This window comes from Brienomyrus brachyistius, chromosome 14, assembly GCF_023856365.1.
Source record: "Brienomyrus brachyistius isolate T26 chromosome 14, BBRACH_0.4, whole genome shotgun sequence".
Lineage (NCBI taxonomy): Eukaryota > Metazoa > Chordata > Actinopteri > Osteoglossiformes > Mormyridae > Brienomyrus > Brienomyrus brachyistius.
The window spans coordinates 16,414,914-16,487,002 of NC_064546.1; the positions used below are offsets into that span (position 1 = coordinate 16,414,914).

At 45.7% G+C, this 72,089-nt stretch overlaps 1 protein-coding gene and 1 long non-coding RNA gene across 6 annotated transcripts; one reads left to right on the forward strand and one right to left on the reverse strand.

The window, feature by feature from the left end:
- Positions 1 to 9,186: 9,186 nt before the first annotated feature.
- LOC125708073 (uridine diphosphate glucose pyrophosphatase NUDT14-like) lies at positions 9,187 to 29,723 on the reverse strand. 5 transcript variants are annotated; one of them, XM_048975582.1, is made up of 5 exons: positions 29,662 to 29,723; positions 18,668 to 18,711; positions 15,571 to 15,635; positions 13,989 to 14,313; positions 9,187 to 11,532 (listed from the first exon to the last, which is right to left on the reverse strand). In XM_048975582.1, the coding sequence occupies exons 1-5, from the start codon at positions 29,674 to 29,676 to the stop codon at positions 11,277 to 11,279; spliced, it is 705 nt and encodes a 234-aa protein (XP_048831539.1). In that variant the 5' UTR covers positions 29,677 to 29,723; the 3' UTR covers positions 9,187 to 11,276. The 5 variants fall into 5 exon arrangements, with proteins under 5 accessions (XP_048831539.1, XP_048831537.1, XP_048831541.1 ...); XM_048975580.1 differs by having other exon boundaries at positions 29,280 to 29,672; XM_048975583.1 differs by having other exon boundaries at positions 9,188 to 11,532; positions 13,989 to 14,310; positions 29,662 to 29,716.
- A 15,907-nt stretch (positions 29,724 to 45,630) lies between these two features.
- LOC125707920 (uncharacterized) lies at positions 45,631 to 50,934 on the forward strand. The gene is made up of 4 exons (XR_007382390.1): positions 45,631 to 45,802; positions 46,179 to 46,256; positions 49,817 to 49,860; positions 50,157 to 50,934. It is a non-coding gene; the product is annotated as an uncharacterized LOC125707920 (long non-coding RNA).
- The last annotated feature ends 21,155 nt before the right edge of the window (positions 50,935 to 72,089 follow it).

Sequence of the window (72,089 nt, forward strand, 5' to 3'; positions counted from 1 at the left end):
ATCAGTAGTAATTTACACTGTCTCTTATTTAAAGTTACAGTGTAATATAAAAATCTGAAGATCAAGTTCAGCCCAGGTAGTTAGTTATGCGCGTACAGGAATAAACGGGGGAAAGAGGCATGTTTGATGGAAGCATTCGGGTGGTTATGAGCGCCCTCTTCCGTACATTTTAACAACCCAATCGGCTTCTGTGCGCATTGCTTCCAGTAATTTTTTTTTACGGCTGCCATGCCGTTGGTTATTAATCATGCTTGTATATAAATCCATTTAGGGGCAAAAAGGATAGCGGGCAGCTGGTGGTGAAAAAAAAAAACTCGAATCACTGAGAAAAAGTAGAAAAATATTTTTAAAAACGGTGATTTAAATAAAAGCGTATTGTTTCTGTATTGTCTCTACTTTGCTATGGAAAACTCAAAACTGAACGAAAGCACCATTAAGGATCATAAGGAGCTTGTAAATTATGGAATTGTGTTTCTGCATGGATAGTAGATCAGTGTTAAACACCGGAACCGTGCACTAGCTCTTTTTGGTTCTGTCACAAAAAGTACTGTACACATTGCAGTCACTGATGCTTCCCGGCTTCATGTCTGAAGGTAAGGCTGGGCTTACAGGTCAGTGGAATGGTCCAGCACTGTTGGGGAATTTGGGTCATATTTGTAGAAAGAAGCACTATGTGAAGGTGAGAGCGTACAGTCCTCAACATTGGTGCTTCTCATGTCATTGGTCTCATCTGGTGTTTGCAGTGGAGAGAAAAGAGTCAGGTGAGTTACACCTTACCTGTTTGACAGGCCCAGGCAGTGTGCCGGAGGAGTGTCAAACAGTCTTACTGTCATCTGTCATTTTTAAAAGCCAAGAGCCTAATTTTCACAGAAATTCTCAGAAGCCATGTAGGAGACATGTTAGTTTAACCTTTTTTGTTTGTATTTGTCTTGCTCGACTACTCCATGTTTTATGGGAGCTATGTCATGTGACTGTGGGATATTTAGTCACCTGCTCATCAGCATAGCAAGATGTAGGGCAGAGGTGTTCAATCTTATCCAGAAAGGGCCATTGGGTATGCCAGTTTTCGCTGCAGATCTCTAATTTAGGCTGACTGGCTGAAGAGTCCTCACACCTGGGTTTGAACAGCTGACCTAAAGGTTATCCCAAAAACCTGCACACACACCGGCCATTTGCGGATAAGGTTGGCCACCCTTGGTGTAGGGAGTATGGGGGGATTTATTTTTTGTTGACCGCAATTGTTCACCGCTAAGGAAAGTAATATTTAGGCACCGTTCTGATATTTTCTCGCATTGTTTTTTGTATGTGAATCACTCAAAGGAATGATGCTACCAATTTTAACATCTGCAAATATATGAATTAATGAACAAAATTTTGATCTCAGTGGCTTTGGACGTGCGACGTACGCCGACACTCCCTTACTCAGCCCCTCTGCGACTTTTTGGTAATTTCGAAGTGGCTACAAGCAGATTCAATGAGAAGCCCCTGCATTGGGTGAGTCAGGGCTGGGGGAGGAGAACTCGGAATAAAAACGGCAGATGAAGAAGTGGAGGAGTGCGATGAGGGGGAGGGATGGAGAGCAGCGGCGGGTGCTATGGATCTCAGGGGACCGGGAAAATGGATTGCATCTCTCATCTATTTTTCATTTCCCCTCTGGGCACCGCGCAGATATTCCTAACCCGCGCCGATCCCTTTTATGTGTTCCTCGTCCTAGGCGCTCGTCCAATATGTCCACGCCTAATGCAAGAACCGCACAGTAAAATGGCACCGTGCCCCCGCCAGGATGAGAGATGCCTCCAAACATGAGGAGATGTTTTCGTTCCTGTTTCGCCACCATGCCGCTGTCATCCCAAGGTGCCACATGTACCAGGCATGTCAGCAACCCATTAATGTTAATGCATGAAAGCGGGTGAACGTGTAAGCAAGTAATTACATCGTTATATTCAGTTGGATTCTTGACCTGTGTTCATCCAGACGCACTTGCATGGCTCGGACCTGTACCATTTGATCAAGGCCAGATGTGTTATTGGGAAGCAGGGCATTTCCTGCGAGCTGATTCTGCAAACTCTTGCCTCATTTCCATATTCACGAGACAAACTACCACTTTATGATCTAGCAGAGTTTATTGGAGACCTAAAGCACGTTTTCAATTTTAGAGAAAAAGCTGAATCAGTGTTATCGTACATATTTAGTGCGTCATCACCGTACCTCCATTGATTGATGCTTTTTATTGATGAGGGCCGTGGTTTTCCATGAGGGCTGAGCCGTCACGTCCAGCCTTCTCCTGTCCCGGAGCAGGCAAACTGACAGCCTGCAGAATTGCTTTCTGGAAGAAGACGTGTTCCAAGAAATAATGGCTCACCTGCTCATGGAGACGGATGCTGACATTTATTTAATTCTCAGGTCCCCCAATACACTGTCTGCGGCAAACGGGTGCTGGGGGAGGGGGAGAGGGGGGTTGTTTGGGGGGTTGGGGGTGGTGCTCCTCACTCGAAAAGCAATTGTTGTGTGGGGCAGGTGGTCTGGATTATGTTCGGCACAAACTGTGCGGCTGCAGATGCTGAAAGTGGCAAATTTCCCTCATAGCATGGTGCACAAGATGAAGGTCAGCTGACAAAAACAAGCTGCCGAGTGCATTACAAATGCAGGAAAATGTATGTGGATCAACCGCGAACGAGGTCGCTGGAGAACAAATAAGAGAAATAAACCAGGAAAGTAATTAATATTAAGTGTCACATCACTGGCAGAAATTTATGCAGATTGCTCAACCAAAGAGGTGTCTGCCTTCTTTTCATGTCCAGAAGCTCGGTTTCAGCAAATGGTAACATCAGCAATATGCAACAATAAGCACCGAGGCATTATATCAAAGGATGTTTTGCTGTAATTGAAACCATGGCAGTAATCAGGCTGTACAGAATATTGTAGAGTTAATTAGCACACCACACTTGGGTCTATTTACTCAGAAATTCCCCTCATCCAAGGTGACTTACAGTGCTTACAGTTTTCAACTGCACCCGATTCTGCAGTAATTTATTAACTAAAGTCTTTTCATGTGTGGTCACAAGGTCAACTCCTACACTGCACAAAGTTACTGGAGGTATCGTATATAAAGGATGCATGTGTAGTTCACATCTATGTCTGTATGGTGCCCTCGATTAACATTAGCAGCCAGACTTGGTCATTTTCCACCAAGCAGTCAAGGTAATTTTCTGACCTTGACTATTGGCCTTAACACCTTGACATTCAAACATATATCGCCATCATACAAAAAAGAACTTCGGTCATGGGCTGTTGATATAATAAAAGACCAAGAACAGAGAATGAGGAAATTTCGTTTGGGCAAAAAAATCTAACTCTTCAAGTTCCTCCACAAGAAAACCGTCCCTGGGTGCTTGATCGGGACTCATTGTGAGCGTGGTACAGTTCACAGGTTGATTCGGAACCTCCTGAAATACTGCTGACATTTATCATAAATATGCATTAAAACGTGCAATTCACAGTGCTTCCCCTCTGTCACTGATCACCAAAGGTGGATAGTTCTGCTCCAGAAAGTAAAATTCCACACCAAGATTTTATTTCAACTTAACAGTTGGATATAAAGCAGGGGCAAGCAACCCTGATCCTGCAGTGCCGGTATCCAACAGGTTTTCTATCCTATTTGACGTATTACTTACTATCTGCCTGAGATCAGATGTGGTTCAGCAGAGATCCGGTAGGATGGAGTACCTGCTGGATGCCGGCACCTCAGAATCAGGGTTGCCAATCCCTGGTATAAAGAGTCACGCGACTCTTTATTCAACTGGTTGGTTGAAACAAAATCTTGACCTGGACCTTTACTTTCTTGATCTGATTCATCTACCTCTGCTGATCGCCTGGAGGAATCACCATGGGAATAAGTCAGTAGGTTCCAGAAGCGACCCAGTAGGCATCTATGCTGGAGAGTCAGCAAACAGACGGCTGATGTTGTCAAAGCTGGATTTGGTCTGAAAGTACTTGAATATCATTGTATGCTACGATGTTCCAACTTGCTTTGGTCGCAGTGCCCTTCTGTTTCCCCGTGCTTGACGACACACTTGTGAGCACTTGCCGAGAATAAAAAAAAAAAGATAGGTAAAAAAGGAGAGGAATGTTTGTGGCATAATCCCTCTTTGCAACCCCTACGCGCTCTGGGTGAGCATTCAGGCCGCCGACAATACGAGGAACTGTCAAAGCCAGCTTCTCCGTCAAAACCAGGGGAGCTTCAGCATCCGCTCTCCATTCATTCCGGGCACATTTAAGCAAAACAAAGTAAAAATAAACAGCCTTCTTGCTCATTCGTCGCCTTATTTCCGCTAACTAACCTTTTGGCCCAGTGACCTTGAGTTACTCTCACAGAGGCACAACAGTAATCACCCTACTGTGATTTGAAGCTATATGTTTTATTCAGTGGCTCAGTCGCTGAACTAATAAGTCTCTAGCTGGTTCTGTCCATATATTACTATTATATGTGCATCATAATTTAGAGTACAATGCTGGGATCCTTCTTCCTGCTAAGTGAAAACAGAACCCCCTGGTTCCGATCTGTAAAACAAGATAGAGATAGATTCTGTTTCCATGGATACCCAGCAGAGTTTTTCTGTGCTGTTTGCAGTCAACCAGAATAATGGTGGGCACTGAGACTGCAGTGATTTTTCGAGGCAGGAAAAGAAAGGTCGAGACTCTTGGATCACAGATACTTCTTGGCGACTGACGAATATCGATCAGAACTAACATAGAGAAACAAACCGAAATCGACAGATATGGAGAAGCATGTACTGCTCAAAAACTGGTAGGTGCATTGAGGCACATTGGACAGGAACCACTCGAAGGGACTCTTGGAGTAAGGATACAGGATGGCGAGAGACCCGGTCCAATAGGAGGCTCCTCTTGGTGGAGTCAGGGGAGAGACCGGGTCCAATAGGAGGCTCCTCTTAGTGGGGCCAGGGGAGAGATCCGGTCCAATAGGAGGATCCTCTTGGTGGGGCCAGGGGAGAGATCCGGTCCAATAGGAGGATCCTCTTGGTGGGGTCAGGGGAGAGACCCGGTCCAACAGGTGGCTCCTGGTCTTTGTGTCTCCATAGCAGATGCTTCCTCTCAGGAAGCTGGTGCAGGTGGACTTATCCATTCATCTTTTATGGTCTGGCCTTTTCATGATGACCTTCATCAAACGTGATTTAGGACCTGAGACGGGAAGGTTTAAGGCTTGCTAAAGATCGGAACCGACCACGGCACAGGGTGAGGTGGAGAAGATATTTCCTACAGCATTTGCTACATCTGGCACGCAGAGCAGAACACACGGATGTCATCACCGCAAGACGCTAGTGTGCGGCCGAGTCGCGGCTGCCGGGGAGCAGCATCAGCCCGAGATGACCTCATGCTGAAAAGGAGAACAGGCACTTCATGACGTTTCCTGTCGGCCATGAGCATGTCGGCCATGTCGCATTCGTTAATTTAAAGGAAGGGACTTTGGCTGCCGAATGCAAGAACAGGTCGTATTTTTAAAAAAAATATCACTACTGCTAACTTCACATCTCACATCACACAGACGGTTATTGAGATTGGATAAAGCCATAAAAATGGGGAGGCGTGAGAGCGATAAAACTCACTTCAAGAATTATGACCCTGCTATACTAGGCATGTTCCATCCCCATTCTGGTTTACAAGCTCTCTCCACATCTTTCATCACTCACCCCAGCTTGTGAGTCCTCCGAGATGCCCAAACCCACCACAGGTCCCCGGCCTCTGGATCCACCTTCAGCAGTGCCGGCTTTGACCGGAAGGGATACGGAGTTCCGGACTGGGCCAAAAAAACGAGATAAATGTGTGAACTGCGTACATGGGTGTTGCAAATCTCACTGAAGTCATCCGCTCTCAGCTCCAATAGAAGACAGGGGGATTCCAAATGTCTATATATCTTTAAATAGAAGCCAAGATCAAAAACCTGTCCTTGTTTTTTATTATTTGTCCCCACACCCCCGAACAACATCTGTGCCATGGTTTTAGTCAGATAGGTAAAAACAGGCTATGTGCTAACACCAGCCGCCCACCCCCCTCCATCCCATAGAGAACAGGAAGACCCACTTCCTTCTGTAGAGCGGAAAAGCATCTCTAGTGCATGCATTCAGTGTGAGTCAGCACGTCCGTCGCATGAGGACCCCCAGCGGCCACCCCCCCACCCCCCCCCCCCAGGCCACTGTGCATACTGCTGAGCAGCAGGCCAATGCTGGCTGGACCATGTGGCCTATCCCTGGCAAGACATAAAGTCTGGGGCAAAGTTTCCTTGAGTAGAGTGGAAGAAGAATGGGGTGACTTTAATAGTGAGTACCATGTAGATCATGCAACCTACCGGGCCTTATTGAGCTGCTTAACCATTAAGACATTCCAGTACATCTGATTCTGATACGACGTCGCACTGACGAAGTACAGGAACGTGTTTAAGAAACAAGCTTGGCCCAGTTGCAGCTGCAGCACCATTGCATGGCATGAGGGTGAATCTCCGTGGTCAGACTTAGATGTGAGACCCAAGAAGCATCATAACTACAGGGACCACACTCACCTACACTGGATGTCAAACAGCTACATCAGGTTAGGGTTATAAATGCCAACCATTACCATGATGGTATACGACTTGGGAGTGGTGCCGCAGGTGGCTAGGTGGCGGGTTGCAGGGGGACAGGTGTTGCTGAACCGGTAACCTCCTCTGAACAGGTTCCAAGAACAGGAAGTAAAAGACATCAGTAAAAAAATCAATAAAATATCCACCATGCAAAACAAGGAACAATCCTTCCAGTAGTAAATCACATCTGGTCATGTGCTACCAATATATGACATTTCGGTATGACAGTTTTGCTGCAGTAGTATTTATGGTTTATATTTACGCTGATAACCTGCTGCCTCTTTGACAGGGTATAAGCTCAGGGCGTATAAATTTACATAGAAAGAGAAAAAGAAAGAAAGCCAATGCAGCATGCTTTCACTCTCGGACATCATGACAGGATGAATTAACTGCTAGGTGACCTACAGCTACAACTTTACCACATATTTCTAGAGTGACCAGATAATCCATGTCAGAGAAGAGTCTGAGCTACTTTAAGTTTTACAAACTACTTTAAAACCAAAAGGTTTTAAACCTTGATTGAAACACTTCATACAGCTGTTTCGCAATAACATTAGTGGCACGCGCATGATTACGGGAGACTGACCAATCAGCACACAGCAAGAACTCAGTGCTTAAGTGAAATCCAGGTCAATTTTAATTGAAATGTTAGTATACAAATCCTGTCCTAGGTGAAGGTGTCCTACCTATTTCTCCTGCGCTATGTGGGCCTTATGCACTGAGAAAGAACTGAAGTCATGGATACTGATCTACTCATCATAACATTTTTTGTGGTGCTCCACTCAGAAAGCATAGAAGGGCAACTTCTTTCATGTTTAACTGGTTTGCAGACATTAAGACGTCACAGGGGCAGGTTTCACAAAGGTACTCCAACCTGGAATTCCGGTAACTCGAGGGATGAGATAGTATTCGAACGTCCAGCCGGGGCTGCAAGTTCTTAAGACAAAGCCTAGACATACACAAGAATCAGGGCTGAAAATAATTATTCCAAGGAAAGAAATGTTGGATTCTCAAAAAAAAAAAAAAAAAAAAAAAAAAAAAATCGCAAAAGGGGATCCCTAATGCCTTCGTGTCCTAATGAAGTTCAGCAGGACATTTGTACCCATGCAAAGAACGTGCATTCGGCCTCATCTGGCACTGCTCTCCAAGGGCGTTCTCCTCATTTGTCGTCACTGCATAAGCGTGATGCTCTCGGGGATGCGACCTCAAATCAAAGCCCTCCTCCGGAAACCATTTGTTCAACACTTCCCAAGGCCATTAGAAAGGCAGGCAGACTGGTAAAACAAAAAGCTCGCAAGCAGCTCTGCAGGCAGACTAACCAAGACCCGTCTTTGCTGCATAATGACAGAGAAACCCTACAATGCGTGTTTCAGCTTCAGTCAGGAAGACATCAGCTCTCCTGAAATTAGACTTGGATTTTGGTTCATTTTTAACTTAATCTGATAAGCTGAGGGGATTTTATCTTCCAGAAGGCAAGGCAACATCTGGGATCCTCTAGACCAGGGGTGTCACACTCCAGTCCTGGGGGAGGGGGCGGAGCCCTGTGTAGCTTAGTTCCCTGATCCACCCACAAATGATTCAGCTCAAGAACTGTGCGGTAATTAGCACAAGGAGGTGCACGGAGTTCAAACAGGTGCGTTAAATGAGGGTAAACTAAAAAACTGTACAGGGCTCCGGCCCCCCAGGACTGAAGTTTGACACCCCTGCCCTAGACCAAGCCAGAATCTGTAGTCTTGAAAAGAAGGGTCAGGTTAAACTAGGATGGCAGGTTCCCATGGTGACCCTCACCAGGAAAAATTATATTAAAAGTGGTGAGATGCAAAAGTGCCACCAGAGATATGATGGACATGTACACGGAGCATGACTTGGGACAAGAATCACACCTGTCTCATGCTGGTCACAATTTTTTGTGAATACACCTTTAGCCAAATTTCAGTGCTGGGATTCCCAATGTCAGTCGTGAAAAGGTTGGCAGAGAGTCTTCATGAGGACATTATGGGACCCAGATTCCACTGATGATACAAGACTAGGCGACCTTGATGGAGATGGTTGCTTGAAATAACACGTATGCAAAGAGTCTGAAGCTCATTCTTATTGTCTGGAAGTGGTGTGTGTGAGTCAGGAGTGGATAAAATAGGATGTATGTCCTCTGGCATTCGCCTGTTCTGAGCGTTGGTGCTTGAAGTGATTCTGTCCAGCGAGCTCTTTAGGACAGTATAAACACTGACAGTATCTGGTGAAACTACGCAGAAGCACTGATGGGGAAAGTCAGCTGAAGCCTGTCGGGGGTGGGGGGCTCCCCAGGACTGACACCCTGCCTCGGCACTGTGGATGAGAGCGGGTGCCAGTACAGGTTCTATTTGTTGCGGGAGAGAAGGCACCATCTTTCTGGGTCTTCCTACCTGCACCTGGAAGAACAAGAAACACCATGAAATCCAGAGCTTGATTTTTTTTGAGAATCAGAGCCCCCCCCCCCCACCCCAGGTGGAACAGAAAGACATGTACTAGTACAAGACAAAAGGTGACCCTATACTGCAGTTCTCTGACTACTGAACACCTACAGCTTTGACTGTTGCCATAGAAAAGTCAGGGACACTGGCTGTCTTCAGTTTCTGCTATTTCCTGTTCCTTCCTGCTTTCCCGCTTCTCCTGCTCATCAAACGGCGAAACATTCCTCTAATGATTACCACACTTCCGAAAAGGGGGAGGCAAACACAAGTATCGTCATGGCAACCTGCCCTCACTGTGTCCCTACTTAAGACAGGGGAGGGAAAGCTGATGAACCGCGTGTTTGTTGTCGGGTCAGTTGTGCCATGCAGGAGTTAATGTGTAAATCCAATCTGATTGTGTAGATCTATAACTACGACTAGAGGAGCAACAACTCCGGAAGCCCTGCCAGTATATATGTCTTGGTGTGTTTGCTGCAGGTTCAAATCCATTCGGCGTTCTCTCACCTGTGGAGTCATCCTGGACCGGCTTCGGGGAGGGCGGGGGGCAAAGACCAGCCCATGAACTTACTCCATGACATTTGGGAGTGAATCCTTTTATTTACAATTCACTCTTAAGGAGGCCCAAGAAAATATCACAATGACATGTAATGACATTCTGACAGCTGAACAGTAGACTGTAAATATTTATATTTATATCTTAATACTGTAAAGCAAAGACAAAGATATATATCATTAACAAATATGGGAAATCCATAAAAAGTACTCACAGCCCAAAACATACTTACACCGGTACAAAATTTTAACTCAAGTCAATTCAATACTGTATTACTTATTTGATGATTCATATCAAGAAATAAAACTTAATGCTTGTGCAAGCTACAGTAAACACCGTAGTATAAAACTGTTTTAATACATCATACCGTTAACGTTCAAACCCGATTTATACATCCTTCAGCTCAGGGGCCTTGCAAAATGAACCCAAACACAAAGCTGGACCCTCACCCTACATTACCATGGTAAACAGTCTGTATGGGCTGCAGCCACGGCTCAGGTACTCCGGGACAAAAAACTCATTTGCATTGTCTGCCATGCCACCTAACTGTCTTTAAGTCACTTGCATGACAGGAAAACTGTTTGCAAAGTTAACCTGCACATCTTATACTACGATGAAACAGACTAACTCCCACATTCTGGCCTTCCGTGCTGCAGGGACATTTATTTGCACCACAGACTTCACTCAAACGTCAGTCCTACTGCAAAAATGGCGCACGGCATGCCGACAGAGAGCACAAAGGATGACATAAGAGCATGGGGATGGAAGCCTGGAGCCACATTCCTAACTGTCACCCTTAACCAGAAGGAGAGAAGTTAATTTAAAGGCACAACGGCACCTTTCAGGTTACCGCCGAATCACTTAGCAGCTCTCAAGTCAAATTTGTACAGTCGCAAACATATCATTACAAGCCCCCCACGATTCCATGGTACCATTTTCTTCCGTGTTTGTTTGTGTGTTAAGACTGTGTAAACGTGCAATTCACACTAGCGGTGAGCGCCCCCGCCTCTGCCCCCCACCACAGCTGTAGAACCTGAGATATCTGCTAGCACCATTTCACCACAAGTAGCGTCCCTCTGCTTTGAGCCTGCTGATGGTGGGGAGGCTCAGCTGACTCCCAAGCCTGACTGTGTTTTGACTGTCGGGATTTAAACAGAAACGACTGGATGTGACACAGCCCCATGCCCCCCGCTTTGCGGAATGGCTGTATCAAATGTCATATCTAAAGTTAATGATCCGAAACAGAACCTTCCCAGTCCCATAAGCCCTTGACTTATATATTATGGCCAACAGACACTGATAACGGGAAATAAAAAAAAAAACATTACAACAAATGAATTGCAATAAAACTATAGCATTAGTACTGCTTTAGGGCTGACGATAGTTCTCTGGGGGTGGCTGGGTAAGCAGTCTATTGGACTTGTTGCACAATAAAACATCTTGAATCTTGAATTAAGCAGTTAAATGTAGCAGGAGTAACAGAGAAACCACCTATAAGCTATAATGAAAAAAGCCATTTATCTAAATCACTTTTACTCCATACATACATACATCCATACATAAAAAAAATGTATTAACAGAAAAGCCCCCAGCCTAAGTAATGGGGGGGAGGGGGGTAATTTTACACTGGCTAAACATGCTACACATTAGTGGATATCTTGTACTTGGGTGACATATTGCTGTGGAACCACACAAAGCTGAAGATCACGCCCATGGTCTTGGGGATGTTCTCATCGTAGGCGAATCTGATGGCTTCATGTAGGGGCACCTTCACCACCTCGACGAGCTCCCCCTCTGACGTCTGCCCGCTGCCCTCGGCCACGCCCACGCAGTTCTCATCTGACACCTCTGCGTAGAACATGGTCTGCTTGGCACCAGTGACTCCCACACCCGACCTATAAAAAACAGGGGGACGAATAATTCATTGGTTCATTGAACCACCGATGGGTCTCATCCAGCCCTTCGCTCTACGATCCTCATGCACAGCTGTGATAAAACAGCCAATGGTTGCTCCAGGTGAGAAGGTTCCATCTAATGACTACTTGATGGAAGACCCCCTTGCTCCAGGGAATGACATCCAAGCTTCAGTGTTCCTTGTCATCAGAAGCTTGCCTGATCCAGTTTGCTTTATAGTCCCCGAAGGAAGATAGTAGCATGATTTTGCCAGTCAAAGCTGCTGCTGGCCCATCTCCAGTCAGCCAGGGTTACCAGTCTGGCAGATCTGATGTCCCCCATCCCAGTTGACGTCTCTTTCCTGAGAGCCACAGCCGCTGTTTTGATTCGGTTGTCTTTCACCTGCAGTGCTGAGGGTCTAAAAGCCCTTCTACCCCAAAGAGGAAGAGCAAGCGTCACGCCATGCACTGCAGTCACTGCATCACTTAGGTGTTGTGTCACCCGAGGCAGCTCCATGCGAACTCAACAGGACGGCCCAAGCACTTGGTAAAAGGTAGCAGCTGCTGCGAGATAAAGAGTGGCCCTTTCTTAAGAAGATCCCCCCCCTCCGCCCCACTTTTTTAACCTCATTCTGGGGAAACTCATCATTTGAAGGACTGAGAAACGTACTGGAAAAAAAACCTCCCAGGCACTGCCTGATGGCCAGTACAGCCCAAAAAAAATGTTAAAAAGGCAACAACCCATACATATGCCATCGGATATCTGACGCCTCGTATGGAGTTTGGCACAAACTGGTATTCAGCGTTCAAAGGAAATTAAAACTCTACTCAGTGCGAAGAGTGTCTGGTTCCTCAGAGGGGAGATACTGTGTAGTATTGCCCATAGGAGTCCTGCTGGAACATCCTGTGCGTGTCGCTTCCATTTAACTTTGATTAATGAGATGCTTAAATCCTAAAAAGGACCCATAAAAGAAAATGGGGCTTTCAATGCTACAGGACAAAAGACATTCCTGCTCAAGCCCAGGCACATTCCAAACAACCACTTTTAGTCAAACATTCCCTCTCACACACACCACCAAACATCAGTTTCATTTCTGTTTTCCTCTTATTTGCTTCAATTTTAAGAAATCCAATCTGTGTTGACAGGCAGGAACCAGGACGGCCCTGGCTCGGGGCCTGAGGTATGTGCTATGCGATTGGTTTGGCCTGTGCCTGCCTGTAGGGATGGGTTCATCCCTCATGGGGCTTATCTCAGGCACTGGCTCATGGGGGAATGGGGGCTGCCATGACACCCAAAGACTGGGGGTAAGAGGGGGGACCGAGGCAGACCCAAGCATGTTGCCAATTTGAAATAGTTGTTCCGTTTCTTCATGAGGGAGCTTGGGCTAAAGCATGTGGGAGAACCTGAGTAGCTATCTACCCCCCCACGGGGCAGAGGAGAGCTTTGTTTACAGGACTGTCTTCAGAAAGCTGGCGAGATGGAACCGATGAGGGGCCGAGGCCGTTACGGATGTCTTTGGAGCTGACAGCAGCAGCGTTCACTTACACAACGGGATCGCCGTTAGCTTCACTAGCCATCAGCATCGCGACCGCATTTCCTCGCCATGAAAGCACCAGGTCTCCTCATCTCCAGCGAGCATCAGCCGCTCATTCTCACGCATGGCTTTCTCAAGCATTTGACAGGGTTCCAGGCATCATGTGTTAAAGTTGCGGCGTGCGAAATCACACGCCCAGACGCAACACAACTCTTCCTCAAAACCAGAACTGAGTCAATCCTAAAAATATCACTAAAGGCAAGAAATGATTCAGACATGATGACAACATGTATTATGGGCATCTGTGACTAAAGACTGGAGTTTCCTTGCAGAAGGAATTGCACTTCTAAGAAACTACGTTTCTTGCACATCTAGAGTATGACCAAGTGTGGTTTTCCACATTTTTATGAATGACATCATTTCTTTTGGGCTATCATTAGGGACACACGTGTTCATGCAGACATGTACAGATGTGAGTAATGTTTGAAACTGGCCCACAGTTCACATGCAATCCCCATACACTTAGGAGTGGTGTGGTTGTGTGAAAACCAATCCTGGGAGTCCGCAGTGGCATCAGAAGCAGGTGCAGTTGCAGGCAGGTGTGTGGGCTCATTAGATGCCTTTACAACATCAGCCTTCTGTCCCGTAGCTGATAGCAGCACAATGGACCATTGACACTCTCCAGGTGGTACCTGATTGCAGCTATATAAACCGATGTGTAAATCACTGCAATAATGGAGCCATATCCAGCCAATACACGGCCCAGTGGACACAGGTAGGCTGATAACTGCTACCTACATGAAAGCTTTTTGTCTTTCCAGTAGCTTAAAAAAAGGAGAAAGTTCACGTGGTGTTTTGTACGAACGGAATGTGGGCAGGGGCAGCGAGATAAGGCCGGCGTCTGATGTCCCGAAGGGGATATACCTGTAGGAGGTGATCCTTCGCAGCTTGGTGACAGGAACGTCATAGCCGCACTCTTCTAGAACCTCCTGACGGGCGATCTCCTCCAGGGAAAGGTCAGGCTTATCCACTGGCCTGGCACACAACTCGTAGGTCACGCCCACTGAGGCCGGTGGGATGTCCTGGATGTGTCCCGAATCCTGCTCTGCATTATCCGTCTCTGTCTCGGCTGCGTCCGCTTCTGGCTCATTGGCTCCACCCTTCGAAGCATCTTTCCCCGCCTCTTCGCTGACCTTCTCCTTCACCTTCTCTGGCTGGCTCTTCTCCCACTCACACATGTACACCGCTGCTGGGGAAGAAGGTTTATGTGTGAAAACACGTAGATATATCCCTACAATCTGTGTGCAACCCCTCTGACATTCCTGTCTTTCGTACTCATGCAAAATCCTTACACACACACACACACACACACGCACAAAGAAGAAGTAAAGCATGCTCATCAACAGATGGGCCCTAAGGACAAAAAAAGTCCCCTACAGTACATTGTTTGAATACTATTCTTTAAGTGTTTACTGCCGTATACTGTGCTGTTCTGAATGCAACGTCTTCCTTCCATTATTAAATGTGCTGTACTTGCCCAGCCAGAGTTTGGAAAGTACAATAGGGTGGTGCCCGTGTCCTGTAACGCCCACTGAAATAAATAAAAGGCCTTTTTTCTTTGCAGCAAACACTGAGCGCCGAGAAGATTTATAAAAGGATTTCTGGAATAGGGACTCGCTAAAATCATGACTAATATCAGCTTTGTTTTCAAAATACCGCTGGCAGGGCGCAAGGGGTGTTTTATCGCGGTGATGCCTGAGACTTTTCCAACGGGCCCGCCGTCATGTGGGCTGCGGTCGGCTCTCGTCCGCGCCGCCCAGCGCGTCGTCCCGGCAAGCCCGACCTGACAGGGAGCAAGCGGCTGGGGCAGCAGCGTTTAAAGACGCCCCCCAGGCACACGCCCAGGTGCAGAAACGCAGACATGCCACCTCCGCTGGCTTTCTACCGAGACTAAGCGGCTGGAGAACTTTGCTGCCCGGGGGGGGGGCGTAATCTGTGCTGAGTGCTAGGGAAGGCGGGCTTGGAGCAAGAGCGGCGGATTACGCTGAGTATTCTGCGGTTTTATGACTGCAGGCCCCGGTTGTGCAAATAAATAAAATAAAACAAAGGAATTGGGACTGCAGGCGATCCTGTCAGATATAGCGTGGGGGTTGGGCAGGGAACTCAGAGTGGGGGGGTAGGCAGTGTAGGTAATGAAGACATTTCGTCACACGCAGGATAGAGCTCTCCTGTGGGGGGGGGGGGGGGGCAGTACAATCTCATCACTAATGCCTCTGCGGCAGCACAGGGAGGCAGCTGAGCGGAAAATGATTTCCCAGCATTCATGCTGCTGATGTCCACACAGCTCCTGACACATGCCTGCAAGTAACGGCTGCGCGACACGGTTTTAAGAAAAGGGCTGGCGACAGCGGCTATGGGAGGGATTAATGACAGACGGCGCGGCGCAAGGAGACGCCACGGATGCGAACACAACGATCAGGTGAGGGAACGGAGGAGGAGGCCGTACCTGGACGGAACTGCTTGACTAGGATGAAACAGTGACAGGTCGTGTTGAAGATCAAGACAGACACACTGTAAGGAGACAGGAGTCCAAAAACAAGAAGATAAAGTTCAGAAAAAGGTCTGTAGTGCCCCCCACCCCCCTTACCCCTGAGCCACACAGCCCTGACAGACACCCCCCACCCCTCGTATTCATCACCAGCTCCCTTTTAAGCTTGAGAGAAACACTGAAATAATTTCACTTTTCTTTGCAGTAGTGGATTAGACAGTGTGCTTGCATAAGCACTATTCACGCTAGTGTTGTGTTACTATAACACACTTACTGTTAGGCACGCGAATCAGAAGCCTTCGACCAAGGAGGTTATGAATCATCTGTATATGTATCTGTGCTAACGGCCACCGACCCCCCCTCCCCCCGTTCAGCGAAAAGGGGTAATTTAGGGCCGATAAAAAGAAAACAGTCAGCAGTCCCTTCAGGCACGACTGGTCTCAGACGTGCCGGTGAGCCGGCTCGGTCTGGAGCTGCAGTCCTCTGTCAGGGCCGATTAGCTGGACTGCAAAACACCGCTACATTGATGATGGCGAACCAAGCCGTACGGAGCGTCGATGTCCTTCAGAAGGACGACACCGTGTGAACACACACACACACACAAAGCACCGGCGAGTACGTCAAAGGGGCTTTGATTACAGTGCCAACGGCAGCCGTGGGTCTAGAACACTGCCTGTCCCTCTGTCATTTACCACTTAAAACGTACACACAGCTTATTCCCACACCCCCCCTTCCACGTAAACACCTCACCACAAGTTGGGGCGGGGGGTGTTAAGGGGGAGCTTTTACGCTGAAAGAAAAAAAAATACGCCCCCCTCCAATCTATTTGGGATGTCAGACAGTATCAATTAAGCTGCAGGCTTTGATACAAGGGTAGTTGGAAGCTTCTACACCAGCTGAAATGTGAGGTTATCGCCTTAATTAATGCCTCGGCCTGTTTCGTGTCGCCCCTGTGTCCTTTGAGCAACTCTTCAAGGGACTTTTGAAGTTCTTTCCCAGTCCCAGTCCCGACCCCCCACCCCCCCCCATTTAAAGGCAAGGTCAGCTTGGTGCCACGCATCTTCTAATAATAGTAGGGTAAGACATGGATGACCACAGGAATGGGGCAGCACCTTGCTCCCCTGCTCACCCAGGATTAACATCCCCGCCTTTGTCTCTTCTCCTTACTCGCATTCTAATCTTCCGGCTAAACCTTCCTCTGAGAGAAAAAAAAAAAAACATCTTGATCTTAAGAATCTCAAGATAATAGGATTTTTGGAGGGAACGGACAGCGCACACAATGGCTTAGCGGGCGTCCTATGGCTCTTCACATGGAGGACGCCTCCACCAAAAGGACTCAAGTGCAGGGCTTTACCGAACAAAGACCCAGAGGGTGCGGAGCAGGACGGTGGAGGGGCGAAGGGGGTCAGTCATCTCTGTCACCTTCTCCCACCTCAGACCTGAAGAAGACGTTATAAGACCAGCCGCACATCAATCGCACTCCCAAGCTCATCTCCGTCTCTGGAAGCCCTTCGTGGACGGATGCAGGCACAGGAACTCCTGTTTTCTCACAACCATCGTTAATTCGCCCGCGCAGGCGCACAGCGAATACTCAGTTAGCAGGGGACGGGCATGCAGGTATGGCTACAGTCGCGGCTGCGATGTGCGCGTGTGCGATCGCTGGAGCCAGGCAGCTGCGGCCTGTGTTGGGAAAACGGAAGTGGTTTAAGATGCAGGAAGCCAGGCCCTGGCTTTCCCATGGAGAAAGGGCGCTGTCCAATCATCTTTCTTAAGCAAAAAGAGGGAAAAAGCGCATTATAAAAGCGAGGAGGGAAGCACTTTATCTACAGTGCTCGAGATTAATTTCAGTCCCTGATAATGAGTCTTTTCTTGGATCCACGCCTTCACATACTTTTCTCCGGTATCCCTCTCAGCTCAAAAAAAACAAACGCACTAGGAAGAGGAAACTTTCAGAAAGCGATCTGCCTCTCTTTCCTTGTAGGCTGCGGAGAGGCGATAAAGAGGCAGACTGGACAACACCCGAGCTGTCCAAGTGGGTCAGGGTGACTCAGATTGGACGAAGGTCACAACCCCTGTAGGCTTGTCACCAGAGCAGCTTCAAGAAATAAAAACCAAGGCAAAGCACAGAGCTCTCCTTGCATTGCAGCCTGAACTTGAATTATGGGACTGCAGCCAATGGCAGCATAAGTGCTTCAGAAACTTCTGTCCTGCAGCCACTACTAGGGGAACCAGCTCAGAGTCTCGCTGAAGATAATTGCTATACCATCCAGCTGACACAGGGTCCTCAGAGTTGACATCACAAACACAAGAGAAGGTCAACTGACAATGGCTTCCCCTCAAGCAAATCTCTCATGTTTGTGTCAGACCACAAAGGACAAATAGCTGGGTGCTCCTCACAAAGAAGCACAGAGACATTAATGTCCCAGGCAGATGCTGGTTCACAATGGCTTTACCTTTCACTCAGGCCTGGCAACTCTCTACTCTCCTTCATTGTGGTGAGGAACTGAAGAGCATCACTACATCTCTCCTCGTCCAAAGAGTGACGAAGAGGTCTTCGCCAAACCCCACACTGCGCCCTCACTCCTTATACCTTTTAGGGTCATTTAGACATTGGAGAACTAAACTTTCCTGATGATATTATTCATTTAATACACTTCGTTTTGGATGTACACAGATACAGTTACTGGGGAGGTAATTAACGAATTTGCTCCAGCTACCTATAAACTTCAACTTCGTGTCTGCTCCTGGAATGGTACTGTAGCCTGAAGAACCACAGGCCCGAATGAACCATTCTGGCGGTCATCAAGCGTTAGATGACTATTTGTTTGGCCTACTATTGATTTGATTCGTGGACGAATATGGGAAGGCGAAGGTGGGATGGTCACCGAGCTAAGAATAAGTTTCTGTAACAGACGAGGCTTGAGTACTTTGTCTAGGATAAAAAGTTCCAAGTGACCTCAGCATTTTTCTGCCAGTTTTGCATGAAGTGATATGGACATTCAAGCCATTTCATGACCTCAGCCCTGATCATAGGATATTACAGATGCATTCTCACCTGTCATGGGTTTGCATAAAGTCCCAAGACTTCCTGGTTCCATTCTGTGAACATAGAAAATAAGCATAACAAAATTAGCCAATATATTACAGTATATTTATTATATATAAAAGTAAGCTGTCCGAACATAACAGAGAAGTGGACAGAGGGATTCTTTCCTGGGGCATAAAGCTGACATTTGATTATCAGGGATTCCATGTGTTAAGGTAGTTAGATCTAGCAACTTTATTATTACCATTTACAAGCAAACAACAGAGTTCACCACAGATGAAGAAGCTCTTGGTTCTTAAACTGCTTATTAGAGAGAGAGCATAAGAGCTTTTTTTTCTCACTACTCGGGTCACAACACGTAGTTTGCTGTAGGGGAATGTACATACGGTGCAGCAAGAAACCCTGTTTGGAATGCAGGAAAATGGGGTGGGGGGGGGGGGAATCATTACAAAAAAAAATTTGAACACCCACACACACTTTCCTGTGCACAAGACGTGTGGAGAGAGATGTACGGGTTTGTCAGACTGCAGGAAGAACAAGTAATGTGGGTGATCTGAAAGGAAAATGCTATAAATTAAATAAACACTGTGAGGAAATTGCTTTACCCCCCCCCCCCCTGCCCCCCGCCCCAACCCAGGTCGCCAGGCTGAGCTGTCATGTCATCCAGTCATGTGTGAAAGGCTCTCCGAATCCTAGGATGGAGAGCAAGATCAATCCCATGAGGGGAAATGAAGTGTGTTTCTGTGCATGTGTGTGTGGCAATAAGGCCTAATCTCACTATAAGAACAAACAAACAAGAAAAAAAAAAAAGCACAACTGCATTCAATTTCCCGCCATTCGTGGCCTTGAAGCAGAGGTGCCGTCAAATCCGTTTGCAAGCCTGACGGTGGTTATCCGCACGCATGCCGCCCTTAACGCGACAAGCCACCAATCTGGGCAGATGCTGAAATTCGACACAAGCAACGCAAAGCCCACACCCCGCGCGCCACATCTGTTCCTCGGAAAGACACCTTCAGCGAAAACAAGTGTGACTCTTCGTCCTCTCCCACGTCCGTGGATTTCGCTAACAGCAGAGAACACATCGTCACGTTAATGAACTCCTTATAGTCGAACCCCGTCTCTTATAAAAAACCAGCACATCTCAAGTGACAGCCATTAAACATGCAGAAAAAATTGTATGTCAGGCCAGAACTAATGACTGAAATGACTCACAGAGAAATGACAGATTTCAGCTCTCATTACAGCTAGCACATTGAGATAAAAATGGTTATTTGTGTCATCTTTATTACTGAGCGGCATTTCTAATCTAAGAGCTCCTGGCGCAATGATGCTGGGCAGGACAAACATTATGAATATACATTCGTTTTTACCAAAGGTGCTATAAAGCTTGACAAATAATGACAAGAATGTGTAGCATAACAAAGGGGTTACCAACAGCTAACAGAAAAGGGAAAAACCACGAATAATTACCCAGCTATTGAAGATAATCATTAGGTTTTTTTTTTTCTTATTAGCAATGACACAAATGCAGATTTAAAGTAGACAAGTGTTGATATAAAAATATACAGATAACCAGCCAGTATGGCTCACTCCTGAATAGTAATGAGTTATCACATTTTCCAGAATGACCTAACAAGCAACACAACTCCGTTTAGCTTTAGTTACACATAATTGTATCCAGCTAATTTTGGACTGGATGAAATTGTGCCTGTTTCTAACCAAATCATTGCCTAAAATATGCTCCTGAGAAGCTCCACGCTGCTGAGCAAATCTCTGGCAGGGGCCGAGATTAATTGGCTCATTGTTGCAGACAGAAACAGGATTTTATATACAGCGTTATATTGGAACTTCTGGCACAAGGCAAAACCGAAATAAATGTTTCATACACCAAGCTGCATGGAGGAGAAAAGGGGAAAGGAAGAGGAGAGGGAGGTGTCACAAGCGAGCAGCTCTTCACACCAGTCCTTGTTAATCTCTTTGACCTTTCCAGCACTGGCTCCAATTCACTTTCTTTATGCAGAACCCAACATTGGGATATACTTACCTCATTCACCTGTCAATCAGGCAATAAGCCACAAGCAGCATACCAGATCTATAGTGACAATCAGGGCAGTGTTCCCAACCCGGTCCTCAAGGACCCCCAGACAGTCCACGTTTTTGCTTCTACCGGGAGCTGGGAGGGAGCAAAAATGTGGACTGTCTGGGGGGTAAGCGAGTACTTGGTTGGGCAACACTGAATCGGGGTAATACCGAGAGCAATGGACAAGCCTTTCGATAAGATAAACTTCAATATTATGAAAGGCATCGCAAAATTAATAATACCACAATTACAATGTGTTTTCTAATCAGGCAGGACACACGATTTTGATTGGTCCGTCTTCTCGGCAGCTGGGTTCACTGGTCCTTTCATACTTCATGTGACTGGCTAGTGCTCCAGTCTTACAGGATTTTTGCAGGAGTGCAGCTGTCATACAAGCGTGAATCATCGAAGGTGTGACACAGATCGCCCCAGCCATCATCCCACAGCTTTCCTGCAGGTCCCAGTAAGCATCTCTGTCCTGCCCAGAAACTACAAGCCATCTTCCATCAGCCTAACGGAGAAGCAGGTGTTTCAACAAGGAAGGAATTTCAACACTGCCGTTTTAATTCAAATAAGATGTATACATACAGCTGAAAGCTATTATCTCAACATGTATAACCCCTCATCCCAATCAGAAGTTAAATTGACCGGTCCTCTGTTGATGAACATATCCCATCTCCCCCAGGGTTACACTGAAAAGTGACAAAGGCAATTACTAGGGCTAGGCAATTAACTGCATTTTAATTCCAATTACATTTTTGGCTTCCAGTGATTATCAAAACAAAATAATCAACATAAAACAATTATCGTGGCACATTTCATTTTGCAATTTCTCATGTTAGAAATCCAGCCCATTTTTATTTGTTTCTCAGTTGAATTATATTTAAAGTTCAGGGAAAACCACTTTTTAAAAATCTTTCCAGAGTCAATGAGTAATTGTGTTAATCGTGATGTTAATACTGATCAAAATAATTGTGATTATGATTTTTTTTTGCCGTAATCGAGGAACCCCAATAGCAACCTTCCCCCAATCACCATGTGTCAATCATCTGTGAAGCAGCCCTAAGCCACACCCATTGAGCATCTTCTGAGCCCTCTGGCTACCAGCAGCATTTGGAAGTCAGGCAATCAACAGGGAGGGGTAGCACTTTGGTCAATACATGCGTCACAGCATTGCTGTGGAAAGTCAGGGCCTCTCCTGCCTCGTCATGTGCTGGTTCTCATTCCGACAAAGGTTTGGTTCTACAATAAGGTCGTACAGATTCTAGAGTTTGTTAAAGGATCTTCCTCAGCTTTGCTAGAAAAGTTGCCGAGAAAGATCACAGTCTGGGTTAATTTAGTTTCTTGCCGAAATCCTCTTATATCTGAAGATACTCTGAAGCGAGCTCTTCACAGGAAATGGCATTAAAACAGCTGCCAAAAACGACGGAGCCTCCTGATGAATATTTCAAAAGATCCCGAGTGATGATAGAGCACACAAAGCACGTTTTGATCATGTCCCACTCGTCCGTCTTCCCATCCCGCCCAGGACCGCTCCTCTTCCCTCCGACACACGACTGGTGCAAAGTCATGCCCGCCTCTTCCCCCCGACCCTGAGGACAGGGCGGCGGAGGGGGGGTGGGATAGCAGGCAGACAATACACTCTTTCAGACGAGGTCGACTGCAGCGCGACGTGCCGAAGGCACGCGCCACTCCACGGCCGACATCAGACAAAACCGCATGTCACAGGGAAACCCCCCACCCCAAAAAAGACAGCGAATCAAGGCACTGGAGTCCGCAGAGGTAGGGTGACTGTCAGTTACAGCCATCGTTTGTCACCAGGTGCCATTCCAATACTCGCTGTGCCACTGAAGACGTCCCCCATCCCCATAAACCCATAGGTGTGTGACAGTTGGTATAAGAGACACCAGTAACTAGGGGAGGTTCACAGCACATCTACCAGCCCCACAGGATCCAGCCCACTCCCCTGGCAGACTGGGGTGGCCTCCATGTGGGCATTGTTCAGAACATTCGCATTTAGGAAGGAGATCCAAAACTGGCATAGTGGGTGACAACCACCAACTCACCACCAAAACACTGCAGATTCAAATTACAGAGAAAACGCCGCTGTACCCTTAGGTGACGATTTAACCTGAATATTTTCAGTGAGTATCTGTCTGAACATGTGGGCTATAGTAGGTCATCGGCTCCACACAGTCACTTTCTCCGGGAAGAATACCTACCTCCATGTGGCGTAGCGTGTCTTAGGTGAGTAAGGAGCAGAGAGGTAGACTTTCGTGGGGTGGGGAGGTTCTGAGAAACGGGTCATCCCCCTCTCCTCCGCAGGGGCCGCAGACATGCATCGTTTCATGCGAGTTCACTGACGGTACACAGTCTCCCACCGGTGGACGCATGCAGATTAAACCACTTCCTTTTGGGGTCACGTAATTCGGAGCACCAACCAGAAATGGAACAGGAAGTCCCCACAACACCATCCCCCAGCCCTCTCCCATCCCTTTTCCCAGTTTTCTTGCTCAGATTTCACATTTTCCGGAAAAAAAAAGGCTTGCGCAGGCCACAGTGGCAGCGCTGAGCACATTTTCCGGAACGAGAGGCAGATTCAGACATGACAGCCGGGCTTGCCGAGGGCAGAGGGACCGAACCGCACGAGAATCAGGCAGCAACAAGTAGAAGCAAGCGCAGATCCCTGCTAAATATTTCACTGTGTTTAGGTTCATAAGCTGACGGCACTTTCACTCTCTGGTCTATAACGCAGGTTATCCCCCCCCCCAAACAAAATAACAGATGGGGGGACACCGTGTGTATTTCCGTGAATGCACGCAGGCAGCGCCAACAGAAAGCGGCTCGTAAATAACATGCCTGACATATCACACTTAATTACGGAGTATGCAGGCTGCGCAGACGCAGGGACGCACACGTGTAATTACAGCGAGTCGGTATGCATGTGTAGGTGGTGAGGGCACAGGATGCATGGCAACGGATGCTGGATGCGCGGTGTGGGGAAACGTGGCCGATTCAGATCACTCTCCTCATATCAAGGTGGATCTGAAACACTGACATACTCATCGTCCTTATTAGCAAGACATCTCACAACTGTCCGCTCATCCATCCATCTGTCCTCCCTGCCCCAAGTGCTTACATTTTGTGACTTAACATGCAAAGAATGAACCACACTGGTTTAATTTCACACGCACAAAGAGCTGTCGTGATAGTAGCATAAACGCCTAAGTGTCCACAGCAAGTGGCCACTAGCTCGTTCAGGCTAAAGATACCACCCCCCCCCGAGCTCACAAACCGAGTGCCTCCAGAGTACCAGACACAGCCCCCCTCCCCAAATAAAGAAAGCACCACTACAGACTGGGATTGGGCGTAGATCACCCTAATTGGCCAACCACTCTGCTGCCTTCATGACGTCGACACGCAGCGCCCCCTGTTGTTATAAAGGACAAAGAGACCAGAGACACAGGCAGCTATAGAGTGAATTTAACATACACTAATGTCACGAGCAGACCACTGCATTTCCTTTAGCAACATGTACAGCATCCTCTCTGTCTCAAAATCTGTCCACAAGCTGGGAGCGAGGCTCCCGTAACAAACCAAGTCGCTCCTACGCTGAGGCGTGATAAATCGGCTCTCGAAAGTGAAGCCATCTTCAGAGAAATTATGACCCTCAGGCAGCGTTTTGGGCAATGCTGAGAAGAGACACACATTTCCTTGCTCCTGTTTCCTGACAGCGCTACATGGAGCCGGGAGGCCAGACGGACAGCTCGTCCCCGCAGTCTGCTTGGCGCTCGAAAGGGGCTCCCAAACGCCCTTCTGATCATCAGGGCGATACCGTACTTTACACTGGGATGGCGAGCGTGATTTATGAGCCCTTCCTTGATGAAGCACTGTATGCTTCCCCGTAAACATTCTGCAATCACCCGAGGAAACACGACACAGGACACAAACACAATGTCCAGAATGACCAACCTGCCCAGCCTGCTGGGAGGGGTGCCATGGGGGGGCGGGGAGATTAGCTCCCCCCCCACCCCCCCCCAACTTTTCCCACTCATGAGATTCCTTTGATTCCTTTAAGCTCCAACACGTAGGACCCCATTCTTCCACAAAGGGCTATTCAACAAGAATAATGATAATCATCATCGGCGTCGTATTAAAATTAGTAAGAGCGTCACCTCAGCACGGCACGAAGTGCACTTTTTCATGCAGGCTTCAGATGGGCACCCTTGACGTGCTGCGTCTCTCTTTTAGAAATGCGTTTTTCAGGGTTAAAGCCGGGTAGCTACCAGGATGATGACAAGGGACTAGGGCTGGTTGAGACCGATGAAACTCGGCTCTTGTCGACTGTGAAAATTTGCACAGGAAAACACACCGGCAGGACCAGCGGCAATGGTTGACATACAGCCCAATTAGACATCTCAGTTTCGCCAACTAGCACCAACATCGATTTCGCACGCCCAACCGGCCAACACGGCGCCAATGAGGACCAACCGCGTCTGACAATGCCGCACTCTCGCTGACAAGCCGACGGCCGAAAATCTGCTCTCTGTGTTCCAGCAGGAAATATGAAACGTGGAGCTCGTCTGAATGCGTCTCTCCAGCTGTGCGTGCCACTGTGGTGCAACAGTGCATGCTCCATGCTGACAGGGCACACCCGTTATTTCCACGTCAGGTGGATCTGACTTGTCTGCACAAGCGAATGATTGACCTTCACAACCACAGATTTGATCATTTCATGGGAAGCTCCTTCCTGGTCCTCACCTCTGTCGCCCGTCTGACTCACTTGGCTATAACATAAAGTGTGCCAGCAAATCCTATTTCCTGTGCCTACTGAGCGCGCTCAGCAGCTAGGGCCACCGTAGTGTTGCGAGCTGCACATTTCCCACGCCCTCCTTGCCCATGGGGCCTCGGCTCATCAGCGTCCTTCATCCGTTCCGCTTCACCGCAGGCCGCCGTCCGCCGCCTCGCTTGCTCCCATCCTAATCCCCTCACCACGCCACACTGACCACCGGCCCACCCACCCGCTGTCTCATACCATCCTCCCCCTCAGAAACCAACCAGTTAGCAACCGGTCCACCGGAGCTGCCGGTCATGCGTGCCAGGACGCTCAGATCAGGAGCAGCGCTAGCTTCACGTGCAGTCCGGCAAACGTGCACTACATGCGTGCCAATCAATAGTCTGCGGACGTCAACCTCGGTGCACATGTTTTTCTACAGATACGGATGGAGATTAAGAAGAATGTTAAGTCACGATGACATGAAACAGTGCGAGGCTGAAACCAGCCTCTCTTCCGAAGGTGTAGGGTTAAGATACTGAGGGGGGAAAAACATATCCCCTTAGGCAAGATTCCAGGTGAAAATAAAAGGGAATCAAAATATTCTCAGAAATGCAATGACAGGGAGAAAGATAAGACCCAAGGTGTGAAGAGCAGACAGCACAAACAGTCAGATCAACAAGACAAAGCCCAGATTGGAATTCTTGGACCGCAGAACCGTACTTTGTGGAGCAGACCACCTTTTCCTCGAACTTTAATCATCAAAATACCACCGTGACAACATTTATATTTGTTTTATTCAGCAGACACTTTTGTCCAAAGTAACATACAATGTGTGGTAAATAGCGCACTGCAAGCACCTTCCTTCCACCACAAAGTTATGTCATCAGCGGTTTAATCTTGTATTGTTTGGGCTTATCTTTCTTTCTGGTTGCTGATACAGATCTTTTCTAAATCGGTTTCGCCAGCCCGATCCTGGCTTGTGTGAATTGAACCCAGGGTCTGCTTCCCTGTTGAAGGTGGCATGAAATCACTTTTCTTTACAATACTCCGCTGACCACAGCGATTGCTCACCACTCGCTCGCATTTCGTAATAGGCCATTTTCAAAATTCTACAATTTATTGAAATTACCACTGTACATATGGAAAGTCGTAAGCTGAGCCATTTTCGGGCTACACTGTCGTGTACAGTGTTTCCAAACGCGGACCATGCTAAAGTCAAACAACCGTGTATTAGCATTTCCTAACTATACCGCCAAACACGGAACCAAACAGGGGAAAAAAAGTCTTTGCCCGTCGGACCAATTGTTTGGACCTTTTGTGTCAGCAGAACAAAAAAACTATGTACAGAAAATGATCTTGACTCAGTTCAAGGTCAAGTACAGGAGAGGAGCCACTCATTGCTTGGAAGTGATTGTACCAAGGTTATAATACTCACTAACACTAGCAGTTCTAGAATTGCCAGGTATTGCGTCAGTGTCTTATTACCTTAAAACAGATCTACATGTTTGACTGGTATTGGGTAGGTAACAAAAGGAAATTTAAAACAGGCACCATTTCTAACTGGACACCACTGACCAGAACAGGCAGAATAAGTTCAAACCAAGAATGGCCACGTTTAGGAGGGAGCACATCAACTATGACGGGAATCTGCACGTGGTGTTAGGTTTGATTACGTTGCGTCTGAAGTGGGATGTCCCCCCCCGCCCCCCCCCCCGCCCCGCCCCCGCCAACACTGCACCACGCCACCTCTCACAACACCAGAAAGTCAAGAGCAAAAACAGTTTGTGACAGTTACAGTTCAGCCATATGAAGGAAGGAAAATCTCGCAGTGAGGCTCAGTCCAGGAAAAGAGCAGCGGCAACCACTTGGGAGACAGATTCCTTTGGGGGGTGGGGGGGTGCAGTGAAGCTGTATCTGATGCCGATATGTGGGCGGCACGGTGACTCAACACTGCAGCTCCATCGTAGCTGGACGCAGAGAAAAAAAGCTACTTTAAGGCTTTAAGACCTTCAATGGCCCCTTGAGACCAAATCAGACCAAGCAGAACCTGCTCTACACTGCACTGCTGCTAACTGTGGTTGTTTTTACTACTACAATTGAACTGCTTCAAAATAAAACACAAAACTGCAAGGATCTTCAGAGCCTCCCACCACGACCGAAAATGTCCAGGCATCCTGAGGTCACACTGATGTCACTTTTGCCTCAGCAGAAGAAACATCATAATGTTGAGTTTTCACGGTGCCAACACAAGCCTTCGTAAAAGAGCAAGCAAAGAAATTAAAGAGAAGAGATAATCCACCTTCTCTGCAAATATTACCTCAGATATAACACGTGGAATATTCCGATTGTCACAATTCTCACAAAATATAAGCGTAGTCATGACCGAAGGCTAAATTTACCAAAGTGCTTTCCCACTCCTGGCTGAAGACCCGTCTATGTCAGGATGTCAGGACATGAGAACGGCACCAGCTGAAGTTCACCTGGAAGAGGCTCTCGTCCCCTGACTGGCTGCCCTGGAAATCAGACCACTGACTCACTGACAAATCCTGTGGGGAAAGAGGTCTGGGCCTTGTGAGGAAACATCAGCAGGCAGCAGAAGGTGAAGGTGGCTCCGCAGGTAACAGTGTTGCCTTGCACCTCCAGCGTTGGCAATTCAAGATTTCCAAAGACATGCATGTGCCCGATAATTAAGGGTGATTTAATGTATGGGTTTCCTCACTAAAAAAACTGTCTAGAAAAAGCCCTCGGTCAACGTGAACATCACCCCTGTCACCCCCTATGCCCACTGAATGTGCCTCTGCCTGTGATGAAACAGCATCCCATCCAGTGGGTACCCAATGCTGCCTGCCATACGCTCCAGACCCCCCCCATCACCCAAATCAAGATAAGTGGATGGAATTAATAGAGAACTCAAAATTAACTTTAATTAGGCTAATCCTTTCCTAAATCGATACAATGAAATGCCCCCAGGTAAAATGAGAACAGGTCACAGAAACAGCAGCGTTTACTTCCGCACAGATAACGAAGCGTATCCATAAGGAAACTGAGGACTTAAATGTGCCCTTAACATATGCGGTGCAATTACAAACCCGATAAAAATTACTTCGATATCTGCCCTAAGCCATATATTAAGAGCACGATAACATTAATATGAGTAACATATACCACGAACTAAGCATAAAAAGGAAACTGTTATTCCCGCAATTAAGGTGGACTTCACTGGTGGGGTTTTTAGTTATAAAATAAAAAATATTGTACGTCATATTTTTTATACTGTCCAACAGCAATACAATCATTTCAAGAACTGAGTCGTTTTTTATTCTTAGTACAAAATGAACGAATGAATGAATGAATGAATGAATCGATTGATGAATCAATGAATGAGTATCTGTGCACTATTTTGAAGCTAAGTCAGCGATCGAGAAAGTTGATGTGAAGCATCCTACATAAGATCTGTTAGAGGCAATGCAGAATCCCTGTACATGTACTACACATCTCCTTAATGCCAGACAGCTTCCCGCACCAAAGCCGATATTAAGCATCAAACCAGCAGTCCAAATATGTGAATCCACGACTCCAGCACAAAAACACGCACGACTTCTTACTCTTACTCTAAACACTGTATTATGATGATGGTTAGATTAGCGAACACAAATGGGGGTTGGCTTGTGATATAAATGGGGCATCAGAGAAAAAGCGAAGACAGAATTCGATCCCGATATCAGACAGACGACCACCTCCGACTGAGCGACATATCGACTCACCTGGCTGTAGTGCACCCTGAACGGTTTCAGCATATCTGAGCTAGTGCACGGAACTACCTGGATGTTATTAATCTGCTCCATGGCGCCCAGGATCCCTTCAGCACTTAGTGTGTGTCACCACAAACTGCACATCTACAAGGGAGAACACTGAAAGATGCCTACGGGATCCTATAAAGGACAGAATACTGCTGTACCGCCGCTGTTTAGTTTATACGATCGAAAAAATAGAAAAGGCTTAAATCATTCATTACTAAAAATAGCGAAAAGTATTGTCGCATTTCAATCCGCCCATTCTACACTGCTTTTCTAGGCTGATTATGTTCTTATATTTTTTAACGCAATCTGTTATTCGCGAATACGTTAGTTGGTTACAATTTCTTACATTTGAATGAGGCATGAGAATGGGAAACAAATTTCGCAAAGTGGGGTAATTGCAACACGACTTGTCCTGAATAGGGGGTCATGGTATGTTTTGGGTGGAGCTGGAGGTGTAACGCCCTCCGGCATAAGCCTATGGCAGGTGCCATGTGCGGGATGTTCGCAGCGAGGAGCCAAGGCAGGAATGGGAGATGGATCGAGTTAGCAACAGAACGATTAAGTTTATAGGGTGCTAAAAGATGTAGGACTCAATAAGTATATTTTGCACCGAAAATTAAAAACACAGACGCACGCTAGTGTTTAATTGCACAATTAAGATAATGTTGTCCATCCTACGTCATTTCTGGTATGGGACTTTGAAAGCAATAAAAGTTTTGTGGTATACCCAGAACTTTCAGATATTTTAATCACTGACTCTTAACCCTGGTAAGAGGTATACATTGCATGATAAACGGAATTTTTGAGCATCCTGGGGAAATATGCTAGAACCTGTAGTCTAAATCATCCACACTGTTTTCAACCTGCCATTATTATTAGCCTACTAAGGACCATTTGAGTATGATTAAGGTGGGGTTAGAATGAAAGAATTCCTGTAGGGGGTCCTCCAGGAACTGGGCTGAGAACCATTGGTCTAGATGCATGAACTAGCACTTTCAAGGTAACTTTATTGATCCCCATGGGGAAATTCTCTTCACGCCTCTCCCAACTGTTGGTGTAGCACCCAGCAAGCTAGAAATTAAAGGAACAAGGACCTGCATATGTACCAACGGTGGGCTTGAACCAGCAACTTTCTACTCAGAGGCATAGACCCTTATCCCACTTAACCACAATGCAGTTTTTTAAGGGATTCTATACAAGTGTCAGCAAGGTTCATTGAATTACTTTGACGTTGTCTTAGTTCACATTTTTCAAACGACTTGGAATTCTACGCAGCTGTCCATTTCACAGAAGTACTTAATGTTTGAGAGTAATAGCCTAAACTGGGGCTCCTTCTAGGAACTGAAAAACAACTACCAGGCCATAACTACGGGTCCTAACACAATTTTGGCACAATACACCAGAGGAACCTCACCGGACGTGTTCAGAATAATTCAGAATTATTACTGGAAATCAGAAAGCAGGATTAAAAGAGACTGGAACTAATATATATCCCCAGAAGGCCCAGTAGCACTCCAGGGATCTCTAAATTGCCCATATTGTATTACTGTGTGTGTACCTGCATGTTCCCTTTGATGGGTTGGCCTTCCATCCAGGGTGTGACACAGCCTGGTGCTCTGTGCTTCCCCTGAAAAATGCCCGGTATGCCAGATGGCCAGTCCAACCCTGTGGTTCTTTGTTGAGGTGTGACAAAAAAACAAAAGGGAAATGAAACAGGCAGCCACTGAGGACTCCATTACAAGGTCCACATGATCTGCTCTCCAGCACATTTGTTGGTGTCTTTCAGTGACAAACCAGCTGACAGTCGCACCTCTTTGACAGGGCTGTAGAAATGAGGGCGACGAGAACATCAGTCATGGCGCTGCAGGAAAGAAGTGAAATGATGTTTTTTTTTCCCCCAAGATACTTTGCAGTGGTATCATTACAAACCCGATGTGGTCTTAGGTTTCCTATAATAAGTGCCAGTTAGTGCTAACCTGATGTAATGTTTCTCTAACCCATATTAAGTACTTGGCGTCCAGGCTAATGAGCTCTCATCCTTGCAGGCCCCTGTTCTGTGTTTGCAGTTCCTCCTTCTGCCTTTGTTCTAGGTACTGGCAACTTCGACCCACAGTTCATAGACTTGTAACAACCTGGCAGCTCTGCCCCACTCTGTCGTGGAAGGACTTCCCTCTCTGCCTGCTGTACCCCCTCCCTCAGGACCTGTTCCTGATGTTCCATGTTCCCATCACCCTGACAATAGCAAGAATGTGGTGTGGAACAGCTCTGCAAGTAATTATGCACACTGTGGTATTTTGTGCTCCTTATCTTGCGGCAGCCTGAAGAAACCTACTTTAGAAGTGAGTTCAAGAATGATACCTAAAGGTTTAGCAACCCTTAAATCACCATGAATAATAATAACACAGAAATGGACTCTGAGGAACATTTTTGTACCATTGGAGGTACGTCACCATCGTTTATACCTTGGGGATGTTTCTCAAAGTCCATTTCTGTACCTTAAAAGGTACAATTACCTTCTGCTGGGTAGTCTTGAGGGTACAACTCCAGTGGAAAGCAAAGGTACAAACTGGTACTTTTTTCTGACAGTGTAAGATGTCTTTGTCATTCAGTGTATGTGCTGCAGTGAAACTGCATTTAGATTTTATCCATCCATCAATCTTATATGTCGTTATTGGGGTTAAGTTTGCGGGCAGTGGGGGCTGGTGAGGATATTCAGTTATGTGAATGGTGCTTTAATGCAATAAAGCAGCAATAAAAACTGGCCCTGTAAGACAGCTATTATGCTCTTTCACACACACACACACACAGACACACACACACACACACACTCTCTAAACAAACACAATCACTGCACCCAACTGATCAGGGCTGTCCATAAGGGGGGAGAAAGGGAAAGACTTTGAGGGCCAGAGTCTGTGTCATGGGGTGCATTTCCAGGCCATCACCCCCCCAAATGAGCCATGGTGCATCCCCCCTGCCCCGAAACGCCACTCACCAAGGAAATCGTATTCGATTTCATTTCAAATTTACTTTTCAATAAAGGCGTTCATCCTAAAACAAATAACTCTGGTCTCTGCCAGGGGCAGAGCTAAGGGTCATCTGCCTCCCCCCTCCTTGATTGACAGCTTTTACCGTTCCCCCCTGCATGATTTGTTCTGCTGCCCGCACTGGTTGGAGTGTGGATAATGGTGGCTTTGGATTGGAGAAGGGGGGACATTTGTTAGAATCTTTCAGGGGTCCAGATCTCTCTTTGTGCTGTCCTGGAGTTGCCAGTCCCAGAAAGAAAGTACCCTCACTCACAGGAAAGTACCTACACCAAGCCTGGTTTAGAGCCATGTACCTCCTTATCCAGAGCCAAAGAAGATCTTGGGAGACCAGAAGATGCACTACAAAACCAGCTCATTGGCTTAGGGAAATGTCTTCTTGCTTTCTTCTGTGTTTTGGCTACTGCAGATTGTAGCTCATTTTTAAATAGGATAAATTTTATATCACCAAGGTAAACTGAGAATGTACACCTAACCTGCTCCGAATAGGTTTAAGTGAAAGCTTTTGGAGTAAAACTGGCATACCATTTCACCCAAAACATCTATACAGAACCATTTCACCCAAAACATATATACAGACTACCATTTCACCCAAAACATATATACAGACTATCATTTCACCCAAAACATATATACAGGCTACCATTTCACCAAAAAACATATATACAGACTACCATTTCACCCAACACATATATACAGACTACCATTTCACCCAAAACATCTATACAGACTACCATTTCACCCAAAACATCTATACAGACTACCATTTCACCCAAAACATATATACAGACTACCCTTTCACCAAAAAACATATATACAGACTACCATTTCACCCAACACATATATACAGACTACCATTTCACCCAACACATATATACAGACTACCATTTCACCCAAAACATCTATACAGACTACCATTTCACCCAAAACATATATACAGACTACCATTTCACCCAAAACATATATACAGACTACCCTTTCACCAAAAAACATATATACAGACTACCATTTCACCCAAAACATATATACGGACTACCATTTCACCCAAAACATATATACAGACTACCCTTTCACCAAAAACATATATACAGACTACCCTTTCACCAAAAACATCTATACAGACTACCATTTCACTCAAAACATATATAGACTACCATTTCACCCAAAACATATATACAGACTACCCTTTCAGCAAAAACATATATACAGACTACCATTTCACCCAAAACATATATACAGACTACCCTTTCACCAAAAAACATATATACAGACGACCCTTTCACCAAAAAACATATATACAGACTACCATTTCACCCAAAACATATATACAGACTACAATTTCACCAAAAAACATATATACAGACTACCATTTCACCAAAAAACATAGCCTATATATGAACTGCCCTTTGACTAAATAACAGGGATGGGATATTACTGATTTTCTTATTGAGGTTTTGAGGTTTTTATCCTGATACCAATAATCAGCATTAGCTCCTTTGAGGCTTTAATATAAATTTGGATTAAATTTGCTGGGGAGATGGGGGTGTTGAGTTTGCAGACCAGGGCTGGGGGGTGTATTACCCACCGATCAAAGTCCTATCAAAGTGTGGCTTTTAGTTTGCATCGTTAGTTTGCAACGATAGAAACTAATGATGCCCCTTTTATGTAAACAGGAACAGACACTGATTAAGAAACCCCAAGTCAATTTACCAAGTTGATAACTGCTATCATAGTATCGTCTAACACTGATTGCGGCAGTCAGAGTTAGCTGGCTCTATCGGGTTAATCTGGATATGTTAAACTTATTTCATAGTACACCGCACCTCTCTTTCACTATCTTTTGAGGCTCGGAATCAAATTCTTGTTTATATACAACATCTGTTGGCACTGTGGGTTAGGTTCAAGGTTCTTAAAGGGGATGTTGAAGGCTGAATCTGGGCAATGAAAGTTCGCTATCAAACCTTGTTAAATATGCCTTGATGAGTCCCTTATCTGCATGCATCTTTGAAAGGGAAGCTGTGAGGGCTTCTTCCCTCAGGTGGCACTGTCGTGCAGTGGGTAAGGATGTTAGGTGCCTTCTCCCTGGGCTGCAGGTGTGACTCATGCCAGGAGGATATGGTACACCTAGAATGAACACTGCTGCATGTGAAGATCCACTCGTCTGTGTCCTGTATGAGCTGGAACGCACAGAATTCTCTTATCATTTTATTGCATTCATCCTTCCTAAAATACAGGACGTTGTTTTATTTACCGCAAGGATAATCGCAGTTAGGTGCAGTGCTTCTCTGCTCTATGAAGTACATATTCCTTCCTAAATTATTTCTACTTTTTCATTTGTAACCCTTAGCCTACATTGCTCTTGAATATTGTGTACGGTGTTAATTATCTATTAAACTTAACTCAGTACACTTTATTGTCAGTACATACAGACATGCCTGAATTGTCTGTGGTTCGGTGGCAAACATGCAGTACAGGACAGAATTGCAAGACACTTAGGAGAAACAGTACGCCTTACATTATATGCAAACCTAAAGAATGGTATAGAAATTACAAATTTGCAGAAAAACACAGTACAAAGTCATCTTATGACAATCAATTAGCATAAGCGTACGGTATGCTAAATGACCGCAAAGTGCAAAGGAAGTCGACATAAAACATACATTTAACACACAAAGTGAGCACGAAAGGGGAGCCTTGAATCCATGGCTATCACCTCAAGAGTTATCATCGGTCCATCTGTTCATCCATCCATCCATCCATCCATCCATCCATTTCCAGACTTCCAGTGCAGTGTTCTGATGAACCTGGAGACAAAACATTCATACCTCATTTCTGAGCACAACCAAAGCTTTTCAAAACCAACAACATTTGCATACAGCTGCTGAACGAGATGTTTAAAATGTGTGAATCATGTCAAAAAAATATGTGACATTTAAACTGTGACACAGCAGTGAGTGACACTTTAAGAGATGTACTGACAGCCTTTATCTCAACACACCTGGGAAAAGCAACCCTATCTAACTGCTTTCCACATAAGAATATATAAGAATAAATAAACTGGCATTAGGATATAGGATATTTTATTTTATTCGGTCTTCATTTATACTGTACTGATCACCCATCCAATATTAGAAAATCCCTGGTAATTAAGGGACGCCACCAGCTGCAATGGCAAATGAAGTGACTGAAAGTGGACTGTGGCCGATCCGAGAAGATCCACAGCCCAGGACAGCTCTGGTGGATTGTCCACAAGATGGCAAAGCTGGAATAAACTATGGAAAAATTGTTTTTTTCCATGTGGTCTTCGAGGTATTTCTCATGCCATATACAAGCGTTTCTCAATCCGGTCCTCAGGGACCCACAGCCAGTCCATGTTTTTGCTCCCTCTGAGCTCCCTGCTAGACAGTGAGCTGGGAAGAAGCAAAAATGTGGACTGTCCGTGGGTCCCCAAGGACCGGATTGGGATATGATGCTATATACAATTAAAGGAATATGGTAATGGAATATTGTGCTGCAATGAGGTCGGGCTGCTGTGTGACACCATATGCACACGTTTTTGTAGAAGTCAAACATGTTTAGGGGGGTTGTGAGTATTTGGGAGCATTACATTAAATTTCTTCTGCTTATTACTCTGCACCCTAATATTTACAAACCGCATATTTGCAAAGTACCTTAAAGCAAATTCAATCATGCACTTCATGACGGAGCTTTAGTCAACAGCGGTGGATCGCATAAGATTATAAAGGAGCTGAAAAATTCCTCTTGCCAAGCGACATCGTAGCGCCAGTGCATTGCTCACATGTTTGTGGTGATGCTGGTGCAAACAAACGTACTGTGCTGGCGGTCATAGGAAAGCAAAGCATTTTTGAAAATGATAATAAACAAGTATGCTGCTGGTCTATGTATTTGCTAAACTGTGCCTTTCATTATTTTTTTATAAATAATGTCATCTAGGTTTGTGTAAGTACACTCTATGACGTTCACTCAACTACACTGTCTGAGAAGGCAGATTTGTGTAAGCCCTTTTTTAAGCAACGCGTGACTCTACAGTGGGATCTGTTCCTCATAACAGATGAACTGTATCAGGTTTGTTCATGGTAACTAGGGACTGAGGTACCAGCAATTCCAGCCCAAGATCTTGAGTACCTGGCCTCCTGTGCTTTTTGGTAACCGCGCAATCACACAGTCGCGGTATCATTACTTTGTGCGCCAGTAAGACGCACATATTAACGTCACTCTGACATTGTGGAGCCCAATCAATCCCAAGTAGTCAAATGTAGAAAAACGCACATCCATTAATTCTGAAATGCTGCCACACTGTAAAATTAATGAGCGTTTGCTTGATCACCACCTCACCCTTCAGAAGTCCCACACAGAATGTAAAACACTTGCCAATGTAGACTGTCACTACAAGATAAATCGTCCCTTTCTGACAGCGGTCTCCAAAAGCAATAAAGACAGTGCCTCTACCTGTACCCACATCAGACACCATCTGCAAGGCAGAGCTTGAGGGAAGGTATTGAGCAAACATGTGGTCATGTGACACGGCCCCACTTCCTGTGTTATAAGTAATGTTTATTTATATAGCACTTTTCTCAGACACACGATTACAAAGTGCCTTACATGTTAAGATTAATACATATATAAAATAAACAGAGGTGGCCATTTCAGTTCCAGAAAGGAAAAATCCAGACCAGGATTTTGTTTCAACCAACTACTTGAGTACTATATGACCATTAGTCTTTATGCGCAGCTGGATTTTTACCTTCTGGATCTGAAATTTCATAGTAAACAAATGAGTTTTCAGCAGACATTTAAAACTGTTAAAAGAGTCCGCAGATCTCAGGGCCAGTGGAAGAACGTTCCGGGACTTGGGTGCAGTAGCCTCACAGGCATGGTCACCCCCACTCTTTAAGTAAGGACATGGGACATTAAACGTCCCTGACCAGAGGACCATGGGGACCGGCTAGCCGTGGGTGAAGAAGGTCCACACAACAGTCCAAAATGACACCTAGACTCCATAATTTCGACGTGATGGGATGATAAAATTCCAATAGTCTACCTATTCTTAGGGATGGAGCTATCAGGAGAATCACATTATATCCTCATTTAATCGTAAAAAATTATCACTCATCCTTATTTGATGGCACTCAGATCATGCTAAGTAATGTGGTCAGGTCTAAAAGATACATCTGCTTTCTTTGGTGCATACAGATTAGGACTTTCTAAACCTTTGTGCTCCTACACATTTGCCCCATGCTCATCATTTTTACCCCGGTATTCTCATATCTGTTCCTTGCGGTTGGAACCGAAGCACAAACTTTCCGGGTACATACTTGCCCTTCTTATGTGCTGAGTGATGCTTTAAGGTCTTCCCTTTCTGGGACACACACCAGTAAGGGAAATGTCTGAGCTACACACCGCCTATTCACCTACAACATGGGAAAGTTGGAAATCACAGAACAGGGGCACGCCTGTAATATATCGGCAGGCTTTCGGTAGTGCCGTGACGATCAAAGGCAGTAGGATTCAGCCGACCAGAGTCCCACATCACCTGCTCTGTTCACCCTCCAGGACAATGATCACCTGCACATTTTAAATGAAAAGTGTGTCCTTCCAGTAAGCACACATTGCGTCAAACGTACAGCCTCGACCACGGTGGTCTCATCAGTAATTTATTAGTCACGGGCAGCCCTTGTAACTCGTGCTGCGTGGCCATATTGAGTTACCGACTTCCAATGATAATGTCATTCAAGACCCTCTGTGTGGACAAGAAACGCAAATTAACGTGCATTCCTGAAGATTACTGCTTCCCTGCAGATTTTCCCTTGGTGACAATTGTTATTCGCAAACCTGCAGTCGCCATTAAGTACATTAATTTTGCAATCCATCTTTAAATGCTTATTCAAGTGTAACTAATTAGTTTATAGTGGAGCTGCTAAGCAACTGATTTAATTAACTCATCAAGCGTTTCATCTCCATCCTCTTACAGGCCTGCTGAGCTTCATCTGCCCATCTCACTTCTTCCTGCTGTTCGTTAAGGAAATACTTAAATCCTCACACAGTCTCACTATTTTCATTTTTTTTTCTCTACGAAAACAAGCGATGAAAACAAAGAAATGTCTGAGGGGACACAACAGCAGTCCCCCACCCTCCCTCTCCCCCCCACCAGTAGCTTCTAACCCTTTGACTGCAAGTCCAGTTTCCAACAATATGCTGTGGTGAATCTTTACTGAAAATCAACTGGGTTTCAATAAACACAGGATACAAAATTAGATCGTGAGTATAGCTGGTTAGATTTTACGAGGGTGAGATGTTCTTTTTTCAAATTCCAGCAGTTCCCTAAATAAGCGAATTTACAATTTTTATAACTCACCAAGTATAAACAAGTTTGACTGTCTGTGAACGGAGCAGATTTTTTTCATGCCCTGACGGAAGGCTGCTGGGAAACAGAGACAATTAATTGTCACACTGCAAAGAAACGCTCGACCCTTGACCCCCCCCGAGAAGCAGCTGGAGGATTTAGGAACTGTCCCGCTCCGTGTAGAGAGCGTCGAAGGTGGGAACGGAAACCAAGAAACACAATCAGAAACTGGCCTTTGAATTGAGCGTAAAATTTGTAGTCATATTTCCTGGGGTGAAATATGTTTTTTTTTTTTTTCTTCGAGAAAAAAATAAATAAATTCCTATTTTTTCAGCTGAATCAACTTGACTTTGCAGGGACACTCCTGAGCAGACTGTTTCACTGAGAAGCCATAAACTATTTCAAGGTCACCTCTACAGCATGCCTGCAGTCACAGATGATAATGAGAGTGTAATTACGCTCGCTCCCCAAGGTGGTACGGAGAGGAAAACCCCCATCCTCCCGAGCTGCTGACTCTCTGGTCCTCCATGTCACAGTCTCTGGCTTCCAGCTCCCTGTTCAGTTACGTGTGGTACAACACATCCGCTACTGGTAGATCTTGTCTACTGCGTATCAGGAATGATATCTTTGCAGTGTTGCAAAGAGAACTCAGGGCCTGCTTTATCAGCACTCTCCAGCTTCGTTTTTACAAAGATTTCATGCATTTTAAGTAATAAAATATGACACTTTAATAAAAAAAATATTATTACACATTTCAAGGGTATAGATTTGGGTATGGATGGCAGGGACTTGTCTTTATCAATATTATAGGAGTCCCATGTATGTTTTAGGGAGCAGGGGTTTCAAAGCTGATTTGGAACCGATGCTGAAATAAAACCTATGGCTTTGACACATTTTCACTTCTGACTTATTACAAGGAACTAAGCTGGATTTTTCTAGAACATCCAGTTTACTAATATTTAAAACTATACTATCAATTATTCCCTTGTCCCTTGAAGGAAGACGATCAGTTACTGCTCATGTCAAATAATAACTGTAAACACAATAGAAGGACACATGGGTTTCTGGGACTGAGCCAGAGTTACGGGTCTGGTGGTCTGACCTGTGGAGACATGCTGGACGTGCTGGACATGTGGACACGGTGGATCAGTGGAATCGAAATTGTGCTAGATCTATTCACTCACTACTGTTAGGGTCCTTTATGAGATGCAGTTTAACAATGAACTAACTAAACGGAACTCCGGACTTTCTCAGGTTTCCACGAATGAAGATGAAGGCTGCTCTCAGCCTCACACATACTCTCGCATGCCCCTGGAGTAGAGTTGTCCAGCTGGGGGGAGCCCAGGACTCAATCTCAGCCTGCCAGTTTCCTGCCTGGGCCACGGACTTTATGTACAGACAGGATGTAATGCTTCTACAGCTGATCCACATCTGAGAAAACAATGTGTCATTGAAAATGAGCACACACCTTTCTTTACCCCGGCACGGCCAAGACTGGACGCGGCTTGACAAATCTGCAGGGCCTGATAAGACTGAGCTCATTATGCCGAAATATGAAAACAAATAGGCAGTGCAGGAAATGCAGTCTTATTTTAGATGGCGTCATGTACTGTGTGAGAATGCATGTATATGTGTGTGTGTGTGTGTGTGTGTGTGTGTGTGTGAGTGTGTGTGCGAGCGGGTATACCTATCCTTATGGGGGACACAATGTCCCCATAACGTGATAAACATCAGTTTTTCAGGTTTCCTGGTCCCCATAAGGGAAAACTCTATTTTATAAAAATCAGTGACTGCTATGAAAAAATTAAAAATGCAAAACTCTTGAATTGTGCTTGGTTACCTATGGTTATGGTTAGAGCAGGGTGGGGATTAAGGTTAGCGTTAGCATTTTTCCCATAGAAGTGAATGAGTGGGCCCCATAAGGATAGGTATACCCTACGTGTATGTGTGTGTGTGTGTGTGTGTGTGTGTGTGTGTGTGACCACAGTAATTATGAAACACCATGATGAAATTTTGTTTGCTTTTAGAAATGTTTTGTAGACGTGCAGGACTCTGCATGCATGCTCTGGGACACCTCATTTCAAAGACAATTGGCAGAGTGACACATCTGACCTGCACACTGGGGGTCAATGATTTAAAAGCGGATTGGCCGCATCCTAACTTCCCCTTCTTGTTCCCCTACCCTGTCGATACAGGCCTCCATCTGGTCCATTCTCCCCTAGGCCACTCTACTTAACCTGCTTGCTGGAGGCCACCTCCCGGGGGGTTTGGGGACAACGACCGGCACACCCTGCCCTCCTTCCCACAGGCTGTGGGGGAGAAGATGTGCCGTCATTCCCAATTAGGATCGATCCCTCTCGAATGTGAATCAGGCAGCTTTTGGATAGCTTAGCAGGATGCCAGAACACGGGAGCCAGGTCACGGAGGGCCCCCCGCCTGCCTGTTTAAAGTGGTCCGCTGGGATGGAGGAAGGTCACGGAGGAGTCAACCTTCAGCATCTCCGTAGGGCCGCCCATGAGATCGAGTGACTTTGAGGAAAGCACTTTGGATCGGTAGCTGTAATCTTCCTGTTAGCTGTGCGGCGTCCCATCTCATCACTCAGAAGATGACCCCCCCCCCCCCCCCGAGCCCCTTTTGTCTGTGGTCCATTTTAATGTTACAGGACCCCCACTTCATTTAACTTCCCTGTACCCCATTCAAACCTGCTAGAGCATTTTCAAGATTGACAGTGGGGCCTATTTGCGCCCCCCCCCCCCAAAGATGGGTCCTTTTCATTAATAATGAGTGCACTATTACAGGTCCCTACCCTGACTCACGGTGCACTGACTTCCAGACCTTATGTCATGCACTCCAGCCCCTGTCGTGGTGAATCCATTATAAAGCTGTGTTTGGGGTTACTCCAGGTCAACCTTTTTAATAAGACACTTAAACCTGTGTCCTTCAAGAAGGAAGACAAGGGTTTATTTCGAAAATGGGGCAATGGTTTTTGATAAGGGCCACTTGAGAAATGCTGCAGAGCGTCAGGAATTTACGAAAGTCAGCAATAACATTAAAACCACTGACAGGTGAAGCGAACAGCATCGGCTGCCTCGTTACAGCGGTACCTCTCAAGGGTGCCATCATATATTAGTTGAAGTGTTGGAAGCAGGAACAAAGGGTAAGCGGAAGGGTCTGAGCAACACTGAAGGGCCAAATTGTGACGGCTAGACAACCGGGTCAGAGCATCTGCAAAACGGCAGGTCTTCTGGGATGTTCGGTATGCAGTGGTCAATACCTACCAAAAGGACGGCCAACAAGTAAACCAATAACGGGATCATAGGTGCCCAAGCCTCATTGATGCACTTGTGGAGTGAAGGCTAGTCTGATGCCACAGGATCAGATCCTACTGCAGCACAACTTAATGCTGGTTATGATACAAAGGTGCCAAAATTGCATGGCAGCCTGCTGCGTGTGGGGCTGCGTAGCAGCAGGCTGTGCTGAGCCCTGTCCTTCTCCGGAAGTGCCTACAATTGGCATTTGAGCATCAGAACTGGACCATGGAGCAACAGCAGAAGTTGGCCTGGTCTGATGAATCACGCTTTCTTTCTACTATGTCTTGTGGACGGCCGGAATGCGCGTGTGTCGTTTACTTGGGAGACAGATGGCATGAGGATGCACTATGGGAAAAAGGCATGTGAGCGGAGACAGTTTAATGTTCTGGGCAAAATTAAGCTGGGAAACCTGTTCCTGGCATTCATGTGAGTGTCACTTCGACATGCTCCAATTACCCAGACATTGTCGCAGACCAAGTACACCGCTTCATGGCAGCAGTATTCCCCAATTGCAGTGGCAAACAACACCAGTAATCTAATTAAACATCTACAAATTAAACATAAGAACGAATATGACAAAACTGAGCACAGAGAGAGAAAATGTCAAACGATAAACCTTGTGCAGTGAACATAACAGAATGTCTTACCCACTATCAATCAGGCACAATGTTGCAGTAGCGGTACGTGGAGAGCACAGTACTCACTGAGGTGTTTACATGCCATAAAAGCTTGTGAACCACTGCTTTCGAGGTTTAGCGGATAGTCTGTATATCATTCTATTCAGGCGTTCACTTTTTTCAGCAAAAAAACTATTAAGTGCCCCACTTGGTGCTGCATTTGGGGGAGGGGGGATTCATTACTACTGTTAATCCCAATACTTTTAAGTTAAAATATTGCATACTGGTTTTTTGACGTCGCACAGCCATAATTGATATCAGTATCGGCAAGTACCAGGAAGCATGCATCACTACTTGTACTCAGTCAGAATGGTATTGGTGCTTCCCGAGTCAGAGCTGTTTTGGTAGCATGAGAGGGACCTACACAAAATTAGGCAGGTGGTTTTAATGTTGTGGTTGATCGGTGAATATGGTTCTAAACATTTGGTGTTTTTGTATGGTATCAGACTCCCGACAGGTTTCATGGAGATCCTGCTTTACAAAATCACTGTGCATTTCTATGTCCCACTAAGGAAAGAGCCCAGGGTATAACAGTGTGAGCAGGACTGACTTACCTGCAGGTTCTGCTCTCCTAGAGCTAACTGTTCCGGCTCCGTGGGGTTCCTGAGGTTTACAATCAGGGGGAGAGCTCAGCTGGCCAGGCTCTTTTGAGGGTCCACTGGTACTTTAAGAAAAATATCATAATTGCTGTAAAAGAAAAAACAGTAATAGTAATAGTCACTGCGTTATACATACCCTCGTAATGCATTATAATGCATTCATAAAGTATTATAAACATGTTGTAAATATTTATAAAAAGGCATAACTCATTATAGCCATGATCATTATTATAAATGCTCTCATCTATAATGCGCTACAAATATCATAATGGCTTATACTGACCGTTATAATGCATTATGAAGGTATTTATAGTTTATTACAGCGGAGATCATTCATAATGTATAATAAACCTGGCTATAATGTGTTATGTCTTTTTATAAATATTTATAGCTGTGTTTATAATACTTTCTGAATGCATTATAATGCAATTATGAAGATATCTATAATTCAATTATATGCCTGCTTTAAGTAAAGTGTTACACTATTAATTTCTTGGAGTATTTATATTCATAGAAATTACAATAGTTTACTTCGATGACAAAAAAATCTGTTGCCAAAATTTTGCTGCGGCTGCGTCTCTTTTCACAAGGACCATGAGCCCCAGCGGAGCGGCTGCAGCGGGTGGAAGGCGAGACGCAGAAAAACGGGCCGGACAATGGAGTCCCTGTGCAGGGGGTGAGGTGGCGGGCGTGCCGGGTGGCAGTCGCATCACGGCAACAATGTCGCGTCGCCGACATTCCCAGGCCGGGGATCGCAAGCGGGAGCCGGCAAGGCACAGGCTACGGGCCGAAAGAACATGAAGAGCTGCTCACTGTCACTTCAAACGACTCCCTGTTACCCTCCTTTTCCCAGGTGGACCCTACATAAAGGGAACCTGATCGCTGGGGACCTTGGTCTTTTGTCGCTAGTTTTCAAAGAGGCCGTCCTGCCAGTTCAGGGCCTTTGTAATGGAAACCTCCACTGTCATTCTGCCTCTTTTATTTTTAGGCAGGGCTATTATTGTTCTTATACCCTCGGCTTTGCTGGTTGGACAAGGTCACTTTTTTTGTGAAGTCCTCCCCTCATTCCCCCCCTTCAACAAGTGTATATTATTAGGCCTGTGTTCCCGAGTGAGTGGAATCAGTCAGTATGGGGACCCTGACTCACAATGATCAGAAATCAGATTATATTTTCTCATGTAAGAAATGACTGGCCTCGAAGGGACAGGATTGTTTGGATAAAGTTTTGGGGGGGGGGGGAACACTTCCAGACTGCAGTGTTCCATCTGGCTGCATGAAAGTGGTATAAATGTAAAGCTACTATGCCGTAAAGGGCAATTTAGGAGCAAGGGAGGCAGCCCTCCTGGTCCATCTAAGGAGGGAATCAGAGGGTCTGACAGGCTGACTAGGCCTTGATCTCCTGCAATTTACTACAAGACAGCTGGCCCCTGTTGGAGAGGGGGGTCTATTTTAATGGTGCTGAAACCCAAACCCCACTGGTTTTACATGTGGGTCCAGCAGTCAGTGTTATTTGGGGCTCAAACTGCGTAGGTTTCGCTCCTTTGTTGTTGGATTTCCTTCATCTTTCTTAGCGACGTAGGGGGTAGCGGTTTCCAGGTAATCCATTACTCACTCGTGATGGTCCAACCAGCTTCCGCCCTGCTCCTCTGTTATTATTGACAGGGCTAGATGAATAATGTATCAGACACTCTTGGGGACAAGTCATTCGATCTGGGAAACTTGACCAAGCCTGTAAGAGGCGTGACTAGAGGATAAATGAGAAGGTGTACAGGGGACCTGTGAGAAGAATAGGCATTCAGCAGAAGCCAAAAATAAGTGTACGCATGTGTGTGGACAAACAACTAACCAGCCATGCAGTTAAGGCAGAGAAGAGAAGGGACATTCCTCCACCGTGTAGTATGTGGGGCCTAAGCTTAGCTATTAAACCTATAAAATTAGGGTGCTGTAGTGGAGTAATCTTTGGCAGGTGTCACTAACAACCTTTATGAATGCCACACTAAATGGACAGAGACTGAGCCAGTGAGTGGAGGGTAGAGCAACTAAACACAGCTCCTATTTCTTTTTCCGCTTTAGAAATATAGGTAGATACGTGCGTGGTTTGCTCTCTCTGTCAAGCTGTCACGGCACGTTTCCTTGCCATTATATTTATTAATTATATAATTGATATTTAAAATATGACCAGTGTTGTACATCATGAGGATTAAACTCCTACACCCCAATTTAAAAAACGAGCGATACATATTTTTCCCGCGAACGTATCGGAAAAGTCGCAAAGGATGCGTCCTTCTGGCTCAGGCGCGTGATTACAGCTCGATTTTCGGCAAATAGGAAAATGAATCATTATATGTTGAAAAAATTAACGATATATTTGATGCAGTACCCAGTCTTATACGTATAACCTAAAACGCGGAAGAAATGTCCGACTAACCTCTACTGTAATCAGCCTACGGGACGTTTTTTCCGATGTAATCGTCATTCTCCTGTTTCACAAGGTAAAAACTGGTCCAAGACGCTTCAAATTCACCTCATTATCTCTCTATCCAGAAATATAACATTTTAATGTCTCGTACTCATTTGCCAACATGTGTCTTGTGTTGTTATTTCTTTCAAAAATGACACTAAGTAAAAATAAGTTTAAGACTTTAACTGCTTAAGCAAAAATATTGGTCAGTTTCACTCTCAGTTTTCTCACCGAAGGCTACAAAAAACACCCCACTGAATGGTGCGTGTGCCTTGCCACAGGCTGGCGTCCAGTCCTGGGTTATTACGTGGCCATATGCCAATTTTGACCCCGTATAGGCCAAGCGGTATAGAACGTTAATGAATTTGGTATTAATATCACTAAATGTAACCTGGGCCAATTTTCAGTTTTCATCGGCCAGCACCTACAGTCCGTTATCTTGGTGCCACTTCCCTGAGGTACAGCTGGGTGACGCGCTGCTTTGGGTAAGTCTCCTCACTTTGCATTTTTACACTGTTATTCTGAATAGATGCTGAGGTTAATTGGAGGTAGCGAATTTCCCAAAGGCGCGTGGGAGTGAATGTGTGCCTTGTGGTGGGTTGGTGCCCCATCCTGGGTTGTTCCCTCATAGCTTCCGAGATAGGCTCCAGATTCCCTGTGACCCTGAATAGGACGAGTGGTTTCGGAAAATGAATGGATGGATGGATTTAGTTCAGTGCATGTAAATAGGTCTCAACGTGGGGAGAGAGAGATGCTCACTCTCGACTACCAGGGAGGGGGGGGGGGACCTTCACATGCTCAGGTACCACTCAGGATGATGAGAAATGAGCTTGCACCGATCAGCAGTGTCTCCCTTTTAAAGGGGTTACATGTCTAGACTCTAGTCTCTATTTCTGCTCGAAGGTGTACTTAAAGAGAACTTAATGTAAACAAGTGGACATTGTAGTGCAACTACTTTTGAAAAGAATCTTCACAAGCATTTTTGCATGTTTCTCATTCAGGGTGCTTTTCCTAATCATGCTTGGTTAGGGTGAGCCACCCAATCCATGTCAGGAAGGACACTATGAGCTATTTCAGGCTTTACAAGCTACTTCAAAAAAGGAAAGGCTCCCATGCCCGGCTAAATTATTTGGTTCGTCTAACACTTTTACTTGCGTGTTTCCTTGACTGAAAGTCTCATCCAGCTGTTTTACATTAACGTTAGTGACACGCGCCTGATTATAGGAGACTGACCAATCAGCACACAGCAAGAACTGAGTGCTTAAGTGAAATCTGGGTCCTTTGAAATTGTTGAAACGGTCGTTTACAAACCATCATAGCTCATCGCGTCTCTTCTGACATGGAATAGGTGGTCACCCTATGTTTGTTTCTAGTATTCCTATCTATTGTCATTCTACATATACAGCTTAGATCTGTATACACATCAGACTCACCTAGTCCCCTTAAAGTATTGCCACGCCTGTTGCACTGCAATTTTAATGAATTAGTAATAAACAACCTGCAAGATTTGCTGTAGCGTAGAGTGGATCAGGTATCCACAGATGCATTTATGACAGGTAAGAGACTCCATGCTAATGACAGAACCCCCCCTCCTTCACCTTCATCTAGGACTTAGGACTCTACACTCTGGACCAGCAGCTCCACCATTCAGGCCATAAAGCCCCTGAGAGCTTACAGTCAGAACCTCCACTACACCTCATCACCTCCTGCTGTTGGAGTGTTTTGCCAGGGTGTCTTGATGTTATTGTCCCTCATTAAGCCCCTGAGCTTTTCTGGGATTCCCCCCGCCCCCGAAGCCTGTGAATTACTAACAGAACATAGTAAATATGGCCTGATCTGGGAACTCCCCTATGCTTCCATGATGCTGGCTGTGGGGGACCCTTCGCTGCCTTCCAGCAGACCCCTCTCCGTGCCGCAGTATCCAGAAGTGCCCTGTTATTCTGCCCAGCCCTAAGAATGCGCCCATTGTGCAGGAGGTACAATGCGGCCTTCCTCCTGCGCCCCCGCTTTACCGTGGTTCGTGCCATATTTATACAGCAGTGGCTTTATCTTCACCGTGCCGTACACAGGCAGCTGTCAGCAGCCGCTGGGTCTGTCCTGCCGATAGTGCTGATAAAAGACTCCTTTCTCGACCCACCCTGGTAGAAGGCGGAGTGGTAGGCCAGTGGGGAAGTGCTAACAATGTGGGGATACTGTAAAGGCTAAATCACTCTACGTCACACTAATCGTTATGAGCGGATCTATAAATGATACTTGGTTTTAAGATAAACATTGCTGGTCCCACCCGGGAAGAACTTATCGCGTAAAGAACAAAGGATGACGGCAGACTTTATAAAGCCTAATTACATTCTGTATTTCTATGGGCATAGATATGCAATAGGACGGCAATTTGCTGGATCAGCCCTGTAATTAAATCTGTGTGGTACTATCTGTGCGATTTCGGTGCACTGACGACTGCTGCGTGTTACTCACGTGTAAAGCAGAATTCACACGCTGCCTGCCTGCGCCTGTCACGCATTCCTATCACCACGGAATTTCTGCACATGGCCATTGCCATTCTTAATAACTATGCTTTATTTAAACAGCTAAACCTATAATGGATTTGAGGATTTACAGATATCCTACTAAAATTTAAAAAACGTATTTAGGAAAAAACCCAGGAGAGTACTGATTAGTCCCTGGCTTCACCCGTATTCTCAGTAATGGTTCAATTAAGAAAATAGATCAGCAGTTTAGATTTGGTTATTAAAAGGGCAATTTTATGCATTTTCCAAGAAAATATGGCTTGGTGGCTGTGGTAGGTTGGAAGGTGAAGCTGAGAAGTGTGTGTGGTCAATGCGAAGCTCACTAATTACTGGGGGTTGCTCATTTAAAACTAATTTGGATAGTGTTTTCAGGAGGAATTTACAGTGTGTGTGTGTGTGGGGGGGGGGTTCCACTGTAAATCTGACATCAGTAATAGCTATGTGAGCACCAGGGTAATTATAAAGTAAATAGCTGTACTTTCAGTCTGTCCCTAGAAATGAAACGACTGAAACCTGAACTGAAATTTAAAAATATAAAAAGGTAAGTAGAAATATATCTTTAAAATAAAAAAAGAACTAAAACTAAACCAAAATTTTAAATAACTGAATTAAAAAATCAAAACAATAATTATACCGGTGAACACATGAAATTGATGTTACTATTGGGGTTAGTCTGGAAATTGCTGGTTACTTGACGTTACAAATTTGCTAGAAAAGAATGAAAACCTGACTTCAGCAAATGGTTTGATGTTTTTTTTTTTTATTTAGGTCTGAGTGAGTTTAGTAGCTTTAAAGCTTGTGCTGAATGGTTGTCGTACTTCCACACTGTCCACGAATACCAATGATTATACTAATCACTGGACAAGTGTCCAACATGGGTTAGTTTATAATACAATAAAATAAATAAATATCCTCAAAAGGGCTTGTACTTATTTTTAGTGAAACCATGCATTACTCTCAGAAATTTATGGAAAAATAATTTTTCTAGCTACATACTTTTTTGTTTCAGAAAAAACTAATTTGAATCAGAATAACTTTTTTTTTTTTAAATATTAATGTTCCAATTTAGTCGGAACACTTTTCAAAATGATATTTCTATAACAAGCAACCTCTTTTACTGGTTAATTTGTAACTATTTTCCTCTTTAAGTAAGGTTAGCTGTACCTGGATTATAAAAATAGGGAAGGGATTTTGGTAATAGTTAAGCACAATACCACAAAGCTCTGACATCCTGCTCAGCTGAACCCCATCCCTGTTCTCTGCGCTGCCTGCTGTCGATTCCAGCTCTCCCAGTCAGCCTGACCCTGTAAAGCAGGTAAAAGGTAGACGGGAGGATGGGTGAAAACAATATCATGTGCAGAGTGCAGGGCATGTATCACAGAGCAAAACCACAAACAGGGTAAGATCAAGCTTGCAGATAGTGATTCCTGTTTTAAAATCTAACGGAAATGTGGACAATTCAAGCTGTTACTCAGGGCTTCTTGGTCTGATAATACCTTTGTTTTTTTGCTATGTTTTAGAGGGACTCTTTCAGAAGATATGCCAATTTGGAGAGTGAGCACAGGTGTGGTGGTATTCCAAACCCTTAATTTGCTGCTTTGGCCCTCAGGATTTTATATCTGTAGGCGTGTGCATGTCTGTATATGAGTGTGCAAGAACTTGCATTTACATGTGTGCGTGCGGGGTTGCGAAAGGTTGTCTTCAGATAAGTCTGTGGGTGAAGTGGCCCTGTTCCGTTCTCACTAAAAAAACTAAATTCCTCTCAAAGATCAAATAGGGGATGAAATGTAGAAGCTAAATGTTTCGCTGTATTTGGAGAGCAGTAACTCTGTCTAATGACATGGGTTTGACTTCTTACAGGAATTTACCCATAAAAATACGTGGACTGAAGCTACCAGGGCAGAAGTGGCTGCTGAATCATCCTCTTCAGCTGAAGGGATGTATGCTGTATTCCCTCCATATAGACTGGGAGTGACAGTGTGATGAGCAGATTTTTGATGGGGGAATAGTGATTTTTTTATTTTTAAAACCTGCAAAGATACAGATTAATAGCGTGCAAAATGACACGCTACATTTCACTTTATTTTGGTAGTAATCAAGGCTCGTTTTTAATTGCTAATGTCAATGTCAAGAGAAAGTATTCAAGACTCCGGCCAGAACAAATCAACAGCATTAAGGACTCACCGCCAATAGAGGTGTTCCCTGTGCTCGCAGTCACATCCCTGTGAATCTACTGCTTTAACACCATTCTTATGATGTGTGGCTCAGCATAGTTCGGCAACGCTGCCAAATTGCATCTTATTTATATCTCGCAAGTATACCAGTGCAGAGAAAAGTCAAGATGCGATAATTCTGAGGTTGTGGAAGAGGATGGGATAAAATTGCTACTTATTATTTTTTTTTCCTGCATTCATATACAGTAAAATATAAGTTTTCATGCCCCTGGGCTGTGAGGTTAAACCAGATTTTTCCATTAAGCATCCAGTTGTTCTAGAAGGTAAAAGGATCTGCTGAGCCAATAAATGCGAGATAAACAGTATCATTCTCGCATTCCTATAAGGAATATAGGGTTGGGTCAGACCACTGAGTGTTTTCACATGCAAGAAAAAAACAACAACAACTTTAACGATTGTGTTCTTTCAAGCCCAAATAAACATTGTGATTGGTTAAAAAAAACATCCAAAGCAAACCAAATGGAAATCCAATTAATCTATTTATGTATTTTTTTTTCCTGCAGTACATTAATCTTTTTTGATGTCTAGTGAACCTTGTAGTAAATTAAATAGCTTTTTGTTTGTACCGTGACCTTTTCTTTTACGAGAAATTTTTCCTTATCAGCTTTTTGTAGTGACGAGCCGCTCTTCCCGTTTTTTTTTTTGCAAAGTGTTGGTCGGGGCACATGATAAAGTACCCTGAGATGTGACCAGAACGATAAAGATCTCCACCTCACGTCCCAGAAGGGACTTGGCTTTGTACTTTGGAGAAAGGTGCTCGACCCAAAATAAGGTGAGACTAACGCAAAAAATGAACAATCACTGAAATGCATGGCTAAGATTCGGCTTGTGTTACAATCCATATCTCCAGCACAGTAATGAATAAAGTAAAATGTAGGTGGAATTAGCTCGTGAACAGGCGTGTTTCCTGTTCACACTAGCTGACGTAAAAGCCCTTTAAAAACACAGCACCTTTCATTATTTCAACAAGTAAAAGCATAGCAGCAATCCTTTATAAAAGGGCGCGTCTTGTTAGTAGCTCTCATTTTAAGAAACAAGCCGTTCGCTTAGAGTAGTTTCACAAGCATGTTCCTTCCCAGAATCCCCTAGAGTGAAAACAACTTTATTGTCACAACAGAGAAAGAGGCTACAGAAGAAAGTTAATTGCCTGGTCTTTTCAATAGTGGGGGCTGCTTTTTTTTTTTAAGACTGTGTAAGTTAATCGTCAATTGATGTGTATTTGAGCTCGGCCGCCTTCAATCCGTCTGCGCTGACGGTACCATTCGGCTCTGCATTCACTGAAAGTTCGGGACACTGATAATGGGAGGGAGGAAAAGACAAAAGAAGGACACCTGAAACATCCTGCTGAGCAGCATAAAACTACTAACTTTAAGGCCCATGCATGAGCGGCATGCACAGTGTTTTACAGGGGGGGCGACCCTTAGCGATTGGCATACAGAGCTGCCTCTACAACATGCAGAGTGCGCAGGATGGCAACAGAGTGTGAAGCGGTATACAGTGCCCTCTGTCGTCAGGGAACACTAGGTGTACTTCACACTTTCCTGTATGCTTCGCCACTGTCATGGAAAACCACAGAAGCCACTGAGCTTGCAGCGTTGCGGTCCGGGGGATATCTTGAGCATAGGCCTACGTGATGGTTGTGATCTAGGTCAGGGAAACTTCCGATCCCTTTCTTGATGTCAAGCCCCACTGTAGAACCACCCTGGCTGGCCTCACTGCTCCTTCTCTCAGCACTTCCCCAGCATCCACACCTTCATGAATGAATAATGCATTAGGCCAATAAGGGCTGAGTGCCACCCTGGGGAAGCAGGCACGGCCGGGCCCTTGGGTGGTTTTTATTGCACACAAGCAGAACCATTAATGAAACTTTGCTACATTTGGGTGCATGCTTGCAATAGCCAACATGCACCCTTTTTTTGCAGCAAGAGTGGCTCAAATGTCCCTCCTCCAAGTCACATGATGATGCTGAGGAAGCGGGGGGTTAAAAAGACTCTTGTAGAATCATGCAGTGATCTGCTCTGTAACTCTTCTTTTGCAAGGTTTCGGGTGCCCGGTGACCTAATTTCGCCCTCCTGAGAATCAGAGTGACCCCGATCGACCCCCCATGGTTTAAATGCGTGCTGTAAACCTCCAGCAGGGTAACCTGCAGGGGTAACGGGGGGAGCCCTGCTGAGGTGAGAAGACAGTGGACAATGGGGTGGACTGTTTTTGAAAAATGGCATATATTTCTATTGTCGCCCCGTGACAATAGATCAATCAGACACTGCAATTTGACAGCTGCATCATTTGGAACAACAAGGAATGAATACTGATATTTTGCATTACTAATTAGGTAGTATCTAGTGGCGTCATGAAGCAATGGTGTCATACTTAGTAATATATTTCACTTGAGTCGGATTAAGTTCGTGCTCATTTAAGCAGGATGACATACTGTATTTGGTTTCCTCATTTGATTAGTTAACAGCATTATGAGTGGTTGAGACTGTAAGTGGAGTGGAGTGTTCCTGTAAGTTTGCCTAGTGTTGTTAATGAGCACAACCTAATTTCCTGATTGGAGAATTAAACAAACATGAGGAAAGTTTTACGCGGCATTGTCCATCTGCCCCGCACGGCTGTGGAAAACCCTTCACTTTGATAACAGTGCCTCCTGGTGGAAGGACTGTGTGAAGCGTCTGGCCACCTGTAAGGCCAGGGCATGAGGTTGTAATGTATTTTATTACATGCCCTTAGACCCGTGTTTCCCAATCCGGTCCTTGGGGACCCACTGACGATCCACGTTTTTGCTCCCTCCCAGCTTCCAGTAAAAGTGGACTGTCTTGCAGGTCCCCCAAGACCGGACTGGGAAACTCTGCATTAGACAGCTGTGCAGGGTGCTAGATAAATTTATGAAAATATATACATATTTATAACAGAATGAAAAACTATGATTTGACTGTTGAGTATTAGGAATAAAAGTTTGGATGACTTTCCCAACTAAAAAGAAGGCAAAAAATTTATTTAACCAATGCAGCATTTAAATCAATGTCACCTTGCAGGTTAATTCACCAAAAGCTTGAAAGAGAAGCCCCGGAAGAGCACAGAGTACCTTTGTGATTATTTCACACAGTGCTTTTTTAGAAATGGTCTGGATCACGCTGTTCGGGCAGCTTGTGACTCCTATTTTCCCATTAACTCCTTGACCTTTTGGAAACTACCCAGTTGCCCTTGAGAGGAACACAGGACTGAACAAGGAACTGGGCCTCCACATCCACATTCTTCCCCCGGTCATCCGCACATACATATGAGAAAATCTGCTTCCGTTACCCAGAGTGCCAGGCAAACAGGAAATTACCCGTCGCTGATATGCGGGTGAGACTGAATTATGACAAAATTGGGTTACGCTGTGGCAAACGTAAAGGAGAACATTAAAGGCTTCCTCATGTCTCTTTCGTGCTTCAGACAGAAGATCATTCTTGTTTCTGTTCTACGCAGTGACATCACTGGGAGGTCTGTATTCATCAAATTTGGTCTGTGATCTTTGTTAGATTAAGTAGGAAATTACTAATTAGCATAATAATCGAAGAAGGAGTTCTGACCAAGTCATGATTTCATTGCATACTTTGAGGCATATAAATTATATAGTGTACAGTTAAACCAGTTATAGGAAAATACATGGTAATTTGTTTAATACATACATAAAACATCCATCCATTGTCCAAGTACTTATCTGGACAGGGTTGCAAACAAGGGCTATCCCAAACTGCACAGGTCAAAAAGCAGGGCTTAATTAACTGCATGTCTTTGAACTGTGGGAGGAAACGGGGAGTGGCCAAAGGTAGTCTATGTGTCTCTACCCATTACTCACACTAGGGGGAGCATGCATTCTTATTTTGAAGGAGAACGATTCTTAAAAATCAGAATCATAAAAGAAAGAAAAGAAGAATCAGACTCATTTATGAATCGGCAGGCACTTTCATTTACAAAGAATTTACTTCGGAGTGTCATGCAAAACAATCAAGGACAATGAAGACAATATAGTAAATTATGTATATAAAACTAAAATAATATAATGTACTTAGTGCAGCTAATGTGCTTAGTGCAATGTAGCAGGAGCAGTGGCGGAACTATAGGCAGTGCAGCCAGTGCAGCCACTGCACCAGTACTGAGGCCCACAAAAAGGGGGGGTGAGGAGGCCATTGACTCATTATCTTAAATTACAAAAGCATGTTATCTTTAATTATGAACTGCCAGAAACCAAACCATATATAAACCCTTAACCTGCTTGGAAAATCTGTCTCTCTCTCTCAGTGTCTTATTTCATTTTTTATGATAAGGCTATTAATGTTCATATTGCATACCTTAAGGATGTTTTACAAAGATATATAGAGCTCATCTGTATCATTTAACCGTTAAGGGTCAGAGGCCATGTTGGTCATTTTTTTGTATGTCTAATATTGGCTTGATATAAAACTTATAAAAACGTTTACCAGGCATGGAGCCCCCCACCCTCCACAACCCCCCCAAAAAATTTTGCATTGGGGCCCATTATTAGAAGCATATACCATTTAGCAGCAGGTTGGTTAGATGAGCTCCTTGATATTAAGACAGGTTATAAAACCATGGAAGCATGAGCTGACACAAAATAAACTGCCTTCTTGGCACGTGGGGCGACTCACATGAGCACCATCTTGGAGTCGGGGGGACAGGAGACTCCCCGGGGGGGTCCCTAGAGATAAAGCCAAGGTACAAGCAGCAGGTGGGCGTACGGTAATCATCAACCAGAAACAGCCGCCAGGCCCCACTGAGATGTCGAAAGACTCACAGAGCTACTGTGTTCATCTTATTGCACAACTGGAAGAGAGGTAGTACCTCTGCTGGGAGCAATTGATGGATTAGAATCCACTGATAAAGGTTGTAATAGTAGCTTTTGTGATTTCCTTAATACTCGAAGAGAAAAATCTCGCTGAACATCGCACAGATAGGGACAGCACACCCCACTAATGAGTTGTCAGGCATGTTAGACATACGCTGACATCAGCATTGACACTCAGGTGCTGTCGATTTAACAATTATTCCATTGTTGCAAAGGTGGGCCCTGTGTTTTTGCCCGGGCCCTAGGCAATAGCTGAGGGTAGCCAATGCATGAATGCACTCCTGGTAATAACTATGATCATCTTATTTAGCACAAAAAAACAGACAAATACATCTAAACTATCATTAATTTTCCCTTCTTGCAGCACTGATATCGTGTACTGCGATATTTTAGATATAAAATATACCAAAGCACTGTTATTTATTCAGAATAAAATGTGGTTTTATGTCATATAGTGGGTTGTGGCCGGTTCATTTGCCTGGTAAAAATTGTTCTGTGGTTTTGGGCTTTGACTGCAGACAGGGTTGCCGGAGCCTGGGAATAAACGGGGGCCATTGAAGGCTGTCAGGTTTCAGCTACAACTGCGTCACAGCGTCTGTTCCCAGACCGGCTCCTCACAGTGACCTGAGGCCCTGCGTAGGTTATATTAAGGGGTCACCTGTGCGGGCAGCTGTAACCTCTGCTGACTAACTTCAGCTTCTCAAGGCCTGTGGCACCTCCAGACCTGGCTAGTGACTTCAGAGGTGTGACTTTCTCACCTGCTATGTGGTGAAATTTCACAGTTAAGATGAACTGACCGGAGGGGGGGGGGGGGGTAAAGCAGCAGCCAAATCTCAACCAGGAGCCAGAAATAGCCCCCTTCCCTTCTTCTCTTGTCGCCCTCTTCTCACTATCACCAAAAATGGGCACCACTCCAGTGATGGTGAGCAAACTGTTAGAAGCGTTTTTGTAGACTTGTGTTAGAGATGTCACTTAAGCCCCAAGACGTTACTCACCAAGGGCGTAGATTTGGGTACAGAGGGTAGGGACATGTTCCTACCAACATCGTGGGAGTACTGTGTGTTTACGGGGCTGGGGGGTTCGGTGCTGATTTGGTCCCTAGCGATGTTGAAACCAAGTCTACGCCCTTATTGGCCACACAGCGTCATCAGATTTATTGCAGGATAGCATCTGAACCATATGTACTGCCTGGTTTTATTTGCAGGGTTAATAAAAAACTTATGAGTGAACAGAGCTGTTAGGATACAATAGAAATAAACAATGCATGGTTCATGAGTGATCGTCCCTGCAGCGTTAATTAATCCATCTAGACGATGGAGACAGTCCATCACTAGGAGACAGTCATGGAAAATAAAATTTATACTGACAGACCAGCTGACTTGGGAGAATCCGGCTAGTCTTAACTAATTATTCACATCTTGCACAGCCATACGCAGAGGTGGAGATTGCAGGTCCAGACAGTACAAATCCAGACCAAGATTTTGTTTCAACCAACCAGTTGAGTATAAACAGTCACAGAGTACTTAACTGGTTGGTTGAAACAAAACCTTGGTCTGGATTTGTACGGTCTGGACCTGAACTATCCACCTCTGGCCATATGATAACTCAGAAGGAGATGGATGTGCACAACTTAACAGGAAATACAATGGTTGTGTGGAACTTCTGATGGCAAAATTCTAACACGAACAGGACATGATACGATTGTAGGGTCTAAAGCTTTGTCTACCATCACAGGAGGGGTTAGCGTGGAGTATGCTGAATATTAAAGCCAACACCTAAACCTTTGTACACTAGTGGTGGAAGATGAAATAAAAAACAAGGAATCCTACTCAGCAATAACGTGGAAAAGAGTTCTGATAGTGAGATGCTCCTTTCTGGATGTTCAGATGAAATCAAATCCTACTGTAATCGCATTATGATCAAGTGCGTAAGCTGTTGACACTGCGACAGAAAAATGCCGCTTGTGGCAGAAACAGCGCCAAGGAAAACCAATATGTGGTGAAATATTAACAACTGTGTTTACTGCCGTGCTCGGGAGGCAGCTTTGGTAATGACTCAGTTTCTTCCCCGCCGTGTTGTCAGCACATTTAATGGCGCTGGCTCGCTGGAGGAGACTGACTGTTTGCTAAGTGCAAAATAAAATTAAATAAAATAAATAAAACACAATACAACGTTCTCTTTCCCGTTTCAGGGAACTTGAGAAATGAGACACACTGCGACGTCTGTTTTGTTCAAAAATTCACCATCCAAACAGTCATGCCTACAATTTGTTGACAACACTGTTTTACCTCAGCCCTTCAGACAGAGAATTATCATGACAACCTGCACACACACACACACACACACACACAACCCACAGAGCTGGCCTCCTCCCCCCAACCAACTTGATAATTTTTTTAATTTAAAACCTTTATCAGTTAGTACATAATCGCATATACAGACGCTCCTCTGTTTACGAATGAGATATGTTCCAAGCGGCCATTCGTATTTTGAAATGTTCGTAAGTCGTTATTGAACATCATTTTAAGGGCATACGCAAGTACTAAGAACTAGAATGCTGGGAGTACGCACGCTACACTGCTGCGCGGCGGGAGTAGCGGCCAGAAGTCGTACTAGGCGAAATTGCTGGACAGGAAACAGGAGCCCAACGAACACAATTTGGACTTACAGTCCGCTTCGTTCGTATGTCTGAAGGTTCGTAAGTTGAAAGTTCGTAAGTAGAGGAGTGTCTCTATGTTATTGTATAGTTTTGATGTCTGTATAATTATTCTAAAATGTAGAGAAAGTACAAATAAACCTTTTTTATGGCTAGATATGTCTGAAAATTTTGACTGGTACAGTACATACATATATTTTTGGCTTCATAAGCATTAGAAAACAAGAAAATGCTTGCCAGGTCAGAACCAACATGCTACCATGCGGAGCAGGGAAACGGTGCTAGACTCCAAAGGAGTGCTGAGTCATTAGTTTTTCCATCTTTTGATGATTGGGAAGGTGTCTCAGGAGTGGTGAGCCAGCAGGCGTACAGAGTCAGCAGAGTTCAGCCCTACAGTATGTGGTGACAACAGCAGTCAGCTTATTGACTGTGACGTGCATCTGGCTGATGAATACATTAATACTAGCAAGCCTCTGTTAGACATTTATCTTCTCCCTAGTCTGTCTTCCTGTCTGGGCCAACAATGCGAATTTTGTGAGGCAAAGTACTTCAGCGCAGAAGGATGTGAAACACATGGTTCTGTGCTGGATCACCGGTCAGGGATAAGCTCTCTGCTAGCACACCATATGGCCAAGTAGCATAGCTATTATTAAGTGTCCGTCTTACACAATATGTTATTAGGACCTGCCGGTCTGAACCCGAGGGTCCAGCAATGTGGTGAAATTCCAGGTAGTGATTACAGGTTGCCCTGCATTTCCATCCTTTTTATGGCACCCGGGGAAATGTAAGTAGTCAAGCACGGTAGTGTGTGACCTGTGCTCTATTCAGTATTACACAGTGATATTAATAATTACTTGCTCCATATATTTTCTGAAGATGTATTAATACTGTGGACTGATTGACCATCATAGTGCTTCCAGGCCAGGCGGGTACTTGCCTCATTACTGCAGAGACCACTACAGCTCTACATCTTCTCAGTCTGTCAGTATGTGGACCTTTAAATATCAGCCAATACAACTATGGGGTTTAATTATCAAGAAGTCTGGTAATAAAAAAAAATGCCAACTAGTGCAGCTGGTTTGTGAGAACTCACCTTGAGGTATTAAACTCCACAGACCTGGATCAGCCCTGGGATTTCATGTGAACAGTCTATTCCCCGCTTTCCGTATTTAACTCCGAATAACAAATTCGAGCAGATCGAGGACTTTTTTTTTTTGTCACGGGGACCCTGCGGCATTGTACATCTTGAATGCGAGCAGGCCAGCAGTCAGCTTGGCTTTGAGCAACTGTGCGTGTAAGGATGGGGGTCGGATTTGGGGGTAAATAAGAAAGGAAAGATCTGACAGAAGGAATATGAATTTTAATAGCCTCAGCTCTGCACGCTCATTCAGGGCAAAATATGAACAAACAAACAGGGAAGGGCGAGAGCGAGAGGCTAGGAGAGAAGCTCATGTCAGCCTTCCTGGGGGGGTGGACCTGTTCTGAAGACCTACTGTGAGCACCTCCAATTGCAACCCCATAGCTATACAGTAGGGGGGGGGCAACTCAGCAAGTAAACCAACAAGCACAGAAGGGTCTCACTCTGGGCCTACATGAATGTATTACTGGTTTTTCCCATCCTTCTCAGTGTAAACCCCCTTCTCCACCCTCTTCTAGTAACGATCAGGGGGCTGTCTCTAATTATCTAGGATGCTGCTGCGCTTGAAAGCTTCATCGTTGAGATGTTGGGGAGAGAGGAGTGTCATAGACATCAACTTAATTATTTAACCATTTCCTTAACTGTTGTTTTTCCAGCATATTTTGATTGGGCTAGAGTGTCAATTTATAAATGAATCCAAAGATAACTTGGCTTCTGGCCATTTGAGTGGCGTGCATGTAGAGCAGCACTTCATGAGAAATGAAAGAACAATGCTGGACATACGCCTGACACAGATGGAGGTCCTTCCTGTAAGGCACTTTCATCCTCAGTTCAGCATCCTCTCTGAACTGCTTAAATAAAATGGCCAGCTTAGATTGTTATGCCTCCGTTGACCATCAGTCTTGTGCTGTGTTTCCTAGACGTGGAGGTGTTGGTTTGCGAACGTCACCTGACAGCACATGCCACCGATCTGTGCAGCTGATGCTTTGATAACGTGAATCACTGATGTCCAAGACAGAGGGTCTGACATACACTGATGGCAAAACGTTTGTCAGTGGTCGGGACATTGGGAACATTTTTAAGTCAGCTTTGGCACATGCAAATCCACCTAGTGAAAGGAGGCTTGGAAGCCGGGTGATGGGGAGGGTTACCATGGCAGCTTACCTGCACAATTCGTGATATTCAGTCGCCACCTGCGAGATTCAAAGCCATGTCTGCCCGCATCAGTATTGGACATGGAGCTGCTACATCCATAGTTCAGGTCCAGAAAGTAAAGATCCAGACAGAGATTTTAACCAACCTGTTGAGTGTAAACAGCCACTGTTGAAGAGTATTCAGCTGGCTGGTTGAAACAAAATCTTGGTCTGGATTTTTACTTTCTGGGCCTGAACTTTCCACCTCTGCTATGTTGTATACATGAAAAACACCCACACATGTTCAGTAACATACCACTCCCCCCCCCCCACCATATACACCAACACTCTTTTACTTTTTATATCATATAAATGCAGGCCCTTGTGCTGATGCTATGGCCATAATCTGCATACTTGCCAGGCTCTTCCTTGCCCCAGACAATCCATTACCATGCAGCACAAGTGTCAGCCAGCCCGGCCCACGTGACATGTCACTAGTGGACTGAGCGTCGATCAGAGACAGACGGCTGGTGTGTTTTACCATAGCCAGTGCAGGGGAGTGACTCAAGGGAGCTTCCCTCCTTCCTGAACGGACCTGTAGTAGAAACAATATTCCCAAAGCCTGACTCGCCACAATCTGTGTGATCATAAACCGGTGCTTTAATTGCTTAAGGAGGTACATAAACACTGAGTAACCAAGTACTTCGTCAATGACAAGGTAACAACAAAAGAGGAAGACACAGGAAGGCCTATGCTTTTAAAAGAGGGAGCTGTTAGGTTAGCAGATGGGAATATTTAAACTTTGAAGTTTTTTTCTTTCCGTTTGCCTATAGCCTTTCATTACTGTGTCTGGGGCTCTGAGCTTGGGGGAGGAAGACGTCACAGAGTAGCTGAATATCACTTCGTGTTGCGGTTCCTGCACCTCGGTCCCATTTTAACATACAAGCGCTGCCTGATCTGATCTGATGCTGAGAGCATTGGAGTCGTTGGATGTTATCTATGCATCCGTAAAACACTGTTATATTCGACTGTCGTACATTGCAAATAGTCAAATGAAGCATATAATTTGCTGCAGGTCAGCAAGGCAAATGTGCATATGATGCTAATAATTTTGGCCCATATTTCTTTTAGCATAATACTGTAGCAAATATATAACATGTAAGTTTTAGGTAACTAATTTTATTCTTTATGCAAAAAATGTACAACTCAATTTTTTTTTACATGTCCACTAGGTGGCGCTCTTCTCATTATAAAAACATTTACATCTTTCTAACACCGGCTTATTGGACTTGGTTGGAACTGAGTAAGACATCTGCTTGTTGCTAATTTTACCGACTCCTCTCCTCCCCTTGTACGGCGTACACACATCTCTGATTTCCACATAATATTTACCTTCTGGCAGCACAGTTGTTCATCGCTTCTGCCGCCTGTTTTAGCTCCGTGTTCAGGGCGTGGTGAGGGGACATCATGATCTGCCCAGTGCTGGCCTTCCTGCTTTCCGGACTGTTCACTGTCAGAGACACAGCGCCCCACTGTATGGGTGGTTAGGGACCTTCTGCGCGCCGAAATGACATTACCCATTCACCTCAGGTCTTCACTGGACCCAGAGCTATGTAATTCCACTACGGGGGAGCCGTCCATTAGGTCAGCAGTGGGAAACCAGACAAGGTCGGGGGATATTGAGCTAATCACTCAGCTCGTGGGAGGGGGCACAGATGGGGAAATGGACCGAGCGGGTGGTCAAACAAATGGATACATATGGAAATGAGATCTGCAGGTTATGGATCTGGACCAAAACCACGCTGAAGTCACACGTAATCCTTTTTAGGTACAGATTATCTAAATAGTCCAGTGAACTATGTTAATGTATGTTTCCACGTTAAAGGCCAAGCGACAAAACTGTAATAATAGTAAGTGACTGAGACCGGGATGGAAACAGCTGGCAGGGGGCAGGAAGGTCTAGGTGGGAAGTGTTGGCTTTCAGATAGCGCCTCGCCCTGCTCCCACACCCAGACAGACACACACTGGTGAGAGGCCTCCCAGGCGGATGACACATACCTCTGCGTCAGGTTATACGAGTGGCCAGGGCTGGGATCTTCCCTGAATCATGCCTGTGTGTCTCTGCATTCTGGATGACAGTCACAGGACTGCGGGGGCTTGGCGATGGACGAGTCCATTCTGGGTCAGCTGCGGGTCTTGGAGTAAAATCAGGCCGACCCGCTCTGCCACAAAGCTCTGCCGAGCCATTTACCAGCGGCATCAATAAGAGATGAGCCAGTCTGCAGGGGTGCAATCCCATGCCCCCCCCACACAACCACCCTTCAGGAACTGCATGAAAGATTCATTCTCCGCTATTTATAATGCAGGTGACAGGGATGGGGCACAGCCTGACGACTCTCAGGGACCAGTCTAAACGAGGCAGCGAGACAGGGCCCCTGCCCCCCACTGTACCCAGGCGACAGGCAGCCCTTTTGAGGCTAGACGGGATGGCACTGCAGAGCTCTGCTCCATTGAGATACGGAAGGATCTCCCCCACCGCCAGTGGAGCACAGCACTGCACCCTGCACACAGACGTTGGAACTGGGTCGTGGGATGGAGATACAGAAGTGTTTCAGCTATTTGTTGTGCTGGGGAAGCTGTAATGCAGACACTGCGCCCTTGTGAGGGAGGATTCCGCTCGCAGTGCCAAGACTAGCGGCGCTATGCATAAGTAATGCGACGCCTACGGGTCACATGACCGGCTGAGCGATGCCGCGGATGTCCCAGCGCCATAAGTAAGCCTGGGGACAGCATGCGTGTTTCTCCCACACTTACAAAGGGTGACAGCATTACCAGGGGCATCAGAAGCATTTTGAATGTGGGGTGGGGGGGGACACTGGCATAAAACTAATATTTTATATTAAATGTGTGGGGGGGGGTCCAAACAAATAATTATGAAATGTGAGGGGGACAGATTTAATGGCTGCATTTCGCTTATACAGCATGACAGTGAGGTGACATAGCATACAAGAAATGTAAGAACCAAGCGTGAGAGGCACTGCAGAGGGCAGCTTCGTAACTACACCTGACATACATATGCAGTAATCTAGTTACAGTGATAGTTGCAGTCATCCTCCTTCTAATGACTTATCCTGGTTGGCAATGCGGGGTCCTGGCGCACAAGGCAGAAGGCTGGGGTACATTCTGTTTAAAACGATTAAAACTAACGGATAGCCTTTTTTCAGGGCTTTATTTTGGCCCTCATTGTTTGTTATTTTCATGCAGCCAAAGCTTTTTTGCTGAGCAAATTAGCCCAGAGCTCCTGCTAATTCCTGACACTAGGAGTATTGTGTCCTTGGTACAAGTGTGAGGGAGTGCTGCGGAGGGCCCTGCTCTGTATCGCTCTTTGCCTGGTAAGTGCCATTGTTTCTTGGCCTTGTCTTAGACCGCCGTGCTAATCTGAGTATAAACGCCTCATTGACGGAGTGGTCCGGCCCAGCTTGGGTACCCCTGCAGGACCCTCCCCCCATATCTACCCAGCCTTTGTCAGCGCGGATGCCCAGCCACGGAACCAGCCCCCACGTCTCCATTGTGCAGGTCAGAGCTGGCAGGACAGGCATCGCCGGCCGGGCAGCCAGATGGCCCTGATCAGCTCCACCTGCAAGATGAGCTCGTTCCGTTCTTCTGTTCCACTCTGCTCTGCCCCCCCCCAGCCCCCCCAACCAAGCTTAAAGGGAATGCTGTCCTTGGCACCCCCAACAGCACTGACGAGGCCACAGACCAGAGGGTCGCCTCACCTCCGGCTGCCTGGATGTGTGTGGTGACTCATAACTTTCAGGGTCGATCCCCAGCTGATGTTCAGGAGCAAGTAAAGGTCCTTTCGCCATCAGGATTTTTTTTTTTTCGTCTGCAACTTGTCTCTAGCATTTAATGAACTTCACGCATTATCAGCTTGTGCCCATGTGACGCGACTGTGATGTCCGACTCACCAACAGAGAACTGGGGATACACTGAACACCATTTTTTAAGACAAATACAATGATACTCCACATCCAAGACTGCCCTGTATTCAAAGTCTACATACACATTTTATCTTCCAGACAGCCACTGCCTGTGTGTAAAGCTATCCAAAAAGTTAAACAAGCAGCAGTTTGGAGCGTGAAGTCTTCGTTTGTGTCCCTGACAAGGTGGCAGAAATATTCGGAGGATTGCAGCAACGTCCTAAAACATTCACCTGCTGTGGGTGTCCGTTGGGCGTAACATGCATCATGTGATCCCACAGCTCAGAGTAGATGTGGCAGTATGGTTCATTCAATGGTTTGTCCATCAGACGGCGGATGGTAGGATCCTATTCAATCAAAATGGTGCCGTTTTTTCAATAGAGTCAATCACACTTCTGTCAGACCTAATGTACATCTCCTATATTAGGGACAGATCATATGGATCCATGAATAAGCCAATAATAGCAAAATCAGTAGCGTAATCTTTTATTATACACAAGCGGCTGACATAAGCTGAGGTGATCTGTTACATTTCCAGTGCTACACTGGTCAGTCTGGAATGACCCCTGCCTTCGACTGGTGACCTGGACGCAATAGGTTTATGGGCAGAGGGCAGACAAGCAGCTGCAGCTGGAGCCTCCACTGCAACCTTATTGGAGCTCAGTTTAGACCAGTTGCCTTCTGTCGCAGCTCTAGATGACCGGTTGGCCAGCGGCAAACGTGCTGGATGTGGGGATTAAAAACAGGAAACCAGCACTCCTGGACAGGTGGTGAGAAAAGGCAGCGGGCTGCGTGTGGGCGTCTCTCCAAAGGTCGCTCTGGGAAAATTAAGCGTCGAGGCTCTGGGACATCAGCTGTGCCCAGCTGTGCAGGAAATCACCGAGCTTAGTGGGAAATTCTGGTATTTAACATATTCGGAAGAAGCACAGGAGTCAGGGGGAGATTTACACGTCAGTACGTTATGCCAAAGTAGCCAGATTAGACAGAAACCATGAAATGCTCACACAGACAAGACTTCTGATGGGAAATATCAAAGGCTAAGTGGGTGGCAGGGACAGAACAGCAGGGCTGTGCCATCAGGCTGTGCTCTTCCATAACGCGCCAGGCTCCGTTAACTGTAAACAGAACTGTACCCCAATACCGGTGAACTCTGGGTGCCAGTCTTTTCATCGGCACACAAAGGAATGTGATGGGCCATTCCGCTGGAGCCAGGCTGCTCGAATCAAAGTGTGAGCGTAGGAGACCAGAAGCAGCTGAGGGTGTTTTTTTTAATTATTTTTGGGTGTGGAGAGTGAACAAAAGGGAGTTTGGGACCAGAGGAACCTCACATGAATCCAGGACGCGCTTGTATGATCGGCGGCTGAATGGAGGGCAAAGCGTGGTGAGAGCAAGCGGATGACTGAGGTCGTGTGCTGCCACGTCCCTCCCTGGTTATGTCTGCAAACATGGGCAGACAAGGCTGGGCAGTTTGGGCGGGGGGGGGAGCAGCTGTTCCTTTTGAGGGTCACCACAATGGAAAAGCTTTACAGGGAGGGGGGTGGGCAGCACAAGCTGCAGCACCTGCCCCAAATCACCCCCCTCATAGTTTCCCCTTTCCTTGTTCTTCATACTTTTGGCAGAGACCCCTCAACTAACTTTCTCCTCAGACATTCAGCATGTCCCCCCATCCCATTGTCATGGGGTGTGTGTGGGAGGGAGGGGGGGGGGCTGTAGATTAAGCCATTGCAATGTTAGCATTCCATGCAGTGCCGCATTCTATTCAACCCAACCCACCCCCTCGTGCATTTGCTGGCTTTGTTCTAGGCTGAAAGAGTAAATTGTCTCCCTGGCATGTTATCTTCAGAAAGAGTGTGTTCAGCTCTCAAGTGCGCATTAACTCCTGGCCAGCATGCTTTCCGCACACCCCCATTGCACTGTCTGTCTGATCTGCCTTTAAACACCTCTTACCAGGCTCTCCGCCGTGCTTCATTTGTTACTCCATTTATTTTTTTCCCGGTGCCTCTCCACCAATGATAACAGAACGTAAACAGCACCTCTTTTAACCTTGGCTTGCCTTGAGACGTTAATTGATGTTGGGTAATTACCCTCATCCAACCAGAGCACTCGGGGAGCTCCGCAACACGGCATTAGCAGGGCCATCAGACGGCGCCCAGATGAAAAGCAGGCCGACTGCGCTGGCCGCCGGTTCTGCCACATCACAGGCCCCTCTCTGGCCCCCACTTCCTGTTTAACACTGGATGTCCTGAAAGCCTCAAACATCACCATATGACCTCTTCTTAGTTTAACTCAGAGGGTCTCCAGCTCAAAAAAGCTTCTCTGATAACATCAGTGTTGAGATGGAAGCAGCAAGAGCAAAGCGATCGCAGGCCATTTCCGAATCTGCAGAATCACTGAGGTTTCTCAGCTGCACGATGGCCTAGAATAGCATCCCCAAAGGTAAACAATATGCCGTCATAAATATATTGAAATATACGGCCTGTCTGCTGCCTCTATCTCACAGCTGTGCTTATGTTGGTGCAGGCCAGGTACTTTGGGTCCTGCTGGTCCCTCCAGTTTTCATGGATGATGGAGTCACGAGTGCAGTATGTACACATACGCTCGTCGTTACTCTTTATTTGCCGTTACAGCAGCTGCCCTTCACCGTCTTGCTAACACCATTTAGAAAAGAGCAACAGTCACAAAAATACAGCAGGTCCAGCTTAATATTTCCTTCCCGTTGACGTTTCATAACCTGCCTGCGTCGGGCTGGGGGCAGCTATCCGTTATAGCTGTCAGTGGCTGCTGGCGACTCGCAGGCGCTACTTGTCAGTCAGGAGGTCACTTGCGGACATACAGCTGCCGTGAGTGCAAATTATGGGGGACCCATCTTTCCTAATGGTGGTTAACCTAAGTGCCCCTGTCATGTGATCTTATCAGTGGCATGGTGGTTCATATGTCATGACGGTAGTCTGGAAAGAATTAGGACGGAACCTTAATTTTTTTTTTCTTGTTCCATTAAGATTTGTCTTTGAACTGCTAGAAAGGAAACCGCACGTAGATGATGATGGCGAGCAGATCAATCTCTCAGGTGAACAGGCTGCGAGTTTAGAGGATTACCGGATTAGAACTTCACCTGCTTAGCTAAGGAACAAACACTGGAATCATTGTGTTGCACTCCAGCCAAAAGCTTGCGTATTCTGACAAAAACGCACCTACCATCTGTAGCCTGAGGTCCAAAGTCAGCTGAAGTGTAATGTGTGGGCGGCACATAACACGCATTGGAAGGGTCGCTGCTGTACTGTTTCATAAGCATAAATAAAGACGATTTTGGATTACATTAATTTGCTTATCTGTGATGGATTGGCGCCCATCCTGGGTTATTCTCTGCCTTCTGCCTGTAGCTTCTGTGGTAGGCTTTGGACCGCTGCCACCCTGGATAACACAGTGGACATAGAAAATAGATGAATGGATGGATTAATGTGCTTATTTGATTCACTTCATAATATTTCAGCTTGCAACACTGAACACTGAAACCAGATCAGAGCGATTATTCTACTAACTATGGTGCAGAACGTGAATGAACTGATCTGAGAACAGTTGTGAGGAGAAGAAATATAACAAATATAGTAACCCACTACGGATGTGATGGTGACCCAAATCCACAATATATTGCAAGAGTATTGAGCTGATTCTGGGACAGACAGAAGGCGGGTGACACACCTGTACCATGTAGGATACATGCTGCCCTTCACTGCGCCTCTGCTTGACCTCACACGTGGAAGACCTGCAGAGAATAGATCAATGGCTAGTCGCATCTCATTGGCTGTTCAGGAATGCATCCTTATGCAAACCCCCTATTTAGAACACCTGCATAGCATCAGTCTGTTATTCCCCACCATCTTACCGCTTCGTAAGAGGAGAGCTGTCCGTGTTTCTACATGCATCTCTGACATCGATGGTCACAGGAGTTCTGATTACTCACTTTGCTCCCATGGACTGGAAAAATAACAGTAGCATTTTACATAAAGCAGTCATGTATAATGCGTTATAGATACCTTGATAATGCATTATAATGCATTCATAAAGTATTATAACCAGGGCCAAAAGTATTTATAAAAAGACATTAAAAAATTATAGCCATGTATATTATGGATTATGAATGATCTCCGCTGTAATAAACTATAAATACCTTCATAATGCATTATAATGCATTCATAAGGTATTATAAACAGGGCTATAAGTATTTATAAAAAAAAACAAAACACATTATAGCCATGTCTATTATGCATTATGAATGCCCTGTGAAGCTCTCATCTATAATACACTATAAATGCCTTCATATGGAACTGGATTGCTTTAAGTGAAATGTTACCAAAAGAGCCAGCCTGTCTTCTCCTTGTCACATGGTTAAGAACTGTTCCATCCACTCAATGCATTTTGTCAGACAGTATTTTTCATCTACCAAACTAAACGGACCAGATATGAGTGGACTAAATTGTATCAAGAACGTTTGTCCCAGTCAAGCCAGAAGATAGGACTTGATAAACAAAACAGCAGGATACACACCACTGGATGAAGGGTGCAGAGGAGTTACCCTTATGGTGGGCGGTGCCGATACACAAGCGATGATTTTCCAAGGTTGCTCCCGAACAGCTTCCCTCAGACATCTGCAGCCTGGTCACTCCAACTTCGTCATCTGGACGGTGGGCATTGCATTGAGGGCGGGTGCATTGTGGGCCCTTTGTGCCTTGAATTTATAGCTCATTGTACAGGGCAATCTAGAACACAAATTACACCTCCAGCCGTCTGTTTCGATTCTCACTGCTGTCCGGCGCAGGGTCAAAGGGGTCTAAGGGAGGGTCCATCATAAAACGCTCACCATTAACAGCAGCCAGTGGGTCAGCGTGCTCACAGCCCCCTTAAAACGGGCCTTTGTCCTTTTCTTTCCACGCTGTACATTTTGATGGCTTTTTCTAATAGCAGCCCATGGTGACATTTTTCTGCAAGCTCCATGGTCATCCTCTGCACGCCCCTTGATTTCGCAGTCGCCGTTTTCCTCGGTAAAACCGGCGCGATAACTGATTCTCCTTTGTGCCCCGTGTGACACTTATGAAAATTAAATAAATGCCAGCCACGTGTGTAGACAGGCACATGTGTGAACACACACATGCAGAAAGCCCCGAGACGGGTCAGCAATAGGAATTACAGGTCAGCAGAAATAACAGCCTATTCAGGCCCAGTAACCAGATCTGTGCTCCTGCAGTAGACAGGCCCCCTGTGGCTGAGGGACTTGCTACAATCTGAAAGTGTAATTCCATCCAGACCTATATGTTCCGATCCGACTTGTGGTGGCCATGTGTGGTGTTGAACTTGAGATGTGATCTTATTTTTCTGAAACCAGAAAAATTGCAAGCAAGTGCATGTCCAGCCTCATAATTGAGGTTCTTCCAGCTCCTATGGAATCTTCTTCCGCATTGATGGGGCTATGCAGTACTGTCGCCTGTGTGGCTATTTCAGGGCAGGGTGACAAACCAAAGTGACCTTGTTTCATCTTGGCAGGTCAGTCCAGAGGCATCATGGTGGCATCACGCTGTCCCACAACAGCTAGGCTGTGACACCTCCTGCAAGCGGTGACTGTAAGGGAGAAGCCTTATGAAACTGGACCATTACTCCGGAAGGTAGCTGGACTCGACACAACACATCAATGCGAACTACTTTGAGTGGCTAGAGAAAACCTGCAGCACACCAGCACAGTAATGCGATGGCGGCATGCGATCTGGGACCGAGCGTGCGCTCCTTGGCTGCACAAGCCTTTGCTTTTACTCTCTTGCATTTCTCAGTCCCGCATATTCACACAGAGAATAAGGTGTGAAGTGGAATAAAGGGATTTACCTGGCTGCTTCTGGAAGAAGATTTTCAGTTATAGGTGAATAACCTGCAGGATCCGGGACTGCAAGGCCTGGCTTTGTTCCACAGCAGCTCATCATCTTTCCATGAACTCACTCATGCTAGCTGCTGGAAAACAGGATGACAGATGTGTGAATTGATGGGTGGTAATTCCTTTCTGGATGGTAACCTTAACACAAAACAAACATGGAAAATAACAGTTACCTCATGCCAGGAAACACACTGCACCGTTGTCTGGGGGGGGGGGTGAAATTAAACACTGCACAATTTGTCACAACACAGAACACACCTGCATCATAATGGTTATAATGACATGGGGAAATAGCCAGTGGGATTCACTGAGACAGGTATGGGTGTGACTCAACTTGGAGGAGTGTGTAACCTCTAATATAAACTTACACAATTCCCAAACATTCTAAATCTTGCAAATCCTCAGTAACTGTGGGAGTCACACAAAGATGTACATGCTCCGGAAGGCTGGTTCTTCTCAGAAAGTGTGCGTGCGTCAGCTGAGATATGAGATAAAGAAGTCAACCTGCGTCTTAATGGCACCCCACCCCCGGGCTGATTTTCAGGATCGTCGGCAAGGCATAAATATGAGGGCAATAGTTCATTTCACTGATGCTGAACCAGGTTTTCGCGTCACTGATATGAAGTCATCCACTCCATTGTCTCTGCTCATCTTTACAGCTGCGCTTCATAAAGTGACTAAACCCTTCCAAGCAGATGTTCCAAGCAGAAGGGTCTGAAGGTACAGGCATGGAGCTCCAGGTATGATCGGGCAGTTGTAGCTGCCTGCCTTCCCTTCCCTAATTGGTTGTCTATAAACACACTGTTTGGCAGCTTCGGTGTCCAATGGGTTCCATGTTTTATGCCTTTATGCACAACGACAAAGCAACAGTGAAGCCGATGTTGTGACCATGAGAGCATAAAAACAGAAAATGAGGGACATTCAAGACGTTAAGGAGAATAGAATCACTAATTTCCAGCACCTGAAATGGGCCTATGAGTCAGCATGGGCGAGCAGTGTTAGAATTGCGCTTCTGATGGGATGTTGGGTCATACCCCTGGGGCTACTCTAGGAAGGAAGGCTTCCCATGAAAGGAGGCGGAGTCAACCGTGAACAACTTTAATTGCTTTACTCGCTCAGGGGAACAGCTGGGGGGAGGGTAATGGCGACAGACTTATGGATGACTGAAAGGGTTCAGAAAGGAGGGAGGCACGTACGAGTGGAAGTAGGGGCAGCAGAGACCAAGGGAGGAAGGAATCCCCCCCCCCCCATAGGAACATCTGTTGAGGCACGGGCCAGATGGAGGTGACTGGGGGGGGGGGGGGGGGGGGTCTGTGTGGAGGCACGAGGTCCCCTCGACCTTCTGCCCCTTTGTGAGGCGATGGCGCCCCGGCAGATGTGCTTTTCAACCAGGAACCCTGCTGAGGGCAGAAAGGCCAGAGCCCTCACATGTAACCACAGTGATAAACAAAAAAATTAAATACAGACGACTTCTAACCTATCGCCCCCCAATGGAGAATGTAGGGCTGTAGCCCTATACAAACACCCCCACATGCATAAACACAGAAAGCACCCCGCAGGAGGTGTATACAGAATGAATAATTCAGCTGTGTGATCAGCACAGTAATAGTAGATTGATCACACACGTTTGTTTTTGTACTATCCTATGGTTGGAGGTCATTATCTGCCCAGGCATCCACACCCATCTCCTTGTTGCTTCCAGAGATATTTATTTTCACCCCAGGTTGCCAGGTTGTCGTTCATAGGCTCCTTCCTATTTGGTTCCTTCAGAGCTGTGTCTGACATTTAGGCTGGGTATTTTTCTCTCTCTGAGGATAGCGGATACTGGGCTGTGTTTCTCAGCCATACATAGACCTCGCCCAAAAATTAGCAGCCATCCCCCG

Excerpts from the sequence above, each read along its gene's own strand:
- LOC125708073 (XM_048975580.1), bottom strand. The coding sequence starts at position 29,360 with ATGGAGCAGATTAATAACATCCAGGTAGTTCCGTGCACTAGCTCAGAT. Across the intron at positions 18,712-29,279 it reads TCAGGGTGCACTACAGCCAG|AATGGAACCAGGAAGTCTTG; the intron begins GTGAGTCGATAT and ends CTATGTTCACAG. Across the intron at positions 14,314-15,570 it reads AGTCAAGCAGTTCCGTCCAG|CAGCGGTGTACATGTGTGAG; the intron begins GTACGGCCTCCT and ends CTTCTTCCCCAG.